We start from the raw sequence: 72,089 nt of genomic DNA on the forward strand, positions 1-72,089 counted from the left end.
CACTAGGATTCGACCCGTCTTGCAGCATAACTTTACCGACCTAGGTTCGGAAGTCCACGAACTAAACGATCCATGGTGCCCTTGTCGTAAGGCCTTCCGGGCCGAGAATGATTCTATACTCGGCCCAAACTAATATTTTGGGCCCAAACAGTTGTATAATTAGCACTTGTCCTGCTTGATTGCAGTTAGGCCATTTATGCTCTAGTTGTGTATTTCACACTTAATCTCGCTCTGGCACCTTATCTCATATAGTACTCTAGTTGATTTAGTTTTTGTTTATTCGTAATTCCTTATATCTTTATTGCTTCCACACTGTGCACATGGCTACGTCACCCTCACGTGACGGCCAGCATGCCCTGATTGAGGTCGGGGTGTGTCATAAATCATTATTAAAATTAAAAAAAGAGCCAATTTTTTTAAAGTAATTTTTTATTTTTTAGTCAAAATAGTCCTTGAGATTGTAACTCCTCACTTTCGGTTTTTGGTTTTTCACAATGAAAATCCCTAAAAGTGGTTTTTGAGTTTGTGCATCTTAATGGTTGGTTTGAAAAAAAAAAACCTTTAAAAAGGTGGTCACTTGTTCGTTTATGTTTGACAATTTTTTCACTTAAAGACCAAAGGATTACAATGTACAAATTCATGGAACACTTCTTTCGATTTTCATTTTTAGGGACCAAAGTGAGGATTATATCAATCTCAAAAATCACTTTAGCAAAGTTTTCTTGTGAATCCACCAACCCGATGCAAAAACTCTATCGAGTCTCAACCATCTCCAGACCTATTGAGGGAATATAATTATTAGAAATACGGGCACATGAAAGATGTACCTCATTTACGTTGAAACATTGCCGACGAAATAAAGTTGGCCACATTTGCTGCATGGACCAGTACATTGGCAGCTAGTCAATCATTTGCTTGTAACCTGGAGAGTAGCAGACCTGTTGGTGTAAAGAATTCAAAACCTGGAAGAGAAAACATACAACACCCCCTAGTGAAACTAGTTTGAATCCGACCATGGCCTATGGAACCATTCCAACGTACGAGGTTACTCTGGATTATGGAACCGACTTGGAAGAGACAAATCTGCCTCTCGAGAATTGTGAGAATGCAGTCCATTATACTAGTTTGGATGAGGTTTGGAATCAGAATAAGATGATAGTCGATGATGCATTTGCATACACAATAGCTACTAATATCATGATAAGCGATGATATTGAACCTACCGTTGATGATGTCGACGTAGTACTGATTGGTCAGATTGGAAACAAGCAATCTAGGTCAAACTTGATTCACTTGCGAAACGTAAAGTGTTTGAGCCTGTAGTTCCTACACCTTTACATGTGAAGTATGTTGGTTACAGGTGGGTTTTCGTAAAGAAGCATAATGAGAAGAATGATATAGTATGACATAAGGGATGCATCATGGTGGCAAGGTTTTTCTCAATGTCCTGGGATTGATTACATAAAGACGTATTCCCTCGTAAGAGGCATTATAACGTTTCACTACCTTATCAGTTTGGTAGTCTCTAAAAACTGAATATGCAGTTTATGGAAGTGGTAACTGCGTATCTTTATGGGGATCTTAATACGGAAAAATCTACAAGAAAGTTCCTGAAAGACTTATATTGACTGGATCAAATAATTTTAGACCACGAAACACTATGATTAGATTGAGGCGTTCACTTTACGGATTGAAACAATCTGGGCGGATGTGGTATAACCGTCTGAGTGAGTATTTGATTAGTCAGGAATATGTGAATAATGAATTTTGCTCATGCATGTTAATAAAAAAATCACATGTCGGATTTGTGATAGGTGCAGTTAGGGGTGGGCAAACGTGTCTTAGACCAGCGGATTGGGGCGGACCAAAAAAATCTAAACACAAACGGCGCAGGGCGGGGCGGGTCCATAAAATTAGTGTGATGGGGGTGGGTCCAAAAATATGAGAAAACCGGGCCCTGACTAGAATTGTTTCTACCATTGATTTAATTTCCATCGTTGATTCCCACCTAATCACAAAGTCTTTGTCTCTCTCTTAGTCTCTGAAGTTAGAATCGTATCACATTAGCTAGCCAACTTCATTTTTGTCATCAGTCTAGCTCCCTCATTCTCCATCCTCAGCTCGATCGAGCTACCCCCAGTGTCCCCATCTCTCGACTGTCTCTTCCAGTCCTAATTCGAGGTCTCTCTGGACTCCGACCACCACAATTTCTTCTCAACTCAAGATCCCTCCTAACTAGCGACAGTGAAGACCTAACGAGGACGAGCTCCTCCAGATGGCTCTGAAGAAACAAGCCTAATGCAATGTCAACTATATAAAAAAAAAAAAAACCCACCTCCAATAACTCCCACTCTGCCTCAGTTCAGTAACCGCCTCAGAAACCCACCTCTTCTCTTGCCTCCAACCACTCTACCAGAACCTGCAATACTAGCAACATTTAAATAGAATTGGGCTTTCAATTTTGAAGAGAATTGGGTAATTGAATACTTTGAGTTTTCAATTTTGGGTAATGATTTGGGATTTGTATTGATTTGAAGAAATTGGATGCAACTGCCGATCAACTTAGTGAGGAGAAAACTCTATTATACTATTGCCTCTCTTAGATGCTTCTGGCCATTTCTTGGTGTGGTTGTTAGTTGGTTTTCTTGCAATGATGCATAAAATGCTTTTGGGGTTTTACAATTGTTGCACCCATTATTACATGCGGACGAGCTTGGGAGGAAATATGCTTGACAATTGTTGAGCCATTGTTGTTTATGCTGATGTAGGTTATTCATTTGATCTGCAAAAAGAACTTTCTCAATGAGTTATATTTTTACTATTAAAGGTCAACCAAGTAGACCTTAGTTGTGAGTTTTTTTAACCATGTTGAAATTCTTGCCCTCATGAAGCTACATGTGAATGTTTTTGCCTGAGAGCCGTTGTCAAGCATATTTAAATCACTTTCAAACTTTCTTGAACGTTGATGTCCCTACAACTGAAGACGCTACCTGTATTGACCAGACCAATAAGTGATACATTAAATGAGACAACACCAAGCATATTGCACCAAAATTGTTCTTCTCATATCGGTAACAAGAGCATCAGAAGATTGAAGTCAAGCAAATCTATTGCCATAACACCACACCAAATGCAGTCACTGCCAAAAGTAGATGCGACTTTTATTTGAGTATTTACACACTCAAAGGGAAGTATTGTAGTCCTAAATTCATTAGGAGTGTAATTGTATACATCCTAGTAGGATTCTATACTATCTGTTAGATAGTTTCTAGTTGGAATTGTACTCCTTAGGGAGTAAGATTCTCTCTCCCTTACTACTATAAATAATGCACAATGGGGTAGGAGATAATCACCACAAAATCAACAAGCTCTCTCTTCTCTCTTTGTCTACCACGACCCTCTCCCTCTCATTTCCCTTATTAAAATAGGCCTAGAATAAACAACAACATCAAAGCCTTATCCCACTAAGTGGGGTCGGCTATATGAATCCTAGAATGCCCTTAAGCTTGGTTTCATGCCATGTCTTCCATTAGATCCAAGTACTCCAAGTTTTTTCTTAGAATCTATTTCCAATTCTTCCTTTACCTTTTGGCCTGAGCCTCTGTCTCGTAATCGCATCTTCTAACGGAAGCGTCTGTAGGTCTTTGTTTCACATGTCCAAACCACTTTAATTGATTTTCTCTCATCTTATCTTCAATTTCGGCTACTCCTAGTTTACCTTGAATATCCCCGTTCTTGATCCTGTTTGATACTTGACCGCCCAACATTCCATGTCATAAAGCATTGCTGGCTTTATTGTTGTCCTACAAAATTATCCTTTGAGCTTTAGTGGCATATACGACGGTCGCACAACCCACCCGATGCACTCTTCCACTTCATCCATCCTAAAACAATTCTACAAGTTTTTTCGTCTCTTTGTGGGGTTCAATTATTGAGACAACCAATAAAATACTTGAAATACACAACATATATTATGAATTGCATCACACCTATTAAAAAAATCATTAAATCAATTTGACATTAGCCATAAAAAAAGACAGCATATGGCTTTGCCTTCAATTACTTAGCTCCATGTAAGCAATTGAAGGCTTAGATGGAGATTTTGCTGCCATTTTTTTAATGTTATATGTTTATTTGGCAGTTTTAACTTGTTATTTGTGTGATCTCTCAATTTTATTCTATTATATTGAAAGGACTTGTACATGTTTCATGTTTGGTAATCTATATTAGGTTGGATGATTTTTGTGTACACTCTGAAGCACAAGCACAAGCGCTATCGCAATCGCAATCACAATCACAATCACCATATTGGCGTTGCCTTTGTTTAGCATTGTCATGAACACCATCGCAACCACCGTTACCACTACAACGCAATACTCCTACTTACATATTTTTGATAAATCTTATGGTAGCCTTCTTAATTGTGTGGGGTTCGTTGATGTTTATCTACATGTATCACAATTTTTTTTTTATTAGTCTACTCTTATGTGTTTTTATTTTACTTGTATTACCGAGTAATTATATTTATCTATCTATATCAAGTTTTTTTTTTATAATCTATCTCATATTAATTTCTTATCTACCTATCTTATAGATTTTTTTATTAATCTACCTCTATGTTTTCTATATATATATATTACCCAGATTAATTATACTTTATCTCCTTTATCACATGTTTACTTGTTTATCTATTTATTTCTGTTCATAGTCTCCCTATAACACAATTAATTGTATTACATGTTTTTTCTTTGTAGAATCTACTTTTGACACAAAAATTAATGAATTCAAATATTTTTATGTAAAGGGGAAATTAGTATAAAATTATGTAATTAGATAATTGGGCTCACTAAAAAAGCAACCTATGTTTTTTGACATGGATCTAAACGCCCCTATATATTTATTATTTTTTATTGTAACTTTTCCCCAATTGGAAAAACGAAAAATTGTTACAGTCCCATGGCATGTACCATACTACCATGCTTGTAGTAAAAAGATTCTACTCAACTGGATCGTCCTCAATGCGGATGTTCAACCTCCTGAGCCAAATGGAATGAACAATCATATGGAAAACATCGAATCTCTTGGAAGGTCCATGTTAGCTATCAACTATTAAACAATCAATCAAGACCAAAACATGAATTACAACTTAAAGATAACTAACCAGAATTCGAACATAGAAGAACCAAGAAGAAAAGCATACCTGCACCAGTTCCGAAACTTGAAGCCATTGCACCAAGCTTTCCAGTGAACCTTCTCTTCTCTCGCAGATGACTAAGTACTCGACTTATAAATAGGCTTAAGTCCTGATATGAGTGTGTACCCTGTGAGAAGAGAGGCCACCATATATATACATATAGTTCTTTCCGTAATCAGATAGGATTCCCTATTAAAATCCTAATATGAAACAAATACTTGTTTCCTTGTCTCATAAGAACTGATCTAAATACTATACAAAATCCTTTATCGTCAAGGATCAGCATTCCCCTTGTTAATAAGACTTTTCTACCAAACTGAATACCTATAGCCGGTCCCCAAAACTTCCCTATCTCATACTCATTCCAACAGTCCATTCACCACAAAATGCCTCTGCACCTGCTTCACTTTCCTCTGCATTCTCAAGTACTGACTTTGTGATATTCCCTTCAGTATCCTTTTGATGTTTGGTATGTCCTTCACTTTCACTTGCACAGAAAACGACTTCCACTCCAGAACATCGCTGAACGGCGGAACATAGCTGTCCGAAATCAACACTGGAACACACTCTGCGTATATGGCTTCCACCACTCTCGGGCTTGCTACTTCGTAACCACTAGGGCACAAGCAGAACCTGTTCTTCTTCAGCATTGATTCATAGGATACTCCGTTGGGGAATTGGTCGTAAACTTGCACGTCTTGGTCTTTTTCTTTCCATTCGTTTAGAAGCAGGTACCTTATGTGGCCGCTTAGCCGGCCTGCGAAGAATGCAAGAATCGACCTTTGAGATGGGGAGAGACCACCGAGAAGTCCTTCGGTTTCCCCAGTTCGGAGATGGATTTCCGGAAATGAGACATCTTTTGAGGGGTTGAATCCTTCAGATGTGTTTGCATTGCATAACACTCTTATGGAGTTGTGGTATAAATTAGGAACATAAGCAGATGTGCTCGGCCCCTGCATATGTACATAGACAAAATCAATTCAAAACAAATTAGTTTGGTACCACTATTCCATTTGTAAGCCAGAGACTAAGACCAACAATATATATCAAGTGAACACCTGCCTTCATATGCAATCCCATCAGTAGATGAAGAGTCGGACACGTAGACATAAAAAAAAAGAAGATGAAAGATTGGATGTTCCAAGATCTCGTGTAACCTAAACCCAATATCATGTTTACAACTACTATACACAAACATTTATACTGTCAAGGAATGCGCAAATAATTAAAACTAAATTAATCAAGTGATCACTAACCGTATATATTGGACTATATTTTATAAAAAAAATATAGAAACAAACAAAACGGGAAAGAAAAAGAAAGAAAAAAGATGGAAAAGGTTGGAAGTAACATATAAGATTCGTTGCTACCCAATGGTGACAAGAAATCATAAAGTGATCAGCACCAAGGCTTCGATTCCAAAAGGGATGCTTATCAGAAATGACATTGACATAGTCGATGACAGCTCGTCCGATGGGCTCAGTGTCATGGGAGTCGGCCACATACAGGTACTGCACCAACATCACCACGCTGAAGGGAAGAAAATAAACGAGGGCCTCATCTGGATCTCTTGTTCTGTAAACATTCTCCATTTCCATTTCATGGATAGATCTCCCTTCTGTCGAATATATGCTTTTGCATGGACCGTTGTGAAATATTGGTGGCTCTCCTTCTCCGTATACAAATATCTTGAAATGCTTTTCCATCTCCAAGTAACTCCTGCAGTAATACAGATATAGCTCGATGATAATAAATTGTACCATATTTAATCAGTGATCATCTTGCGGATCACATGTTAGAGTATGAGTGTGATTTTCACAGTTTAGTAATAATTATTGTTATTTCAGATTGGTATAAAGAGGTCTTGATGTGTTTATAAGAGTTAATTTGACTTTGGTTTGGATTGAAACTCTACTGTTGGCTTGAGAATAGAACTCATACTTGTACAATGATTTGGTCTTGTATTCCTTGTAGGATTATTATAGGGTAATCCAGATTTTGTAGTATAAAAACCACAAGCCCCTACTCTCACAGAAGCGCACTCTTATTGTTCCAATTACCTATAACTTGGAGAGCATTGAGTTTTGCAGAGAGGAGAAGGTTGTGTGTAGAGGGTGTCTTGGTATGCGTCAATGTGACAGTTGAAGAAGATGGAGAAGTCGGATTGCACACGTAGTGCCACGGCTTGGTGCTTTACGTGTCCTACTGTATTCTTGAACCCAGTTCCTCCTTGAAACCCTAGCAATCATGGCTTCTTCTTCCTCCGCTTTGGAAGATAAGTTTATTTCCCTTTAATTGTTTGATTGGTTTATTGTAGGTATATTTATTATATCTGTGATCCTAGTAACTTGTTGATTTTCAGATTAAATCTTACATCACAAATTTGCGCAAACACCACATGAACTTCTAAATGTTACCGAAATTAAAAGTCTTGTCTATTTACCATACAAAGTCCACATTTAATGTGAATATACCGCCTCTGTCCATATCCGTCAGAAATTTCATCAAACTAGTCATGTGTGTGTATGAGCACTTTCTCATGCACCACTTCAAGACCCCTAGACAACTTGTGGTAAGAACTTCATTAACCACAACTTGCCTTCAAGGAAGAATAATATGCCCCACCCACGAACTTTAATCAACTACATTTTTACCTTAAATCATCTACGGTCTTTTAAGTGGAAAAAATAGCCTGGAAAAAAGGCTTGCATGTGTTGCACATGAAATTTTGAACTAAATTTTTGGGTTTTTTAGATATAAACCCTTACAACTCTTATTTCCTAGATAAAAACCCACATAGTTATAAATATCCAAATAAAACCCAAATTTAAAAATGACTGCCAAATATAGAAGTAATTGACCTATAATTACAAAATATTTACAATTTGTACCACAATATTAAAATAAAAATAAATAAATGTTATTACTCACCTTAATTACAATGAAAATATAATTATTGCACATATTATTATCCCAAACACACACATATATACGTTCCAATGTATATATTACTACCATAAGCTCAATATATATATATATATATATATATATATATATATATATAAATGTACACATATATAGTTTACCTATGTATATAATATTACTATACGTTCACATACACACACACACATATACATATACATGCACAGTACTACATATATGATCAAACATATTAAACTAATTAATCTACCTATATTTAAATTTATGATGAGCAAATAACATATATTTTGTAGGTAAATTAATATTGAATCAAATAACATTCTTTTATTTCGTAGGTAATTTATTTTCCATGTATTATTACATATATTTGGCACATTTTATTATTATAAGATATATGTCCAAATAATAGGTAAATTAATCTTCAATAAAAAAATAATTTCTTTATTTTGTAAGTAAATTAATTTTGAATCAAATAACATTTCTTCATTATGTAGGTATTTTATTTTGTATGTATCATTATATATATTGGGCACATTTTATTATATGAACAAATAATAGTTAAACTAGTATTGAATAAAATAATAACATTTTTTATGTAGGTATATTATTTTGCATATATTTGGGTTTGCTTTATTATGTAGGTAAATTACTTTGAATAAATTTTATGTATGTCAAGCATGTTTTTTTTGTTGTTATATGTGTCTATATACATACATATATATATATATATATGTGTGTGTGTGTGTGTGTGTGTGTGTGTGAAATATTTTACCTACATTTATGTGTAAAATATAATTTTATTGACTTAACTAAGCATGTATTAATACATTTATTAGACATGTTTTATTGTTATTATATATTATGCAATGAATTTATTATTTTTGTAAAATCATTAATTTTCCCTTACAATTTGTATGGAATTAATTGTTCAAATAGGGGTGTTTTGGGCATCAAAATTTTTTAAATGTGTAAAGTCAAATATAATTAAGGAATTTGTTGATGTGGAATCTAGTCAATGGGTTTTATTCCAATAAAAAACTTATGTCGGGTTTTATATGGAGAAACTTAAGTTTCAAGGACTAAAGTCATATTTTCAGTATATTTTTTATCTAAAAATAATGGAAGTGGTACCACTCTAAAACACAAGTTGAACTGATATATTGACAAGACTTAGTTCGGATGGTATTTGCGGGTAACCATTATAGTCCATGGAGTATTTGTGGAAATTTTTCCCATAATTAGTACTAATACTATTACAGAGAGAGAGAGAGAGAGAGAGATTATATATGGTACAATTGTTAAGATTATACGTACCTGTGAAAAGCATTTGCATTCCTGTAAATTGGTCCATGAGGAACATAGTCTGGATCTTCATGGGTAGAAGTTAGATTTCGAACTTGAGCAGCTTCTCTTATGGAAGCCCGAACTCCGGCCAAATTTGCTTCAAGTTTCTCCAACCTGCTATATCTCTTTATTGGTGTACTAGTTATTATAGCCGACGTCCCATTGGTTTCATCAAATTCTGTACCATTGATCCACACCATCCCTTGTTTTTCTCCCTACGGTACATACAACTAGTGCCGTTAGATAAAGAGGAGATTCTTGTTTGCTTGAAGAAATACATTTATTGCCAGTGGTGGGGGAGAGCTTTCTCTTCAACCCACTGCATCCCTGGTATAGAGTTCAGACCCTCTCTCTCTTGCTAGTCTAGCTTAGAGTAGTAATATCACTTGTAATAAAAAGAAAGACAAAGTACAAAGAAATCTTACAATATTTTGATGAGGGACAACTTCTTCATTTGGTTTTGAGGAAGAAGTGATGTTATGAGCTTGTGCAGCAGCTTCAAGAACTTGAGGAGGCCGCCTTGGTGGTGTTGCAGTTGCAGAGAAAGCTAGTGATGAAGAAGAAGCATGGTCTTCAGTCTCCAATACGTTACCAAATCTCCATGACCACGAGAGCAAACTCGTGAAGCCCAAACTGGATACCAGCACGGATATTACAAAAAATGGCACCACAAAAGCTAGAATCAAAACTGAATAAGAAGACGACCACAACAAATAATTTGGCTTCATGTTGTTGAGAGGAGGTTTCATCTCTAGATTCTAGATCACACTCTCTCACTCTCTCTCTCTCTCTCTCTCTCTCTCTCTCTCTCTCTCTCTCTATATATATATATATATATATATATATATGTTCTTCCACAAGTACTAGTCACAATTAATCACGCTCACTAGGTAGTAGTAATGTAATGAATAGTAAGCATATTTTGCAGATTGATGCATAACTTAAACTGATGGTTATTCCTTGCTGCTCATAAAAGTCATTCCTTGGTAAAGGGTTGTACATATGGAAAAGCTTATGTACATGTATATATATGTGTCTGTAAGGACAGGACCAGGAAAACACTCAACACACACCAGCATAACATGAGGTGTTAGAATCCAATTGAAGTGTTCGCCACCTTCGCGCTATCCTCAAAAAGAACTAGTCATTAATGAGACTGCAATCACTTATCCATAATTTATAAATAGCGTAATGGTATATAGACACATTTGCTAACAAATTCTGTAATACATGAGGATCCCACATATTATGATATGGCATATCTCTATTAGAGAAATGTGTTGATTTTGCTTCTCTAAATAACGTTAATGTTTACAGATTGAGACACACACAAACACAACCTTGGATGTCAAAGTCTCTGTCTGGCCATCAGAGTTTCCTTGCTACTTTGATCTAAGTTTGGTTCTCTTTCCCAAAGTTAAAGTACAATTGAATTTACGGCTTCATTTTCTTTGTATTGCATAATAGACAATATATACAAGATACAATCCTTGTTCTATAAGGAAAACAATAAAGGACACACATATCCTTCCTAATAAAGGATTCTAATATTTACAATATATTTACATACCCCTTTTCTTTAAAACCACTCACGGCAACACGCCCCCTCAAGTTGGAACATAGATATCACACATGCCCAACTTGACAAGTGAGTCACCAAAAAAATCTACTACACACGGCATGAGTGAGAATATCCACAAGTGCTCTTCCGAGTTCACAAACGGTATTGAAACAATTTTCTTCTCCAGCTTCTCGTTAATAAAATGACGATCAACCTCCACATGCTTTGTTCTGTCATGTTTTACCAGGTTCTTTGCAATCTCCCGTGCGGATTGCAGATTTATTATCACAATACAAACTTGACGCCACCTTTGCTTTGAAACCTAGACCGCCAAGTAACTTACGTAACCAAAGGACTTCACATATTCCATGTGCCATACCTCTGAATTCAGCCTCAACTGACGACCTTGACACCACATTTTGCTTCTTGCTCCTCCAAGTAACTAGATTTCCGCCAACAAACATAAAGTACCCAGAAGTAGAGCGTCTATCAGTTACATCACCTGCCCAATCAACATCAGTAAATCCTTCAATCCTCAGATGACTGGAATTTTTATACAAAATTCCTTTTCCTGGAGCCGACTTCAAATAAGCTAAAATCCGCGTAACAACTACCATATGATCCATACTCGGTGAGTGCATAAACTGACTCACCACATTAATTGCATAGGCTATATCTGGATGGGTATGGGCTAAGTAAATTAGTCTTCCTACCAGTCTTTGATATTTTCCTTTATCCACTGGTTCTTGATCCGGATAAATTCCCAAGTAATGTTTCTCCACAATGGAAGTATCCACAGGTTTACACCCAAGCATACCTGTTTCCTTCAATAAATCCAGAACATATTTACTTTGAGATAGGAAAATACCTCTGGACGAACAAGCAACTTCCACACCAAGGAAATACTTCAAGTCACCCAAACTCTTCATCTCAAACTCAGCAGAAAGGTTATTCTCCAGTTTGACAATTTCATCTGAATCATCACCTGTTATTATCATATCAATTACATAAATAATCAAGGCTGTTACTTTACCATTTCTCTGCTTCACAAATAAAGTATGATCAGAATGACTCTGATAATCCCCATTCTTTCTCATAGCATGAGTGAACCTTCTAAACCATGCACATGGTGACTGCTTAACCCCATAAAGAGACTTCCGCAATCGGCAAACTCCCATTTTTCCTCCGTTGCTATACCCTAGAGGGAAGTCCATATACACTTCTTCCTCTAGATGTCCATGAAGAAATGCATTTTTTACATCAAACAGTTTTAGTGGCCAATTCAAATTTGCAGCTAGTGAGATAAGGACTCGTACCGTATTCATCTTAGCCACGGGAGAGAAAGTTTCCTGGTAATCAATTTCGTACGTTTGAGTATACCCTTTCGCTACCAACCTTGCTTTATACCTGTCAAGTGTTCCATCAGCCTTGTATTTCACAGTAAAAACCCATTGACACCCAACTGGTTTATTTCCCTATGGCAGCTCAACTACTTCCCAAGTATTATTTTTCTGCAATGCCTTCATCTCTTCATCCATTGCTTCGGTCCATTCTCGACTCTTCAAAGCGTCTTCTACCCGAGTTGGTACCGAAATTGAGTCCACATTGTTCACCCACGCTTGACGTTCGGATGAAAGATTTTTACAGGACACATAATTAGCTCTGGGATACTTCACTTTTCCTTCTGGAGAGAACCTGTCAGGAGGTACACCACGATTTTTCCTTGGTGGAAATTTACATGTACTTATAATATCATTAATTACATGAGTATCACTAGTGCTTACCGCATGGATATCCAGAGAATATGCATTGGATGACAACACTGTTAAGCTAGAGAGAGGGAGGGAAGGCTCTGCAATAGTCAGCTGATCACCAGTGCATTCTCTTTCGGCAGCACCAATACATGGACTAGCAGTCTCTTCTTCGGTGAGGAGCTGTGGGATACTTGGAGCAAGTTCGGTGAGACCCTGTTGTCTACTCACAATAGCAGGTTCGGCAGGAGGAGACTGAGCATCATCACTTGCATTACTCGGCACACCGTGCACTCCCCCTGAAGATTTTTCCTCTTGTACATCCAACCATTCGAGAACACCATCAAGATCACAATTAGAACTCTCCTCCTTGTGATCGAAAGGTGGTGATATGGGAGTATAAATATATTCAGACTCAGAAAAGGTCACATCCATAGTGACATACATGTGGCAAGTGGCAGGGTGGTAACATTTGTAACCTTTCTGGTGAGATGCAAAGCACACAAAGACACACCGAAGAGCACAAGGATCCAATTTACTACGATGAATCTTGTGAATATGAGCATAAGCCACGCATCCAAACACTCGAGGAGTGAGTGTATTGGTAAAAACAACCGAAACATGCTCCGTCAACACTTGGAGTGGAGTAGGAAATTCGACAACACGGGATGGCATGCGATGGATAACATGCAAGACATAGGTGATGGCGTCTGGCTAAAAACTTTTGGGAACAGACCCACCAATAAGCAGAGCACAAGCAGTTTCCACTCAGCAACTGTTTTGTTATGGGGTGTATGGGCAAGTTGTCTCATGAAAAATTCCTTGATCACGAAAAAATTTAGAAAGCTCAGAGTTAACATATTCTCCCCCATTATCAGTACAAAGAACTTTAATAACGGAGGAATATTGAACAACCACCATCTGAGAGAATGACCGAATAATGGCACTTACATCACTTTTATGTTTCAACAAATATACCCATGTCATACAAGTACAATCATCAACAAACATAACAAACCACTTAACTCCTGAAACTATATTAACAGGTGAAGGCCCCCAAACATCTGAATGCACAAGCTCAAACGGAAGCAATCTTTTATTCATACTAGAAGGAAACGAAGCACGATGACTCTTAGCAAGAATACATACTTCACAATGTAAGTTTGATTCCTTTATTTCATGAAACATACTAGGCAACATACGCCTTAAATAACCAAAAGAAACATGTCCTAACCGACGGTGTAACAACCAAACTTCTTGCAGATTACTAGTACGGGATGCTCGAACTGCATTAGCTCTACCAGGAACAACGTCATCCACATAGTACAACCCCTCTCTCTTAGTGCCACGCCCAATTATCTCCTTGGTCTGAATATCCTGAAGCAAACAAAAAAATGGATACATAAGTACAACACAATCTAATTGCTCAGTAACTTGAGGAATAGATAATAGATGGTGAGACAATGACAGAACAAGCAAACAGTGATGGAGAGAAAGAGATGGCGTGAGGTCCACTGTGTCAGCCCCAGTCACCACGGCAATGGTGCCATTTGCCGTGGCAACACACTTTTGATGTGTCGTTGTCATACACTTAAATAACTTTTTATCAAACGTCATATGATCAGTTGCTCTAGAGTCCAGAATCTAACTTGTATGGTGTTCAATACCAGAGGCTAAAAGAACATGCCCATCAGTACCTGTATTGGACGAAGACTCACTGGGATTGAGTCGGGTCAACAAGGCTTGACTTGGATCCCCCTGAGTAGGCACGACATCTTTGTTTCCAGTTGTTGTGGCAGCCATAGATGGACGCCTCCCACTAGCTCTACTAGAAGCACGCTCTTTAGCACGCAATTTCTTCTTCAATTCTGTAAACCATTCAGGTACTCCATGTTTCTGAAAACATGTATCTTCCGTATGACGAGTTTGCCCACATAAATTACACTTCAAATCATCCTTATTCTCTAGAGTGAAGGGGTGAGAATCGGTTGATGAAGATGGGCTATAAGATTAGCTAGAAGAAGGAGGCTGTGACACCATAGCCACAGGAAGGGTTCCTTCTTGGTTCCCGCCTTCATAGTAGCACGGTATTAAGCTTCCCACCTAACTATTGAAAACACTTTCTCCACGTATGGTAGAGGCTGAGTTCTCAGAATATCACTACGGACCTTGTCAAAAACATCATCAAGGCCCGCTAAAAAGGCATACACACGGTCTAGTTGAACTTCTTCCCGAAGTGTCTTCAAGTCAAGAGCACACTTCATCTTGATTGGTCTTCTCTGATCGAGTTCTTGCCACACAGCTTTAAGATCGACATAATATACACCAATAGGCCGCCCTTCTTGGCGAAGTCGGAATGACTTCACTTTCAATTCATAAATTTGAGAGATATCAGATTCATCATAATACGTCCTGGCAACTTCTTCCCATACTTCTTTAGCAGTACGAAGATGAATGAAAAAAACCCATAATAGTAGGATCCATGGAGTTAATCAACCATCATTTCACAATTGCATTCCCAGTCTCCCAAGCATCATATTCGGCACTGTCTTCATTAGGCTCCTTAATACTCCCTGTCACGAACCCCTTTTTTCCACACCCAGCAATATGCATCTCTAATACTTTGGACCAAAGAGGGTAATTTGATCCATTGAGTTTTACGGTATTTGGTACGTTTGAAGCATCACTTTGAATAACCACAGGATTGACAATTGATCCATGGGTAGAGCCAGATGTCCTACCCTCCAATTTCAGCATAGCCTCTCCTTTTTCACTCGCCATTAATCACACTACACACCCCACACACGGTACGGAGCAGAAAGCACACAGTTTTGCTACAGGGATGCAGCGACAACCACTGAAATCCGATGTGGTCCTTGTCTCCTACGACAGCAACACAGTAGTCTGGACTTGCTGCAAAAACGCAACAGAGATCGCAAATGTGCAAGGGTTTTCTCGGGGTTTTCTTGCTTCTACTGTAGCAGCGGCACGATGGGGATTTTTAGGGTTACGCTTGGCTATGATGCCAAATTGAATTTACGGCTTCATTTTCTTTGTTTTGCATAATAGACAATACGTACAAGATACAATCCTTATTCTATAAGGAAAACAATAAAGGACACACACATATCCTTCCTAATAAAGGATTCTAATATTTACAATATATTTACATACCCTTTTCTTTAAATCCACTCACGGCAACAAGTACTTTCATACTTGCAACATTTTTCCTGTCATCCATATTTGGATCCAAACCGTGGTCATTGACAACTTGTTGCTGCTGGCCAATTATTTTTCGAGTCACTAGTCCAATTTATTTATTTATTTATTTTTTGTTAATTTGAAGGACGTTGGGTTACTCTTCATATTGTCATATTAGTTTTGTAGTAAAATCTCAATTTTTTTCAATATTCTTTAAAAGAAATTAATAGGTATAATGTATTTAGAAGGTGTTTATTATGGTTGCAGATAACAAGGCTCTCCAAGCATCAAGTCCACACTGTCCAATTAATTTAATAAACCAATAAACTAAGTAAAAGATGCATTGATTCAGTGAACAAGTAATTAGTTAACCTAATCCTCCTTGTCTCAGGTATCAGACAATTGCATTTGCAGTTTTACCCAATCAGTTTCCCAGTAGAGTAGAAATTCAAGAGCCCTTTCTTTCATACCAAATAACTAATATTTAATTACATTAAGGAGGAAAATATTATATTTATATTTATACACCAATGTTCCAAATGGAACTTGTTTCTTCGTTACCAAGTCATCTTGGGATGACTTTTGTCCGTCTCCGTCACGTACACACACACAAACTCTTTGATTATGTAAATCTTTTAGACAAAACCAAAACAATGCAATATCGAATTCCTATGACCTGGCTCTCCTCCTATGAAACTTGGCTTTTATTTTTGCTTTCTTATTTTTAATTATCATCTCTTGAGCTAGGCACAATCATTTTTTTTCTTTTTCTGTTCTTTTTTTTTTTGGGTAATTTGGAAAATTCCACCTCCCACTTTCACTCCTTTGTGGTGAAAAGAGCTTCAAAACTTCAAATAACATTCACTCTTGCATTCGGAGTTTTGAATTTGATTCCTTCATTCTTTAACACTAAAGTCTTTGAAAATGTGCAATAATTAAAAAAAAAGCACGTAGTAGATAAACTCAAATGCTTTCGTGCATGTGATGATTCATATTTAGAGATTTTGAGTTTGCAATGCTCATCCTTTTACTATTAGATGAAACTTGAAATGTGGTGGGCCACAATTCATTTTGCGACGCAAAGTGTTCCTTGAGTTTTGATATTTATGTTTGTAATGAGACAAATTACCATCAATTACGTATATGTATAATCAATTAGATTAGTACAACAGAAAAAGATTGGTAATTAGTTTCTAAGGAATATATAATCATTTCATTGTCAATACTAAGTTGGTGATGCCATGACAACAATCATATAAATACCATACATGCTTCGTGCTATATTAACCCATGCCTTCAATGTTTGTTCATCAATCATGAGTAACCACACTTCGAAATTGACAAAATTTTTGCTATTTTACGGAGTTTCGTTTCACTAGCATTGGATGTGAGGATAAATACTTTTACCACTGGAGCTATAAGTTCACTTTTTACTTATTGTTCGTTTTCAATAATCTGGACAACAGATTGTGGAAAGGGTTTGCCGTCGGCAGGACGTTACCAATGCCATCCATAATAGGAGATTAGAATCAGATCGGAGACCACCGACATATTACCCAAAGTCAAGAATCGCTTATTTTCTTAGTTGTTACTCGTTAGTACAAACCAAAAAGTGCATGACAAGAAAAACGCTCCTCCCTCCCTTTATTTGAGGAAGTGATTTCCACGTAGCATAAAATAGAATGAACCAAAACAAAATTAATAGACAGAAATAAAGAAAGGAATGCACAACCACAAAAAGAGAGATGTTGATTTAGAACCGCATGATAGAATAGGGCTTAATTTAATACCATTTGAATACACAAAACTGACATTCCCTAAACCGAGTCTCTTGTACAATAATACTCCACAATTAGAGAGTTAACTTTTGTGTGTCTAAGCCCGTGTTCTGAAAGAATCTCCTTAGAAACTAAGCAGTTGGCCACCGTCACAATTAATCTATATGCATTTAAAAATATAAAATGACATCACCAACTCGCCTAAGCGCCAATGCCGCCTAGATGCCCACTTAGGTGGACATAAACAAGCTAGGTAGGTTTAAGAAGGTCTAGACGGGGGCTGGGTGATTCTATAATTTTGTATGCTTTTTATTTTTTTTATTTTTTTTTAAATGTAAGAAAATGACTTAATGAACTCTCAATTAGACACTATATATAACTTCCGTTTTACATTTTATACTTTCAAAAAACTTTAAAAGACTTGTTTGAGACTTGAATAAACTCATTATATGTTCGTTCATCGTGTTTTGAATGTTATAATACTTTATAAATTATATTATATATTTTACAATTTATGTTTTCCAATACAATTGTGTATTTTTTCTAAGTATAAGTAAATACTTATTTATATATTATAATAAATTTAATTAAATTAGAAAAACTATCTAGACCAGTCTAATTCCCTAGTTCTAAGCCCCTACCCATGGCAACGCCGCCTGACTTAGTAGGTTGTGGAGCCAAAAATAATCACAAGGTGACACGTGAATTTTTTGACAAAAGAGGACAAAAATACCCTTGAGGTACAACGAGATTCCTACGCGTGAGCAGCGGGCAATAATTGTTCAACCAAATCATAAGTGCCCAAAATAGGTAACAAATTCAAAGGTATTTCATCCATCCTCATCCTATATTTTCCACAAGGTAATTATTTCATAACCTTCAAAACATCCCATATAAATTACATAACCCCCAAAATATTTATTCCAAAATGTGTTGATTAACCAATTAATGGATTAATTGCCTAATTAGTCCATTAAATCACACATTAAACCATAAGGTACACCCTATCCCTATAAATAGGCTCCCATTTTCACCAAAAGATCATTCCAACACACTTGCAAAATTCCCAATACTCTCCAAATACTTTTCTCTCTAAATTCTAACTTTGGCATCAGAGGTTCTTCGGCCAAAGCCCCCCCCCCCATTCATCGTGGGCGCGTGAGACTCTTGGCCTTGACCTTAAGGTGTTAATTGTTTGGGTAAAGTACAAAAAACTACCTCAACTATTGGGGTTACGACAGTTTCATACCTCATCTTTTAAAATTGACAATATCATACCGTATCTTACGAATTTGTGACAATGTCATACCTCTGTCAATTTTTCTGTTAAGTGCTGACGTGGCTTGATTCGGAGCCCACTTTCTATTAAAAAATTAATAAAATATTATTAAAAACTAAAAACAATATTTAATATTTTTTAAATATTAAAATAATAAATAAAAGTAAAAAAAAAAAAACCTTGGTTGTCCCTTCCCCCCTCCCTCTCAGATCTTCCCTACTAAATCTTTAACACCAAAAAAATAATAATAATTGAAAACCCAACCCCGCCCCCCCCCCCCCCAGGAGAAGGAGGAAGAACCGAAGAAGAAGAAAGAAGAAGGAGGAGGAAAAAAAAATGGAAATTGCAATCCGGAAAAAAGAAAAAAAAACAGAAGAAGAAGGAGAAGAAGAAGAAGGAAGAGGAAGAAGAAAACCCATCAACTCAACCCCCTTCTAGGCTCGCCCACGGAAGAAGAAGGAGGCGAAGAGAAAGAAGAGGAGGAGGAGGAGACAAAAAAAAATCCCCAAACTGCAACCCAGATGAAGGAAGAAGGAAGAAGGGGGTGCGGAAGGAGAAGAAGGAGAAAAGGAAAAAAAAAAAAAAAAAAAAAAAACCCAACCCAACCCAGTTCGTCCCCCCCCAACCCAACGCGCACTCATCTCTCCTCCCCCATCTTCATCGTCTTCCCCTTTTCCCTCTACCTGCAACCCATAAACCCAAAAAAAAATAAAAAATTTTGAACCCAGTTTCAGCCCAAGAAGAAGAAGAACCCTCGTTGTCTCCTCCCCATCTTCATCTTCGTCCCCTTTTTCCTCTACCTACAACCCATAAACAAAAAAAACAAAAAACAAAAAACAAAAAGAAAAAAAAAATTCATACCCAGTTTCGGCCCAAGAAGAAGAACGAAAAAAAAAAAAAAAGTGACAAATCGAATTTCGGCCCAGGAGAAGAAGAAGAAGATGAAGATGAAGAAAAAGAAGGAGGAGAGAGAAGAACAAAAAAAACAAATTGAAATTGGTGGAGAGAAGGAAAGGGGATGCCGCACCCCTAGGAAATTTTTTGTTTTTGTTTTTTTATTCTTAATTTTTTAATATTTAATTATTAAAAATATATTTAATTATTTTTTTATCCAGCTGGATTAGTGAGTGGGACACGTGTCGGGCCATGTCAGCATTTAACAGAGAAATTAACAGAAAAACTGACGGAGGTATGACATTGTTACAAATTCGTAAGATGCGGTATGACATTGTCAATTTTAAAAGATGAGGTATGAAAGTGTCGTAACACCAATAGTTAAGGTAGTTTTTGTACTTTACCCTAATTGTTTTGTAGGTGCAATTTTGTCCAAGATCAAGGAGGAAGAAATTTGCATCCACAAATTGGTGCTTTCATTGAGAGAAGAAATCCACACTCGTAGAAGACTCTCGCATAAAAAAGGTTTTTCTCTATTTTATAGTCTACTTGTATTTTTTCATACATTCTTATTTTTAGAATTTTTTATTTGCAAAGATTATTTGATAAAACGTAAAAGAAGAATACAATGGCTAGAAAATTAGAAAATTCCACAAGTGAAAATTTCAATATTCAAGAAATGGGACCACGGCGATCCACGAGGCTAAATGTGATCATAGGAGTGGCACCATCACTACAGGGCTCCACCATGACAACCACCGCGGTGGCCACCATGGTCACCACTACCCGCGGCGAGGTCCATGGCACCGCTACCACGGCCCAAGCCGTGCCATCCAAAGCTCACGGCACCAAGGCCACGGCCCAAGCCATGTCACTCCAAGCCCAACATGAACTCAACGTGTTGCCAAGCTAACCCCAAGCCTCGCACCCATGTGCATCACACTCCGAGCAGTCTACTCTCGTGGCCCAGCCTACTCCTGCCGAGCAGCCCACTCTCGCGGCCCAACTTGCTCCTACCGAGCAGCCCACTCTCACGACCCAGCCTGCTTTTGCCGAGCAGCCCACTCTCATGGCCCAGCCTGCTCCAGTGGCCCAGCCTGCTCCAGCTGATCAGCCCACTTCCATGGCCCAGCCTGCTCCAACCGAGCAGTCTACTCTCGTGGGCCAACCTGCTTCCGCGACCAAGTCTACTCTCGTGGCCCAACCTACTTTCGCTGCCAAGTTTGCTCCTGTGGCCTTCCAAATAGCCCAAATCGATCCAAGATTAGTTCAACCATCCTAGTTTCAAATTTCTAGACCAACGATCAAACCGGAAGTATTTTCACCATATTTTTCTTCGGATTTGACGTTTCCCAACTCAAATCTCGCGCCCGAAGTCTACCACACTTCCACTGCTCAAGGAGACGCATTATGTCCAAGCTATTCCAACCCAAATGGAGAACAACACTTGTCTCGACAAGTCATAGAGTTGACGAGCGCCCTCGCACATCAGACAATCTTGGTGAACCAGCTCTTGGAGCGCACTAAGATGCAACGTGCCCTAGACGAGGTGTCCCGAAGTAAGACAAGGGCAGACAAAGAACCTCTCCAGCAGCATCCCGGCAAACAGTCACTCAACCAGTCACGAACCGAGCATTCAGGCAGTGTACACTCCCGATTGGGCCCCCGAGATAGCGTATACTCCAGTCTTAGAGTGCGGAGGAACATGCACTCTCGACTAGGCCCACAAATGAGCATACATTCATGGTTGGGGTCACACTCCGATAGTCAACATGAACAACCTTCCAGGCGAAGTGTTCATTCGCAGCTAAGCCCATAAGGAGCATCATCCACCTCACATCGGAGTAGGCAGCACTACGGACAGAGAGAAGCAATCACTCAATATGGCTCATGTTCAACCGGCAGCCTACGAAGAACTTGTTCGCCTGCTAAGAACACGCTACACGCAATGCATCCACGGCATAGACGAGCCAAACACGTGGAAGAGCAGCCTAGACCAGCAAGTGATAAGAGCATATTTATGCGCCTTAGTTAGTTAGTTCTTATGCATTTATGTTGTGTTTTCTTGGATAAGTTAGTCTTTTAAGCTATTTTCATGTGTTTTCAGGTTTTAGAGACAAAGTGAGCAAAAGGATGCAATTTGGAGCATTTTGGAGCAAAATTGGGCTAAAATGGAGTTCATGCACATGAAGCACAAGGGATGGACGAATTTGAGGGATTGATGAAGCTAGGAAGGCGTTTCAAAGTTGAAGAATTGAAGATACAAAGTTTCCTAGTTGAAGTAGGAAAGGGCTTAAATGAAGAATTCCTAATTGAATAAGGATTTCTAATCACTGTAGGAGTCCTAATTGAAGATGGATTCCTAGATGTATGAAGTTTCCTACTCAAGCAAGGTTTCCTATGTGAAGAAGAAGAGTAAAGTCAAAGAATCAGCTCAAGAGAAGGATCTTATCCAAAACCTCATCCATAACCTTATCTTAGCTTATCTTATCCAAACAAACCTTATCCTATCCTATCTTATCCTTATCCTAAACTATCCACATTTCAGCCACTTAGGAGGGTTTCTAATTAGATTAGGATGCTTAAAATGGGATTTCTAGAAGCCTTATCCCTTCCTAGATAAGTGCCGCACCCTATACCTTATTTCCCTTGGAATTTCATATTTCTAGAAGCCTTATCATCTCCTATCTTTGTGCCGCACCTTATCTCCCAATCCCTTTGGGTTTTTGACTTGTTTTCCTTATAGGATTGTATGTTATTATCCTATGCAACTTAGGCTTTTAAAACCTTGTCCTTGGCTACCTAGGAGATGGGATTTTCAGCCTATAAATACAAGGCCTTGCCGCACCCTTTCACTCACCACCCTCTACCAGATTTTCACTACACCATTCACCAATCATACCTCTTGTGCCGTGAGTTTGCAAGGAGAAGAAGGAAGACAACTTGGAGCCGTGCATGCCATTCAAGACGTTGGATTGTCGGAGAGTTTCTAGGTGTTTTCTATCTTTATGTCAATGTTTAAATTTATTTATCTTTGTTTATTTGCGAACATGAGGAACTAATTTCTTTATAGTTAGAGGGGAATTCAAAGCCATGATCATATGTTTTATATAACTTGATTTCTTCCAATTATGATTTCATGAATCGTGAATGTGGTTTACTTATCTATTTGATTGATAACATGTTTATGTATGTTGATTGAGGGTCGACACTTAGTTTGCATGCATGAATTTGATGCTAGAGTATAAGGCAATTTCACCTAATCGTTATTAACTTATATTCATAAGTAGTAAAAGTCACTAGTCACGATTGTGTTAAGTAAACCCTAGGCAAGAGTAACATGTGTATCCCATAGTTATGAATGCCTCGTCAATGCTTATGATTTCCATTGAACTTAATGATCTTTGATATGTGTCTCTATCATGCGTATTCCACAGTTAGGGTCCTTTAGAAGAATAATTTGGTTGTAATGCATATCCCATTCAATTCAATGAATCTAGGGAAATCTGAGAATTAATTGGTCAATCTAGTTAATTTGGGGCATTGTCATTCATGGTTTATTGAAAGAGTAATTGGAAATCGAGTCGTATGCATATGTTTCATGTGTGGAGAAGGAACCTTCTAACTAGCCTTTCACCATCTTAATTTTCATCAAAACGTTTTCATTAAAGTTTGTTTTCAAAGTTTTTGTTTTAAAAGTTAAATTCGTCCAAAATCAATCCCCCTTTACTTGGTTGAGTCATAGTAGTTAGAAATCACTTTAGTTTGTGTTTTTAAGTGTCTTAGGTCAAGTTAAAACCAATTTTCGTCCAAGTTTGTGTCTAGTGTTCAAAACTGCCCAGATTGTGGTTTTAAGGCAGTTTTGAGTGTTTCTGGGCAGTTTTGAGTCTTTTGGTTTGTTTTGGTATTTTAAAGTTTAGTTTTGCATTCTTTGAGTCTAGTTTAAGTGTTTTAAACTTGTTTTTACGTATTTGAGTCAGTTTTCAAGTGATTTTGCAATCCCTCCTAATCCCCGGTTTAGAACGATCCCTACTTACATACCTTGCTACAATTGATAAAAAGAGGGTTAATTTGAGTGTCAACATAATTTTCACATCAGCAAGTCACGGTTGGGGGCAACCGAGAGCTCCACTACCTCAACAAAGCCAAATTCAGGAAGAAGTAGAGAGACTCTTGACCAAACGATTGCCCAATTTCCAATGCAACGAGGTCACCGACGAGGCACTACGACGAAACATGACCAACATAAGCAGGTCACCCTTCACAGACGAGATCGAGCAGGCAGAGCCTCCACGCGAGTTCAGCATGCCACATTTCACATCTTTCAAAGGGGATGAAGACCCGGAGAGACACCTAAAGTACTACCTAAGCGCAATGATCCTCTATCGAAACAACGACAATCTCATGTGCAAGATATTCGCCACCACTCTACAAGGCGAGGTGCAAGATTGGTTCTACGCCACAATCCATCCGAAATTTCGACGAACTTTCTTTGGTTTTCATCAAAGAATATATTCATCATGTCCTCGATCAAAAAGAAGTCCGACCATTTGTTCGACGTCAAGAAGAACCCAAAGGAGTCACTTCGTGACTATGTGAGGAGGTTCAAAGCAGAGAAGGCAAGGATAGTCAAATGCAATGACTCGATAGCTAGAGCAGCCTTCCAAAAAGGACTTTCAACAGACCACCCACTGTTCAGAAAACTGATAATGAAAGAAGATCTAACTCTGGTAGACTCTTTCGCTCTGGCAGAAAAGCATGCACTTTGGGACAAAGTTCGCCGATGCCCATTAAAGGAAAATCCGAGCGATCTTGAATATGAAGTTCCCCACTACTCTGAATGAGATTCAAAGTCTGACTGGACGAGCAGCCGCATTTGAAGCAGCAATAAGCTCTACCATCATACGAGAAGAGTTGGGGGCCCGACTACCTGTATTCCACTGTTTAAAAGTTATCCTTGATGCTATCAGTTTCATCCTCATGACGTACTATTCCGCCCAATCCAGATGCGCGACGATAAAGGCGTAGACCCTGGCGGATGCAAAGTTTTCTAACGAATGCAACAACTCGGCCCAAAAGACATGCCAAGGGTAGACGAACACTAAAAAGACACATTCGGAAGAAAGTTTTGTCCTCATCACCCTAAAAGATTCTACATAGGAGCAACATGTACCGGCAGTCGAGTACCACCTCCTGTTGTGCACCACACGGCCCTAGCTTACCCTTGCTCAATGATTCAACTCTAGAGTGGCCTAATACCGGCAGTTGAGCATCTCCTGCTGTGTGTGACATGGCCCCAACTCCACGGCTCCCTACCACGCATTTATGACGTAACAGAGCGGCCCAACGATGCCCCGGAAGTAGCCGAGCACACTCTAGCTGCGCCTGCTCCACCCGATGGAAACTTCTGGCATTTGCATGTCGACAGCGCATCCAACTACAAAGGTTCAGGAGCAGACGTGGTCCTTGTCACCCCATCATTCTAGGTTTCAAAGCATCTAACAACGAAGCAGAGCACGAAGCCCCACTAGCAGGCCTTCGAATGACAAAAGACTTGGAGGTGAAAAAGCTTTCAATTCATTCCAATTCCCAGGTAATCACCAGCCAAACTACTAGGGGCAAAGGCATGATGATCGTGGCAATCGACTACTTCACCAAACAGGTAGAAGCAGAGCCCATGACAACCACGATTTAGACGGACACATAACGCTTCATATGGAGGAACATCATTTGCCGATTTGGCATCCCTTAATCCATCGTCACCGACAACGGCCCATAATTCGTGGGCAAAGATTTGGCGAAGTTCTTCAAAAAATATGGCATGAAGTAGCACATGTCTACGCCAAGATATTCTCAAAGCAAAAGGTAGGCCAAAGCATCCACCAAGATGATCCTCAACTGCTATAAGAAATCCCCTACCAGTAAGAAAAGAAAATGGCCAGATGAACTCCATGGATGTCTATGGGCATATCGCACCACCAAAAGACGAGCAATCGAAAGGAAATGGCCACAAGCTTAAATTTGGCAAAAGAGAAGTGCGAGCAGACTATCACCCACATCACAGCTTACTAGCAGCAATTCCTCTCCAGTTACAACAAAAGGGCCAAGACCCAGCAGCTTTAGCCTGAAGTTCTAGTCCTAAGAAAAGCCTTCATCACTGCCCGCAGAGAAGGCTCTAAAAAGATGGATCTCATCTGGGAAGGTCCGTACAAGATCAGCAGCGGCAAAAGTAATTACACCCTTGCCACCATGAAACGATAGAAAGATCAAAAAGTAGTGGAGCGCCTACAATCTGAAGAAGTACCATGTGTGACCTCCCACTACATCAAAGCTCGAAGATTCAAGAAGCTCGACGGGCACCACCTCACAAGCCGAGGACTATCCAGTTGTTATGCAATTCCTACCTTATAACTAAGTTCTCGTTCGTTTCACTCGTTTTTCAATGAGGAATTTAGAAGTAATCACAACTTGGCTCGACTGCATGCTTACAACAACTGATCACTCTTGCACTTCAAAAGAAGATTGTACCTTTCTTAGGGATTCATCACAGGAATTGAGCCCCTTGAGGGACCAACCATGCTCTCCAGTGCGAGAGGGTAAACTAATTGCTGTGTAGTGCGAGAGGGTAAACCAATTCCCTGACACCCACATTAGTCAGCTTTCCAAGATGGGAGGATAAACTTTACACTCCGAATATCCAGACATGGATGACCCTAGCTGCCTTAGTATAACTAGATGCACGATGGCTTGCGCCAGGATTCCTAGAAGTAGCCACAATGGTCTTTTTCAAGGCTCAACTAACTGAATGATTTTGGGTCTCTTGGCCTAATCCGTGGAGAACCGGGCCCTAGAGACGAAAGGGGCACATTATGCAATACGCCTTATAGACGGCTGCCCTGAAACCCTAAAGTTGATACCGAGTGTATTAAAGTAGCCTACGGTTTCTGGAAGACTGCCTACGGCTTGCCCTTTGAGCAGTAAATCTGCGTTAGACTTATACAATCGCACATTCTTGTGAAAGGTTAAACAAGCTAGCGCGCATATACAAAGTTTTATCCACTGCCGACATGCTACGTAGTCGATAAGCTTCACCTCTGCCAAGCGCGGAACAACCTACACCAAGTCCTAAAGTGTTGTGATACTTGCTACGCAACCTACGGAATTGGAGAAAGCCAAGGTTAACAGCCTAGTGGTTACGCGGACTTGTCTGCTTCTGTAAGTAAGGCATCTGGGTGCCAACCCTATGGCTAACAACTTGGCAAAGTTTTACACCAACACCTACGGCTGCATAGGCTACGCGAGCTTGTCTGCTTATAACAAAGTAGCATGCCTGCCACTGGTCTATCAAGTCTAAAGGTTAGGGCATGAACAAAAGAAGCGAAGATGAAGAAAAACGAAACAAACATGTTTATAAACAATTAGCAAAGGCTGAATGAGTTCAAGCAAAACAAGAGCTAAAAGGAAAAACAAATAAAATCCTAAAGGCTACATAGAAGACTACAACAACTTGGACATCCCACGACTACTCGGTCGCCACACCTTCAGCAGCCGTGACGCTCTCCCTCGGCTGCCTCAGCCTGGCATTAACTTCTCCAACTACTTCACCAATGGAAGCCTCAAAAGTAAAAGCAAGCATGTCTTCCAAAGAAATAAAGAAGGTCTCGAAACCTTAAGCCCACCTTTCTCACCCTTCAGCTGCTCATTCTTCTTAAGCAGACCAACACGGACGCGCTGCAGCTCATCCACTTCCTTCTTCAAACTTTCGTTGATCTTCAGTACACCTTGACGTTCCAACACTTAGGGTTCAAGCCTATCAACGACCTTCTTGAAGTGGATCACTTGATTATAAGCATCAATCGACTCTTCATCCTTTACATAAGCAGTGAAACGAAGCTTAGAAACTGCAAACTCAAGATCTTGAATCTGAGCTGCAGAGAAGTAGGGGCAGAAATATTAGACCCCTTCAAAGCAACAAGCTCATAATCCAACCTCTTGATCTCTTCGATTGAGGAATAAGCTTCAACTACCATAGTATTCGCCACCTCCTTGGCAGCCTTGCTATATATGCATCATAGCAAGCAGAGCAGTCCTTCTATATTGTGTCATATGCTACAAAGGAACTTGGGCAAACAACCTTTCTACCGCCATCAACAAACTTGGCACAAGCGTCTATGTCTTCAAGCAAATATAGTTTCAAAAGCACACAGATCTCAGCAGCCTTCCCAAAAGCAAGCTTAGTGGATTTCTCATAGCTGTCCACGCAAGCATTCTCTTCCTTCCTAGTAGATGAATCAGTCTCAGCAGCAAAGGGAGCGGGCTTTAGCGCCACTTTAGCATCAGAGTCCACCTTAACGCTATTCATAGTAGCAAGCCTCTCCAAAGGTAAACCGGACTTAGCTCCAATCAGACATCTTAGTACAGATTTCGGCACTAGGGGCATGACAGGACCTTTACGCTGAGCAATCGTACTAGCCATTCTCGACATGGCAGGCGCCATAGGCTCAGATCTAGCAGCCTCATTTTTTTCTTCCCATTGGAAGAAGTTATGTCAATCACAAGCATCTCGGCAGCATGAAGACCCTCATGAGCAGCGGAGGAAGTTTTCAATTTTTCTCGACCGATATCTCTTGAGCAGGCGAAAAAAGATCTCTTCTTTCCATCTTCATTCATAGTAGGCTCCACGACATCGATTAGACGAGCCAATGCATCCGCCTTGATTCTCTTTACCTCATTTTTCGGGAGCAGCCCACCTTTCTCTTGACAAAAAGAACTAAGCAATCAACGCCATTCACGGTACTCAGCAGATGAGCTCAACCCAGAATTCTAGCAGGCAGGAGGCCTGCATGCCCAGCATTCCAGCAATCCATGAGGCCCACGACCTCTTCATTTCTTTCAGTTGCCAGCCTGGCCCGAGTAAGGTCCAAAAGCTCAAAGGACATGAGCCATGTGGCTCGCCTAGCACTGCGCCCCAGCGCCACAATCCGCGGCACTAGCCGCACAAGCTGCCATTGGCTCTAGCCAAGCCAAACAGCCAAGTAGTGGCCACGACACCTCCTCGGCCCATGTCGAGCCGACTCCTGGCCCCTGCCAGCCGACGTGCCGTATCACCCCTATGGCTGCCCCGCAATAGCACTATCCAAGAAGAAGACAAAAAAAATTAAATTTTTCTTACATCGGTGCGGCACAGAGAAGACAAAGAAATCAACGAAAGACTGTCATTTGCACGAGCAAGATGTAGTAGATTGCTAGAGAAGGGGGAACAAATATCCTCTAAGCTCTCTCTCTTGTAGGGTAGAATAAATCGCTCTCCAAAGTTGATTTAATAACCCACTTAAGGTGGATTTAAATAGGCATTGAGAGAAATTTATTTCCCTTTCCTAGAAAGACCTAATTTCCTATTAAAGAGAGAATCTACATCAAAATAGGAAGCAGTCCTACGTTTCTTAAAGCAAGATGATCTCTACACCTGTTGCCCTTTCCTACGAGTAGCCCAACAGGTGTGGGGGCATTTTTAGAGCAAAAAATAATCACAAGGTGACACGTGGATTTTTGGACAAAAGAGGATAAATACCCTTGAGGTACAACAGGATTCCTACGCGCGAGTAGCGGGCAATCATCATTCAACCAAATCAAAAGTGCCCAAAATAGGTAACAAATTCAAAGGTATTTCATACATCCTCATCCTATATTTTCCACAAGGTAATTATTTCATAACCTTCAAAACATCCCATATAAATTACATAACCCCCAAAATATTTATTCCAAAAATGTGTTGATTAACCAATTAATGGATTAATTGCCTAATTAATCCATTAAATCACACATTAAACCATAAGTTACACCCTATCCCTATAAATAGGCTCCCATTTTCACCAAAAGATCATTCCAACACACTTGCAAAATTCCCAATACTCTCCAAACACTTCTCTCTAAATTCTAACTTTGGCATCGGAGGTTCTTCGGCCAAAGCCCCCCCCCCCCCCCCAAATTCATCGTGGGCGCATGAGGCTCTTGGCCTTGACCCTAAGGTGTTAATTATTTTGTAGGTGCAATTTTGTCCAAGATCAAGGAGGAAGAAATTTACATCCACATAGGTGATCAAGTGAACAACCCTATTCATTTTGCAATTAAACTATTTAACCGAAGAGATGCTATAACCTCCTTCTCTTTCCCAACGAATTGTACACACATGATGCGTTTGTTGTACTGGATTAGCTTCAGGGACTAAGTTGGATTGGCTTAGACTAGACTAAGCTAAACTAACTTAGTGAAGTGTTTGGTATAGTGTCGGACTAAATTACGGACTTTTTTTTTTTTTTTTTTGCCATTTTTAGTTCACTTTTGCCTTAAAAATTAAATAAAAATTAATAATAAAGGGGGGCAATACCATCCTTTGATTAAGCACTGGGAGATGGGGTCAGTTTGTGGTTTGGAGGTCTAAGCCCTCCGATTTACAAAATCCCCAAATCAAATAATAAAAAATCTCAGCCCTCTCAATTCCAAGACCTAAGCCTCCTGAGAACTTCTCCGATTTTCAAAAAGCCAACCTCTCGAATCGCTTCTCAAAGGTAACTCCAGCGATGGTAGCTTCACAAAGACCTCCACCAACAAGCCGATATTTCTACATGCGGGCTAAAGAATTCAAGTTGAATCAACAACTCTCAAATTGAAAAGTCGTGCAAATTGAACTGACCCAGAAATTAAAAAGCTTCGCATATGATATGCGAGGAAGAGCGGAAAGAAGATGCCACCAAACTATGTAGACGACACAATCAAGGCTGTTGGAGTTATTGAGAAGGTTGAATTTCCGGAACAAGTCAGTCAGAATTGCCGACGATGCAGATAAATTAGTAATTTGAGTAGAGAGCAGTAACTCTGATGCTTAAACTGCGTAGAAAGTGGGAGAAAGCGGAAAAGATGAAGTGAAGACCATTTCTTGTTAGCATCGCTTAATACCAAGGTTATGCTCGGGATTAGATAACACCCTTTAGTGAGGTGCGGAGGGATTACCAGTTGAAGCGAGTCTCATTTAAGTTAATACTTTGTCGCTCCAAACACGGGACTACACGGGACTATAGTCCCAGCTAGTCTTGTCCCTCCTAAGGAGGTCTAACAAACGGGCCCACAGTGCAATCCATAAGAAACATAAAAGAAAAGCTGTTATGCGGGGTTGGTTGGTGTTGCTAATCGACGTTCGCCTACAAATCCTACACTCACCCAACACGTATCAAATGTAATGTGGGATGCATTACAAAGAAGTAGTAAAAGGAATTAACACAAGTAAAGAATGCCGAAAAGCTCCAAAGATTATAATGATAATATAAATAGGACAAGGATACAGCTCGCAAGTAGAAAAATCCAGGACGAAGAACTCGTCCAACAAAACTTCCTCGACTTTTCTGTCGTTGGATCAACACTCGATGCCATCATACAAACGCTAACTGCCATTTCTGTGAAAAGCCTCACAAGAGCTAACAATGAAAAAATTATGCATATAAGAAATATTATGATACCCTTATTATCTACAGATGCCTGCTTCTCCCTCACCCTTTCAACCTCACATCTGCAAAATCAACAACAAATTTTATCAGCTGTCATAACAAGTACTCATCTGCAATAATATATAAATCTTTTCTTTTGGTTGCTTCCACTTGCATATATTTGGTAAAAAACGCAATTGAAAACAAACACAAGGTTGCCTCCCCCTTGTATATAAATTAACTTGCTTCAAAAATAATTATCACACTCAAGACTAATTCACACTGAATATTACTTGACTAATTTAAATTGAATATTACTTGGCTAATTCACATTGAATATTACTTGACTGATACCCGTTGAATATTTACTTCAAACTAAAAGAATTACTGTTTAATGTCTAAAGATATATGCAGATTCAAAACAGAGTTTTCTGAAAACTTTAGAGAAGTGCTATAATGGCAGTCTTGTGGGTTTTATGGGCAGAGCTAAACAAGAGGATTTCTTAGGATGAGCCTGTTGATGAATTGACTGTTTGTGGGATAAGGTTCATTTTTGGGCTTCCTTGTGGGCAATTAGTGCTTTAGAGTTTAAAGAGTATTCCTTTTCTAATATTTTATCAGATTGGAGATCAGGTTTGGTCTTGTTGTATTTCTTTCAGCGTAAGGCTGATTCTGTTTTCTCTTGGTTGTACTGGTGGACTTCTTGTTCATTTTGTGTACTTTTGGCTTTTAAATAAAAACCGTTACTCTGTCAGCTCAACACCGCACGGATTCAGAAAAGAAATATTCAAGAAAAAAAAAATTCTGACCTGAGGATAGCATTGTCCCTGACTAGATTATCCAATTGCATGGTAACTAGGGACTGCCAAGATATAAGATTGTCAACATCTTTAGCCTGCGAGGACAATAAACCATTAGAAAAGTAAAATGCATAATGCTACCAATAAAGAAAGATAATACCAATATTAACAAGAAGCATAATAAATCAAATACTAGTCAAAATTCTACAACGTAGAAGTTTCACATACAATGACTTCCTGGCTGAGAACAAGATTCCTTATGTCTTCTCTGATCTTCTTTAAATCTATATCTTTCTCTCCCAAATCTTTGTCAAATTCTCTGAAAATACTGCCATATTTTGATGTTGATTCCTCCAGGTATCGCTCCAGAACTGATAAACTATAATCTAATGAACGAACTTTCTGCATTAAAATTTTTAGAACAGTGTCCCCAGGCATCCTATTAACTTGTTGATGACGAACTTCTTTGACAGGATCACGCACTTCACTATTCATCGTATTATTATTCACTTCAGACCCTCCAGCTGCATCTTGGGGTTCCAATTCCTTAACCATATCAGGATACAATTCCTCACCCTCAGGGGAGTCCGGGTGGGAGGGCACAGGTTTCTGGTCAACTGCTGCTCCCGAAGTAACAAACGAGCCGCCTTCAACAGAAATCAAATCCTCAAGCATTCGCTCAACAGCATCCACTCCATAGAGTTCAATAATACTAAGCGTGCAGTAGAATTCTGAACCATAATGGCTCAACAGTTTCAACTTAATATATCTCACCCACTTGGGTTGCTGAAGAACAAACCTTTGTACAAGTTTATTATTTGCAGCAGTACCATTCCCAAGAAAGACCCATTCATTAGTTGGATAAGCCAAACTGCCGAGCACCTCAAAATCTTTTAAATTAGATGAATAGTGCTCAAGATTAGCTATTTCAATTGTATCTACTAAGGTTTCTTCGGAAAGCTCTATATCAACAAACTTTTCTTCTGCAGAACATGGATTGCGAAGGTACTTGTCTTTGTCTTTGCCTAAGATATTAGAGGCACCCTTAGCTTCCTTGTTAAAAGCCAAGACCTTGGCTCCCTTTGCGGCTGACGCATAATTGTACTCTGCACCACCAGGCTCCACCCTATGTTTTATGCCTTCAGCCTGACCATTTCCAGATTTACTTTTGGAACTAAATGTTTTGCTTTTGAATTCATCAAGACCAAGAGGCACAGCACGTGGCAAGCGACCATTCTTTAATGCATCATTTTCAAGTTTTGCACCTGAACCAGCATTCACCACCTCAGGTTGCTCACCAACAGCTGAGTCATGAAATATACTTCCTTCAGCTGAGGCATGATGTAGACTTCCTTCAGCTGAGGCATGCTGTCTACTTCCTTCAGCTGAGACATGGTGTTGACTTCTTTCTGTAGCAGATAACTCACCCTTTAAACCACATGTTTCAATCCCATTTGTGCATTCACCTCCAGAAGAGTAGACCAAATCAGTTTCTTTTTGTATATTTACAGAATCATAGTGTTCATCACGGTCCAGCTTAGCTTCGTCCCAAGTTGATATACCAACTGGAGATACAGTAGATCCATCTAAATAAACAGAAAAATAGGAAAAATAGCTCATACGCATGCACATAGTTGACCATTAAAATAGCTCATAAGCATGCACATAGTTGACCATATTTAATATCAAAGTAAGAGCGAAAAACAGTATGATCAATACAAGGCCATAAGAGTCACTCATTTTAATCTTAGCATCGCCAATTATAAAAAATAATGTTCTGGTTTTGTCTCTATAAAATCAACATGGCATTCAGACTATGTCTTAAATATAAAAATTACAAGCAATAATTCTTCAATGAACTCATTTGTCCACACAATGGGTACGGTCCATTATTTATTTTATCACAGAGAATTTCAGCTAAAATTTTATCAGAATATCTCAAAGCTCATTAAAACTGCAATTGCTATCTGCAGAAACCTTCCACAACATTTCCTTGAGCGCAAAAATACTGATGTTAAGCGGGAATGGGTTTCAAACCCAAGCCTTCTTTGTCTTTGTGGAAGAGCAAACGAGCTTAGCTACAATTCCTTTGATTAAAATGGCCATGCGTATTACCTATTTGATCAACAACAACAACAACAAAGCCTTTTCCCACTAAGTGGGGTCGGCTATATGAATCCTAGAACGCCATTGCGCTCGGTTTTGTGTCATGTCCTCCGTTAGATCCAAGTACTCTAAGTCTTTTCTTAGAGTCTCTTCCAAAGTTGTCCTAGGTCTTCCTCTACCCCTTCGGCCCTGAACTTCTGTCCCGTAGTCACATCTTCGAACCGGAGTGTCAGTCGGCCTTCTTTGCACATGTTCAAAATCACCGGAGCCGATTTTCTCTCATCTTTCCCACAATTTCGGCTACTCCTACTTTACCTCGGATATCCTCATTCCCAATCTTATCCTTTCTCGTGTGCCCACACATCCCACGAAGCATCCTCATCTCCGCTACACCCATTTTGTGTACGTGTTGATGCTTCACCAGTGCCATACAACATCGCTAGCCTTATTGCCGTCCTATAAAATTTTCCCTTGAGCTTCAGTGGCCTACGACGGTCACACAACACGCCGGATGCACTCTTTCCATCCAGCTCGTATTCTATGGTTGAGATCTCCATCTAATTCTCCGTTCTCTTGCAAGATAGATCCTAGGTAGCGAAAACGATCGCTTTTTGTGATCTTCGCTAGATTGCTCCGGTCATTAATGTGGATAAGTATATAAATAGATAGAGATAGGAAAGCAAACACAAGATGTACGTGGTTCACCCAGATTGGCTACGTCCACGGAATAGAAGAGTTCTCATTAATTGTGAAGGGTTTACACAAGTACATAGGTTCAAGCTCTCATTTAGTGAGTACAAGTGAATGATTTAGTACAAATGACATTAGGAAATATTGTGGGAGAATGATCTCGTAATCACGAAACTTCTAAGTATCGAAGTGTGGTGTCGTCTTGACTTGCCTTATCTGTCTCATAGGTAGATGTGGCATCTTCTCTGGAAGTACTCTTCCTCCATCCAGGGGTGGTATCTTTAACTGGTGGAGATGCACAAGGTAATGTATCAATTTCACTTGAAGCTTACTTGTAGTTTCAGGCTTGGTCAAGCGCGATACAAACCATGTAGTAGGAGTCCCCCAAGTCGCCGAGCTAGGGGGTCTGCTGAAAGAGGTGACAGACAAGGTAAGCAATCAGAGCTCCGACTGATTGTTCACCTTCTCCCCATCTTGCAGCAGCATGAAGGATAAAGAGAAGAAAAATGAGAAGAGATGATATGAGATACTTTTGCTTTTGAAGAAGTAACTTTCCACAGGCTTATTCTTGAACTGAGCTGGAGGGTTTTCTGGTTTTCTCCAGAGTATAAGGCCGACTGAAGAATTTGAGGGTCAAAACAAGTCCATCAAATCTAGAGTACGTTCCACCCTGCTGATATGGGATACTTTTGCTTTTGACAGAGTAATGAATGTATCGGCACGTGTGCTGTTACGCTTGTCTCCACATGCTTCCTTGTATCCTTCGCACTTGCCCTATCTGTTCCTCAAGCAGATGCGGAATCTTCCCTGGAAACATAAGATGTTGAAGATGAGTACTCGAGAGCAATGACAGGTAAGTAATCAGGTAGGGTTCCAGGCAGTCAGTTCCTGGCTGGAAGCTTGATTCCAAGTGCTGACTGATTGCTCTCTTTCTCCTTGTCTTGCAGGTAAAAACAAGGCCAAAAGAAAAGACAGGGAAAAAGCATGATATGGGATACTCTTGCTTTTAACCCTGATGATATGAGATATTCTTGCTCTAGTATAGCTTGTTTGCAGAGGTATTATCGGGGGGAAAGAAAGCTGAATATTTCGAAAGGCTTCGTTGGGAGTGCCCTCTCAGATATGATGAAGGGTTGAGCATTTTTGCAGGTCTGCCTGTCCGTTGGGGATGGAGGTCGACATATATAGGAGTCTCCCTAACAACAAGTAGTAATGCTATTCCTTTACCCTGCTTGGTCATAGCACGGTAGTGGGAGCTGCCAGTTTCACATGTTTTAACTCTGTCAGAGCACTTTGAAAAAGTGGTCTGTGGTATCTGGCTCTCGAGATTCGGAGAACGATGCCTCTTCGATTTTTGAGAAAGCAATCATGCTGGGGGTATGACTCTCGAGATTCGGAGAGCAGTGTCTCTTCGATTTTTGAGGAAGTAATCATGTTGGGAGTCTGGCTCTCGAGATTCGGAGGGCGGTGCCTCTTCGATTTTGGAGCAAGCAATCTTGTTGGGAGTGTTGTCTCGAATGTGAGTAAAGGTTGGGCATGTTTGCTAGTCTACCTTGCCACGAAGCACAGAGGTTGACACACAGGGACTTTCCAATTATCCAGCAGTGGTACTGTTCCTTTACAGTTGTGGGTAATAATATGGTAGCTAGACCTTCAAAATTTATGTGTCTAAACTTTTGTTAGTGCTGTTTCTTTGCTATTCTTTTACCTTTCTTGGTCAGAGCGATGTAGTGGGAGCTGCAAGCTTCACGTGCTCAACTTTGGCAGAGAACTTTGGCAAAGTTATTTGTGGTACCCATGAGCTATTGTTGCGTGTGGGAAGTGGGTGATTGAACAGTAAGATTCATGTGCTTTCTACTTCACCAGAAGTCTTCGACAGAATGCCCATAATTTCTGCAAAGCTGAGTGTGCGTGTGACAGGTGCTGACAAGGCTAGAAAAGTAGGTGCCTCTTCGATTTCTGAGATCGGCCCTCGTGGTCTCTGAGCAGCCCAGCTTTTGAGAAAGCGAGCGCCTCTTCGATTGATTCGGAGAACGATGCCTCATCGATTTTTGAAAAAGCAATCATGCTGGGGGTCTGGCTCTCGAGATTCGGGGAGCAGTGTCTCTTCGATTTTTGAGAAAGTAATCATGTTGGGAGTCTGGCTCTCGAGATTCGGAGGGCGGTGCCTCTTCGATTTCGGAGCAAGCAATCTTGTTGGGAGTGTTTTCTCGAATGTGAGTAAAGGTTGGGCATGTTTGCTAGTCTACCTTGCCACGAAGCACAGAGGTTGACACACAGGGACTTTCCAATTATCCAGCAATGGTACTGTTCCTTTACCCTCTCTTCGATTTTTAAGAAAGTAGTCATGTTGGGAGTCTGGCTCTCGAGATTCGGAGGACGGTGCCTCTTCGATTTTGGAGCAAGCAATCTTATTGGGAGTGTTTTCTCGAATGTGAGTAAAGGTTGGGCATGTTTACTAGTCTACCTTGCCACGAAGCACAGAGGTTGACACACAGGGACTTTCCAATTATCCAGAAGTGGTACTGTTCCTTTACCCTTGTGCGTAATAATATGGTAGCTAGACCTTCAAAATTTATGGGTCTAAACTTTGTTAGTGCTGTTTCTTTGCTATTCTTTTACCCTTCTTGGTCAGAGCGATGTAGTGGGAGCTGCAAGCTTCACGTGCTCAACTTTGGCAAAGTTATCTGTGGTACCCATGAGCTATTGTTGCGTGTGGGAAGTGGGTGATTGAACAGTAAGATTCATGTGTTTTCTACTTCCCCAGAAGTCTTTGACAGAATGCCCATAATTTCCGCAAAACTGAGTGTGCGTGTGACAGGTGCTGACAAGGCTGGAAAAGGCTGGAAAAGTAGGTGCCTCTTCGATTTCTGATATCGGCCCTCGTGGTCTCTGGGGAGCCCAGCTTTTGAGAAAGCGAGCGCCTCTTCGATTTTTGAGATCGGCCTTCGTGGTCTTTGAGCAGCCCAACTTTTGAGAAAGCAAACGCCTCTTCGATTTCTGAGATCAACCGTCGTGATCTCTAAGCAGCCCAGCTTTTGAGAAAGCAAACGCCTCTTCGATTTCTGAGCAGGCGCCTCTTCGATTTCTGAAGCTTCGTCGAGTGCAGATTTTTATAGGGGCTGACATTAAGTTCCAAAGCACACTTGAATCTCCACCAGTAGAAGCTTCATTCTTGCACTTCTAAGATCTTGATTTGTCCGACCTCTTCTCTCTTCAACACCTTTGAAAATGTCTGGCCCCTCCGACCGTCGTTTTGACTTGAACCTTGTTGAAGAGGCAGCCCCGCCTTCTCCAGACAACATATGGCGCCCATCCTTCGTCTCCCCTACTGGTCCTCTTACCGTTGGGGATTCCGTGATGAAGAATGATATGACCGCTGCGGTGGTGGCCAGGAACCTTCTCACTCCCAAAGATAACAGACTACTTTCCAAACGGTCTGATGAGTTAGCTGTTAAGGATTCGCTGGCTCTCAGTGTTCAGTGTGCAGGTTCTGTGTCTAATATGGCCCAACGCCTATTTGCTCGAACCCGCCAAGTTGAATCATTGGCGGCTGAAGTGATGAGTCTCAAACAGGAGATTAGAGGGCTCAAGCATGAGAATAAACAGTTGCACCGGCTCGCACATGACTATGCTACAAACATGAAGAGGAAGCTTGACCAGATGAAGGAAACTGATGGTCAGGTTTTACTTGATCATCAGAGATTTGTGGGTTTGTTCCAAAGGCATTTATTGCCTTCGTCTTCTGGGGCTGTACCGCGTAATGAAGCTCCAAATGATCAACCTCTGATGCCTCCTCCTTCTAGGGTTCTGTCCAGTACTGAGGCTCCAAATGATCCCCCTCCGGTGCCTTCTCTTTCTGGGGCTCTACCGACTGCTGAGACTTCTCCTAAGCAACCTTTGTGAAGGCTCCCTCTTGTGTGCTTATTTTGACTCATGTATATGTACATATTTGTAGCTTATCGGGGATATCAATAAATAAGCTTTCCTTCATTTCAACGTATTATGTTAAATACACCAAAGCCTTCTTCGCTAAGTTCTTTGAATTTTCTTTTGTTAAAGCTTGTATGTTGAAGCTTTCTGAGTGGAGCATGTAGGTTGGGGTAGTGTTCCCTTAATTTCCCGAGTGAGGAAAACTTCTCGGTTGGAGACTTGGAAAATCCAAGTCACTGAGTGGGATCGGCTATATGAATCTTAGAACGCCATTGTGCTCGATCCTGTGTCATGTCCTTCGTTAGATCCAAGTACTCTAAGTCTTTTCTTAGAGTCTCTTCCAAAGTTTTCCTAGGTCTTCCTCTACCCCTTCGGCCCTGAACCTCTGTCCCATAGTCGCATCTTCTAATCGGAACGTCAGTAGGCCTTCTTTGCACATGTCCAAACCACCGTAACCGATTTTCTCTCATCTTTCCTTCAATTTCGGCTACTCTTACTTTACCCCGGATATCCTCATTCCTAATCTTATCCTTTCTCGTGTGCCCACACATCCAACGAAGCATCCTCATCTCCGCTACACTCATTTTGTGTACGTGTTGATGTTTCACCGCCCAACATTCTGTGCCATACAGCATCGCCGGCCTTATTGCCGTCCTATAAAATTTTCCCTTGAGCTTCAGTGGCATACGGCGGTCACACAACACGCCGGATGCACTCTTCCACTTCATCCATCCAGCTTGTATTCTATGGTTGAGATCTCCATCTAATTCTCCGTTCTTTTGCAAGATAGATCCTAGGTAACGAAAACGGTCGCTCTTTGGTATTTCTTGATCTCCGATCCTCACCCCTAACTCGTTTTGGCCTCCATTTGCACTGAACTTGCACTCCATATATTCTGTCTTTGATCGGCTTAGGCGAAGACCTTTAGATTCCAACACTTCTCTCCAAAGGTTAAGCTTTGCATTTACCCCTTCCTGAGTTTCATCTATCAACACTATATCGTCTGCGAAAAGCATACACCAAGGAATATCATCTTGAATATGTCGTGTTAACTCATCCATTACCAACGCAAAAAGGTAAGGACTTAAGGATGAGCCTTGATGTAATCCTACAGTTATGGGAAAGCTTTCGGTTTGTCCTTCATGAGTTCTTACGGCAGTCTTTGCTCCTTCATACATATCCTTTATAGCTTGGATATATGCTACTCGTACTCCTTTCTTCTCTAAAATCCTCCAAAGAATGTCTCTTGGGACCCTATCATACGCTTTTTCCAAATCTATAAAGACCATGTGTAAATCCTTTTTCCCATCTCTATATCTTTCCATCAATCTTCGTAAGAGATAGATTGCCTCCATGGTTGAGCGCCCTGGCATAAACCCAAATTGGTTGTCCGAAACCCGTGTCTCTTGCCTCAATCTATGCTCAATGACTCTCTCCCAGAGCTTCATTGTATGACTCATTAGCTTAATACCCCTATAGTTCATGCAATTTTGTACGTCGCCCTTATTCTTGTAGATAGGCACCAAAGTGCTCATTCGCCACTCATTTGGCATCTTCTTCGTTTTCAAAATCCTATTGAAAAGGTCAGTGAGCCATGTTATACCTGTCTCTCCCAAAAGTTTCCACACTTCGATTGGTATATCGTCTGGGCCTATTGCTTTTTTATGCTTCATCTTCTTCAAAGCTACAACCACTTCTTCCTTCCGGATTCGACGATAAAAAGAGTAGTTTCTACACTCTTCTGAGTTACTCAACTCCCCTCACATTGATAAGTTCTTGTCCTATTACAATCTTGATTGCCATGATTCTATCTCCTACCCTCTTGACATCTACAACATCTTGTACCAAGGTCTTGTCCACGATTATGCCAACACCGTTTCTCGTTCTATTTGTGCCCGAATACCAAAGTTTAAACCCTGAGTTTTCTAGATCCTTTGCCTTACTACCAACCCACTTAGTTTCTTGTAGGCACATAATATTTATCCTTCTCCTCACCATAACTTCCACTACTTCCATAGATTTTCCCGTTAAGGTTCCTATATTCCACGTTCCTAAACGCATTTTGCTCTCTTGAACTCTACCCTTCTGTCCTAGCTTCTTCACCCTCCCCCGTCTAATAGGATCAAAGTACTTCTTTTGTGTGTCCCGGGTAAAGTTGATAGGAGCATATGCTCCCAAACAACTTTGAGTGGAGTCGTTCGAAAAGAAGTTTCTATGGCCCCCTTGCTCATTTAACACTGCATCCGGGTGCCGATGGAGATACAGCGACCCTTGCTCACTTATCACTGTGCTCAGGCCACACAGCGCGCCACTTACGGGTGACGCCCTAGCTTTAGCGCGATTTTGTTCTGGATTCATTTTCATAAGGATTCGACGTGATCATGGAGTGCCGGCTGTCGACTACCTGACGCCCTCCCCCTCCTCCTTTATCCGGGCTTGGGACCGGCCATGTAAGACATAGGCGGAGTTGTATTACCTATTTGATAAAAATAAAAATAGACTTGCAACTGAAATTTGCAGACATTGAATTGCAAGTTCCAACTTGTCCAACATAGCACATTTTATTTTTAAACCCAAACTTCCTCACTCTTTCTTCAAATGCAAAACTATTTATATGGGGATTTATCATTTGGAAATTAATCCTCACAAAACTCTTCTCTGCACATAATTTTGAGCCCATAGAACCTCTACTAATTTGACTGGGTCTATGAAATCATGTATTCAATTCAATGTCAAAAACTATTAAACGGTTCCTTTTAACATTGCATGTGCAAAATATATTCAACATAATACATCAGTTTTTTCAACAGCTTTGTTTAAGATGTGCCTTAAAATTTTAAGCAAAGAAGCACCAGAAACTGAAACAGACTTCTCAGTGCATCACAACCAAGATCATAGCTAACTAACTGAACAACCAAAGTAGAAACGTAGCACACAACACAACAACATATTACATTACTATGCTGAATCGTTGATGCCCAAACAAAGGAAAATAGAAAAGAAAGATTGATATGTGCTGTAACTATGAGCTAATTTTCAGGTAAACAAGATTAAGTGAGCATATAGATTCTGCATTATTCTAAGCATCAGAAGTGGTATTGCAACCCAACAAAAAATGTTGATCCACCATATTAGAGCTCCAGAAATCATTTCAAATGCTCAGTAACAGTTTCTAAGAGGAGTCAACAGAAGAACATAAAGAGTATTTAGAAAAGTGGTTACCTTTGTATGCATGTCCACAACTGAACCATAAGCTGAATAGAAAGACAAGTCCCCAGAGGACAAATACGAAAGACAGAGACACCTTATACAAGTGGTTCTTTCCGCTGATCGCTAAAGATCTTCTGTTCAGAAGAGCGCCACGTGATCTCTGCATTGCACATCAATCTAATCTATTGGTAACCGCTAAGAAATAGAGACCAGAGTACCTACACGAAGAAATAAAAAAAACTTGACTTCCACTATTTAAAGAGGAAATGGAATTGCATGCATTTAACATCAAGAGGAAATGATGAAGGGGTTATGATGGTTGTAAATCGAAGTCAATGGAGCAATCCGAAATACAGTATGTCGTATAGCTTACAGATTCAGCTACATGCTCCTATGTTTTCAAGATGACGCGAATATTCATCTTTAATGGAACAAAATGAAATGCTTTGACTGTAGATTGTAAATGAAGGAAAAAACTTCATTAGTAAAATACCAAACCAAAATCTAAAACGAAAGGAAAAAAAAGATCCAGTTCAATAACAGGAAAAGGGGTACTTTCCAAAAGGGCCAAATTCACCTTAGCAGCCAAGAAAAACTCCTTCTGAATCCTAAAGGAAACACAGTGTTTCAGCAAAGCTCTGTTTTACCAAAAGATGATGGAGAAATAAGTGAACTAACAAAACCCATTTTGACTAAATTAAATTACAAGCCAAAGCAAACCATTTTCCATGGATGCCAGCCCGGTTCTCTTCTGTCTATAAGTTTCAAAAGAAATTCTCTCTTCATATAATAACACAATATCCAATTATTTATGCTACCAAGTAATTCCTTATAAAAGAAAAACCCAAAATACAAACAGAATTATACATGTATGCAGATATTAGTCCGATAATTCTTTCAAGCTTCGATAGGGTAACCAAAGATCCGATCCAATTCAAATTTATTCAAGAAAATATTATAAATAAACAAATAAAAAGCAAGAAAGAGCGAATGGCACGCAGATGCAGACCTTCCGGGTTGGTGCAAGCAGTCGGCAATCGTATCGAGATGATGAAAAAAATTAAGAAGAAAACAAAATACAAAATGGGGAAAAGTGAGGGAATTTTGGAGATTAGCGAAAGCAAATCAGGAATTGAAATTCCAAGTCATCGTGCAACAAGTAGAAGAGCGCAAACAGAGAGCGTTAATACGGCTTAGTTTCAGGAGATTGTCCACCGCGCTTTTGCCCTTGCCTTTGCCTTGGGGAGCGTTAAACGTCGTCACCCTTTTTACATACTTCATCGTCCTCATCACTGCGGGTGCTGTGTGTCTCTTTCTCGTTACGATTTTGCTTCTCGATTTGATTTGGCCGAATTGTGCTTCTTCGTAAAACACCTTTTTTAAGTTTTACCCTCTCTCCAAATCAGCCCTCTCTTTTTATCTCATGTTGTTTGCAATCGCACCATTCCTTCTCCCTCTTTTTTTTTTTTTTTAGTTTTTAGTTTTTTTTTTTAATTTTATTTTTCTTATTGTTAATAACTGAATTATTACTTAAGCATTGATAAACATGTTCATTCCTATTAATGACACATAATTTATTTTACAAATTTTGTTTACGATTTTAGTCTCTTTAGTATTACCATTTTGAACCTTTTTTATTCAAGGTTTACCCTTTGCTTTTCTACTTTCATAACTTGCAAGAGTCATAGAGCTCGTTTGGATGTGTTTTTAAAATAACTGAAAGCGTTTGGTGAAAATATTTTTGAAACAATCCTTAGTAAAAATGCTAGTATATCCTTGAAAAACATTTAAAGTGCTTCCTGGAAGATGTACGTAACTGGTGCTTCTTGTAGAAAGTACTTACAGTGCTTTTGACAATTTATCTAAGAATGATTTCTGTCATTTTAAAAACACATTCAAACCAATCTATAAATGTTGGAGGTTAATTGGTAAGCAACACAAATTTACACAGTTTCAACTAAATGTTATAATACAAACGTTTACGTGTCATAACATATATGAATTTAGCATGTGACAATAGACAATCACGCAATAAACTTCTCAAGCACTCATTCTTATTTATCTTCAAATTAATTACAAAAACAAACCTTTGTGTAAACTGTGATTTGTTTTGTGTAGAGTAATCAGCCATATATTTTAAAGTGTGAATTTGCATATAATCAATAAAAAGTTACAATATTAACAATATATCAATAATATTTTAGGTTTTTTATATTAGCACATCACAAAATGTTGAATGCACCCCACATTAAAATTTAATATTAAATAACTTATTTACCCTACTATGCAATGACAATTTTGACCTTATTAGGTTTTAAAAAAAAATAAAAAATTTCTAAATACACCCCAAATCACTTTTAGCGTATTATTTATCTTCTCAACTATCAAAACCGTCTCACCCTCCATTGTTGAATAAAACCCTAACCAATGAAACTACAAACATGTTGATTGAGAAAAATTGTTTTTGATTAATGGAACACGAAATCGATGTTTCGGAAACTTCACATGAGGCAAGACTTCATATTTTTCATTGTTTTAGTGATTTCAATGACATCGATAATTATTTAATCTTGCGTTTGCTGCATGAAATCTCCTTACCTTTGTCTGTCCAAGATTTTTTTTCTCCAAATTCTCAGTGTTTGGAAGTAATGGATACCAATGTTTTCCAAGTGCTCCACATTGCAGAAATGAAGTTCGTGAAAGTCAAAACAAAAATTGTGTACCATGAAGTTAAACCTAACAATGAAGCCTTTGTTGATGTTACCCTACCTAGCAAATCATCATTTTGAAATCATTCGGTGAACTAAACGTTTAGATGATTGGAAATCTTTAAGCAAACTAAATGTTCAATTGGTTAGATTCTGACACACCCCGACCCGGAATGTCCACTAGGACTCCGAATCAAACTGTGTTGGCCGACACCTGGAAGGTGACAAAACCAAAAAGTGTGATGGTGTGGAAAATTGTGAATAAATTTAAACCTAAGAGTGCCTAAATACCAGAGTGCACTGGGGAGCGGGAATGAACCCACTTCACAGGTGATGTTAGAGCATAAGCAAGTACAGAAAATTGATATAAGAATCGTACCCTCGAAATAGATTCCGATACTAAGAATCACCGCGAGCCTTTGGTGATAATAAAACTCAACTAGTAATACCTAGAGGGTGAAGACAAGACAAGGGTGAGTGACCATGTAAGTAAATTACTAATAGAAAACATATAACACATGTAATCCCTCGTTACAACACCTGTACAATTTCCAAGGAAATCATAATGTACCACAACACAGCATTTCAACAATAATATCAAATAATCATGCGATTAATATCTCATAATAGTACGCAAGTCGGAATCACCTCTAGTGACCTATACTGTTGGAAATATGCCCTGAAAGTCAATCTTTGGAAGAAACCTTTCAGGACAAATGAATGGATGTATAGATGACTCTTATACATCAAATGGCAAAGATACTAATTAGGACTATCTCAATGAACAATATATGTTCTAAATAGTGAATCCATGGACAATGGATCGATTGAAGAAGTAATCTAATGATGTTAGACTACAGAGACCTTTTTCACATAACCGTCATGTCCAAAAGGTTCCTGGTCATAGAATTGTCGGAGGGAAACTGACAATGCATAGACCGGTACATACTATATCCGCTTCAATTGGAAGGATGGAAAGTCTCATCCCATTCGTGTAGTGACACTAAGACAAGTATGTAGGTGCTCATTAAGGGAATGAGTTCACTGAACACAATCAAACGAGAGTACTTACATGGAGGTCTACTCACATGTCAAGCAAGTAACTCTTATGGTTGGAATAATGTAAGTAGTCCTTTGACCTGATGCATCGTCGTTGTCTTGTGGTTAAGTACTTGATCTTTGATTATGTCAAAGTCACCCCATTCGCGGGTGTCCACGACATAGTTGGGGTTAAGCCACTTAGTCATGAAGGCAAGTGAATGCGCAACAAGGAATCTCTAATCTTCGTTAAGAGAGGAAGAATACTCTAAGATATGATTCGGGAATCTTCGGCCGAAGTATCGAGCGTAATAAAGGAAAGTGTTCCTATACGACTCAATTGAATCATATAAGAAGGAATAATCACATTAGGGGTTTGACATAATATATCCATACCCTAATGATGTGATTGAGAGTATTGTTTTAGAGAAGGATCGAATTACATTGTAATTCCAACTGAATAGGTTCTCCGAACAAATTCTACATTAGCTTGGGTAGCCATGATATATGGTTAGATGTCACTCATGGCTTGTGAGTTCTTCTAGATGATTAAATTTAGTAGTCAAAGAAGAAGGTGAATTAAAAGGAAGTTTTAATTCACTAAGTGATTGGATTAAATATAATCAATTGGATTGGTGCCAATCACCTCACTGCCTTGCTAATTAGAACCTAAAATGATTGTACACCGATACACTCTTGTAGTGATACCACTAATGGATGATGGAAATAATTAATTGGATTAATTAAGTGTTGTGATTAATTAGAAAGTCTAATGAAATCATAAAAGCGATATAAGGAACTTTATAGAGATAATTTTCCAAAAAAGGGTTTTTGTGTGTTAAAACAACAAATGAGAAAAAAAGAAAATATCTCTCTAAAACACCCAAAGGCCGGCCACCATTAGGGAGTGTGAGCTAATCATCTTATCTCCCTTTTGGTCATTCCTCCATCCATCTCACTACACTAGTGGGTGTGGATCTTTAGAGGTTTTCTACTTTGGAGACTAAAGGAGAACCAAAGGAGCACTCATACTAACAAAGTGGAGGAGGCAAGGAGGGAGGCTAGGCTCAAGGAGTTCAAGGAACAAAGGGCTTGGAGGTGGTCCATCCTTGGTCTAAAATCTAGATCAAAAGGTATAGATCTATTCCTACACTTTGTTCTTAACTTAAATGTTTTGATGCATCTTATATAAACCTATGAACCTTAAAGGGGATTTGCATGACTATAACTTTGATATTATGTGATAAATGCTTCCGTTGCTTTCGTATATAAAATATGATTTGTATATGCATGCTAGTCATTAGAAATCCCACATGAATCTCATAGATTTCCCTTCAAGTGGTATCAGAGTCAAAGGTTTATATATTATGTATCCTTTTGGATTTTATGCATATGGGTTTTAATTTAATGTTTGACATATTATTTCTTCATTCAAAGTATGTTTATCTTTTGTTTTTCAAATGTTGAAAAATGTGAATCAAATGTTGAAAAGATATGCATGCAAAAAGGTGTTTTGGATGCATGAATGAAGATTGAGTTTTGAACAAGTTTGACATGTTATTGCTTCATTTAAAATATGTTTATCTTTTGTTTTTCAATAGTTGAAAATGTGAATCAATAGTTAAGAAAGATATGTATGCAAAAAGTGTTTTGTATGCTTGAATGAAGAGTAAGTCATGAACAAAATTTGGGGTTTTGTTCCATAGGGTAGGCACGGTTTTGGGGTGGTTTTTGGCATGTGTTTGTGTTTTATTGTAAGACACTCACACATCCTTTTAAAGCTAGAAAGTAGAAACCTTGTCACTTTTGTTTTTGGGTTTGAAAAATCACCTAGAATATACAAATATTGAAAATACGTTCATGGTTTTGTTCTTGGTGTTCATGGTTTGGTTTTTGGTGAAAATGGTTTTATTTGGTTTTCATGCATTGCTTTGTGGTTTTGGATGATGTTCATACCATCCATAGCCATATCAAAAACTTATTAAACCCTAGACTTGACTAGGAGATTTCCATCACCCCTTTTCACCTAAAGTCTTTAAAGCCAAAACCAAGTGACAAGCAAAATTTAATTTTTTCTACTTTGCATTGAATTAAAGCTTTATGGGTGAGACTTCCCATCTCACCTTGTAATGGCTAGCCTCCCCTAGTGGATTTCCCACTTGTGGGGTTTTTTGTAATTTGGAAAAAGTTGTTTTTACTTTTGAAGTATTTACGTTTTTACCCCTAACTTTTTCATATTTGCATTTAGGCCCTTACTAACTAGAAAGTTAAAATATTTGATTTTAATTTTGTTAGTTGTTTAAACTCATAATACTATTATGCCCATATGCACTAAATCTAAATGTTTATGTAGCATTCCATTTAATTATTTAATGTGATTAAGTAGTTAGAAAATGGGTGACTATGGACTTATGCCTTAAACGATAATTGAGCTATAAGATAAAGGCGCTAAAATCAAATTGTTTGAACCTTGGGAATGTGTTTTAATTACTGTTTTAATTGGACCTTGTCACGTTTGACATTAATCTATCTCTCCCTCTTAGTATATGTAATTTGTAGGAATTTGTACAAATCGGTTTGTAATTCTTATTACTCCTTAATCTCTTTTAGTTAGTTGATTCCCTCTAGTACTAGACTAGAGTTTCTTTAACTATTGGTAAGGAGACATAACTAAAAGAGGGTTTTGACATGAGATTAAAGATTAAATGGGTCCAATGCCCTAATTAGCAATGAATGATTGTCTTTCATTTCTAATGGCTCAATGAAAATGTTTTAATTGGATTGAAAAGCACGTAATTAAATTGACACAACCTCCCCGAGTTTATATTCAACAATGTTGGCTCGTTGTTGCAATAACCTAATAAGTCCATGGTCATCCAAGAGCCTAAGATAACTATAAAGTCCAATTTCAAAGGAATGCAAAAACCTTAGTAGTAGTAGTTACTTCCAATATTTGAAAAATTCGTTTTTGATATTGATTTGTTTTTTCTTAAAACAAATAGTGGGAGTATCATACGCTACTAAACTATAATGAATACAATTAGTAGTTATATATATATCTCCAATATTTTGAAAAATGTTTTGATATTGATTTGTTTTATGAAAACGAATAGTGGGGATATCATATGCTACTAATTTCATTAACTTTGGACTAGTAGTTATAATAGGACAATTTATTTGATTATGATTAAATAAATAAAAATTGATGAGACCTTAAAATCCCTCAACCAACATACAATATTAAGTTGAAAGCGTAAGAGTGATTTGAACACTTTTTCGTGGTCTTCCACCATGATAGGCTCCAAGCGTTTATGACTTGTACACCGCCTTCACCCTATCATGGGGGAGTCCAAAGTGCATGCTTATACTCAGGAGGAGTTTATTTAAAACATTTGATGAGGTTAAGGTAGGCAACGAGTGTGGCCAACATCGTATCATCGTGAGGTCATACTTGAACCCCTAGCTAAACCGGCATGGTGGGAAAGAACTTAACTAAGAGAAATGATGCCAACATCGTATCATCGTGAGGCATTGTTTTCTAGAGGCCAAAAAGATGGGTAATCACAAGAGGTTGTTGTGAATGGGTAAGTGTACCCTCTCATTATTATTTTTGCTAGCCGACATCGTATCATCGTGAGGTGGGCTTGGTAATAGTGAGCCTCCCATAACCCGCTAGGAGCTTTCTTTGAAATATCCCGGATTCCATCTTGAGGGATATGGAATTTGCCAAAAATGGTGGGTGGTGTCATTCGGTTTAAAGACCCGAATCGTTTGACTTAATCAACAATCAAACTAATTATTTTATTGTTTATGTATTTAGATATGGTTGGAAGCACACTCGCGAAAATACTCGACAAACATTGCCTAGAGGGGCACAATTTCCCATCATGGTATCGTAATGTCAAGATTCTCCTAACATTGGAGAAGATTGTTTACGTGCTAGACAAGGCTCCACCTCACATACCTCTCGGCCCTGAGGCCACTGAGGATGAACGTGCTAAGTATGACAAGCACGTTGAGGATGACACACAAGCCAAGTGCTATCTGTTGGCTTCCATGAATGAGGAGCTACAGAGACAGCACGAGGGCATGGACAGTGCATCTTCCATAATACTCCATCTTACGGAGTTATATGGTGAAGGGACACGCAACCGTCGCTTTAGCACTATCTGTGAACTTATGAAGACCAAGATGGTCAAGGGGGCTCCAGTACATCAACATGTACTGAAGATGATAGGATTCATTGAATAATTGGAGAACCTAGGTACTCCACTTGATGGGGAATTGGCCCAGGACTTCATATTGGCTTCTCTTTCTGATTCATTCTCGCAGTTCGTAATGAACTACAATATGAATAAGATGGATAGTACTCTCTCTAAGTTACTAAACATGTTAGTAACTGCCGAGAAGACTATGAAGAAAGAGAACGTTGTAGGGACTGCTGCAGTAGCCTACAACAAGCCATCATCTTCCAAGGCTAAGCCGCAAGGCAAAGGCAAAGGGAAGGAGAAGAAGTTCCCCACTCCTAAGCCGCAAGGAGGAGTGAGGAAAAAGAAGGCAAAGGAGCCCAAAGGGACTTGCCACCACTGTGGAAAGGAGGGGCATTGGAAGAGGAATTGCAGGTTATACCTTGCAACTCTTAAGAACAAGCCACAAGGTATGGTTTATGTTCTTATCTTCAATTCTAATTGTTAGATCTTCTAAATATTTATATTTGATATAAAGGGCTAATCACTTGTATAATTGTATATAGGTGGAGGAGCCAAGTAGAAGAGGAACAAGCAAAGGAAAAATGTGGAGAAGGGTTCGGCCACTATGTTTTTGCTTACTACTTAGGAAGTTTGTTAGGCATTTAAAGATTGTCTTTAAACTTTCTTATTTTGTTAAGAACTTAATGTGGCTTCATATGATGGAAGACCACTATTAGTGCCTAAATGTATAAAGGTATATATTAGTCTCTAAATGTATAGAGCTAATACTTTTTGTATTAAACATTATGAATGTTTGAATTATCATATTAATGTAATGTGATGTATACCTTTTAATATATTATTTCCTTAAAAGTAGTGTTATGAATTGAATATTGTCTTGTTGTATCCTAGTTGAGATACAAGATTTATATCACTTATTGTAATGTGATAAACCAAACTTTAGACTTATCAATTATGGATAGATCTCACATGTAGGACATAAAAGGATACAATGAATCTTTAGATTTGGTTCCAATTGTCTACCTATGAGTTCTATATGAATTAACAAAGGTCTAGAGATTCCTTTCTTGAAGAAAAGGAAGATCACATTATAATGACATAAGTAATAAGAAAAAAAAAACGTTTCTTATATGGTTATCACATGAACCACAATAATCAAGATCACTCTTGATTCAATTAGAAGTTTTGAAAAACTAATTGGGCATTCTTTAAAATGTTTTAAAATGTCAATTGTGTTAGTGATTAAACCAAGAAAGAAGTGTCTACAACAACAACAACAACAAAGCCTTTTCCCACTAAGTGGGGTCGGCTATATGAATCCTAGAACGCCATTGCGCTCGGTTTTGTGTCATGTCCTCCGTTAGATCCAAGTACTCAAGTCTTTTCTTAGGGTCTCTTCCAAAGTTTTCCTAGGTCTTCCTCTACCCCTTCGGCCCTGAACCTCTGTCCCGTAGTCACTCGAACCGGAGCGTCAGTAGGCCTTCTTTGCACATGTCCAAACCACTGGAACCGATTTTCTCTCATATTTCCTTTAATTTTGGCTACTCCTACTTTACCTCGGATATCCTCATTCCCAATCTTATCCTTTATCGTGTGCCCATACATCCCACGAAGCATCCTCATCTCCGCTACACCCATTTTGTGTACGTGTTGATGCTTCACCGCCCAACATTCTGTGCCATACAACATCGCTGGCCTTATTGCCGTCCTATAAAATTTTCCCTTGAGCTTCAGTGGCCTACGACGGTCACACAACACGCCGGATGCACTCTTACACTTCATCCATCCAGCTTGTATTCTATGGTTGAGATCTCCATCTACTTCTCCGTTCTCTTGCAAGATAGATCCTAGGTAGCGAAAACGGTCACTTTTTGTGATCTTCGCTAGATTGCTCCGGTCATTAGTGTGGATAAGTATATAAATGGATAGAGATAGGAAAGCAAACACAAGATGTACGTGGTTCACCCAGATTGGCTACGTCCACGGAATAGAGGAGTTCTCATTAATTGTGAAGGGTTTACACAAGTACATAGGTTCAAGCTCTCCTTTAGTGAGTACAAGTGAATGATTTAGTACAAATGACATTAGGAAATATTGTGGGAGAATGATCTCGTAACCACGAAACTTCTAAGTACCGGAGTGTGGTATCGTCTTGACTTGCCTTATCTGTCTCATAGGTAGATGTGGCATCTTCTCTGGAAGTACTCTTCCTCCATCCAGGGGTGGTATCTGTAACTGGTGGAGATGCACAAGGTAATGTATCAATTTCACTTGAAGCTTACTTGTAGTTTCAGGCTTGGTCAAGCGCGATACAAACCATGTAGTAGGAGTCCCCCAAGTCGCCGGGCTAGGGGATCTACTGAAAGAGGTGACAGACAAGGTAAGCAATCAGAGCTCCGGCTGATTGTTCACATTCTCCCTATCTTGCAGGCAGCATGAAGGATAAAGAGAAGAAAAATGAGAAGAGATGATATGGGATACTTTTGCTTTTGAAGAAGTAACTTTCCACAGGCTTATTCTTGAATCGTGCTGGAGGGTTTTCTGGTTTCCTCCAGAGTATAAAGCCGACTGAAGAATTTGAGGGTCAAAACAAGTCCATCAAATCTAGAGTACGTTCGACCATGCTGATATGGGATACTTTTGCTTTTGACAGAGTAGTGGATGTATCGGCACGTGTGCTGTTACGCTTGTCTCCACATGCTTCCTTGTATCCTTCTCACTTGCCCTATTTGTTCCTCAGGCAGATGCGGTATCTTCCCTGGAAGCATAAGATGTTGAAGATGAGTACTCGAGAGCGATGCCAGGTAAGTAATCAGGTAAGGGGTTCCAGGCAGTCAGTTCCTGGCTGGAAGCTTGATTCCAAGTGCTGACTGATTGCTCTCTTTCTCCTTGTCTTGCAGGTAAGAACAAGGCCAAAGGAAAAGACAGGGAAAAAGCATGATATGGGATACTCTTGCTTTTAACCCTGATGATATGAGATATTCTTGCTCTAGTATAGCTTGTTTACAGAGGTATTATCGGGGGGAAAGAAAGCTGAATATTTCGAAAGGCTTCGTTGGGAGTGCCATCTCAGATAAGAGAAAGGGTTGAGCATTTTTGCAGGTCTGCCTGTCCGTTAGGGATGGAGGTCGACATATATAGGAGTCTCCCTAACATCAAGTAATAATGCTATTCCTTTACCCTGCTTGGTCATAGCACGGTAGTGGGAGCTGCCAGCTTCACATGTTTTAACTCTGTCAGAGCACTTTGAAAAAGTGGTCTGTGGTATCTGGAAAGCTGATGTTGCGTGTGAAGATTACAGACAAGCTTTATCCAAGGAGATCCAGCTCTTGAAGTTGGGAAAGTGGTGCCTCTTCGGTTTTCGAACAAGCAATCCTGTCGGGGGTCTGGCTCTCGAGATTCGGAGAACGATGCCTCTTCGATTTTTGAGAAAGCAATCCTGCTGGGGGTCTGGCTCTCGAGATTCGGAGAGCGGTGTCTCTTCGATTTTTGAGAAAGTAATCATGTTGGGAGTCTGGCTCTCGAGATTCGGAGGGCGGTGCCTCTTCAATTTTGGAGCAAGCAATCTTGTTGGAAGTGTTTTCTCGAATGTGAGTAAAGGTTGGGCATGTTTGCTAGTCTACCTTGCCACGAAGCATAGAGGTTGACACATAGGGACTTTCCAATTATCCAGCAGTGGTACTGTTCGTTTACCTTTTCTTCGATTTTTGAGAAAGTAATCATGTTGGGAGTCTGGCTCTCGAGATTCGGAGGGCGGTGCCTCTTCGATTTTGGAGCAAGCAATCTTGTTGGAAGTGTTTTCTCGAATGTGAGTAAAGGTTGGGCATGTTTGCTAGTCTACCTTGCCACGAAGCACAAAGGTTGACACACAGGGACTTTCCAATTATCCAGCAGTGGTACTGTTCCTTTACCCTCTCTTCGATTTTTGAGAAAGTAATCATGTTGGGAGTCTGGCTCTCGAGATTCGGAGAGCGGTGCCTCTTCGATTTTGGAGCAAGCAATCCTGTTGGGAGTGTTTTCTCGAATGTGAATAAAGGTTGGGCATGTTTGCTAGTCTACCTTGCCACGAAGCACAAAGGTTGACACACATGGACTTTCTAATTATCCAGCAGTGGTACTGTTCCTTTACCCTCTCTTCGATTTTTGAGAAAGTAATCATGTTGGGAGTCTGGCTCTCGAGATTCGGAGAGCGGTGCCTCTTCGATTTTGGAGCAAGCAATCCTGTTGGGAGTGTTTTCTCGAATGTGAGTAAAGGTTAGGCATGTTTGCTAGTCTACCTTGCCACGAAGCACAGAGGTTGACACACCGGGACTTTCCAATTATCCAGCAGTGGTACTGTTCCTTTACCCTTATGGGTAATAATATGGTAGCTAGACCTTCAAAATTTATGTGTCTAAACTTTGTTAGTGTTGTTTCTTTGCAATTCTTTTACCCTTCTTGGTCAGAGCGATGTAGAGGGAGCTGCAAGCTTCACGTGTCTCAACTTTGTCAGAGAACTTTGGCAAAGTTATCTGTGGTACCCATGAGTTACTGTTGCGTGTGGGAAGTGGGTGATTGAACAGTACGATTCATGTGCTTTCTACTTCGCCAGAAATCTTTGACAGAATGCCCATAATTTCCGCAAAGCTGAGTGTGCGTGTGACAGGTGCTGACAAGGCTGGAAAAGTAGGTGCCTCTTCGATTTCTGAGATCTGCCCTCGTGGTCTCTTAGCAGCCCAGCTTTTGAGAAAGCAAGCCTCTTCGATTTCTGAGATCGACCCTCGTGGTCTCTGAGCAGCCCAGCTTTTGAGAAAGCAAACGCCTCTTCGATTTCTGAGCAGGCGCTTCTTCGATTTCTGAAGCTTCGTCGAGTGCAGATTTTTATAGGGGCTGACATTAAGTTCCAAAGCACACTTGAATATCCACCAGTAGAAGCTCCATTCTTGCACTTCTAAGATCTTGATTTGTCCGACCTCTTCTCTCTTCAACATCTTTGAAAATGTCTGGCCCCTCCGACCGTCGTTTTGACTTGAACCTTGTTGAAGAGGCAGCCCCGCCTTCTCCAGACAACATATGGCGCCCATCCTTCGTCTCCCCTACTGGTCCTCTTACCGTTGGGGATTCCGTGATGAAGAATGATATGACCGCTGCGGTAGTGGCCAGGAACCTTCTCACTCCCAAAGATAACAGACTACTTTCCAAACGGTCTGATGAGTTGGCTGTTAAGGATTCTCTGGCTCTCAGTGTTCAGTGTGCAGGTTCTGTGTCTAATATGGCCCAACGCCTATTTGCTCGAACCCGCCAAGTTGAATCATTGGCGGCTGAAGTGATGAGTCTCAAACAGGAGATTAGAGGGCTCAAGCATGAGAATAAACAGTTGCACCGGCTCGCACATGACTATGCTACAAACATGAAGAGGAAGCTTGACCAGATGAAGGAATCTGATGGTCAGGTTTTACTTGATCATCAGAGATTTGTGGGTTTGTTCCAAAGGCATTTATTGCCTTCGTCTTCTGGGGCTGTACCGCGTAATGAAGCTCCAAATGATCAACCTCTGATGCCTCCTCCTTCTAGGGTTTTGTCCAGTACTGAGGCTCCGAATGATCCCCTTTCGGTGCCTTCTCTTTCTGGGGCTCTACCGACTGCTGAGACTTCTCCTAAGCAACGTTTGTGAAGGCTCCCTCTTGTTTGTTTATTTTGACTCAAGTATATGTACATATTTGTAACTTATCGGGGATATCAATAAATAAGCTTCCTTCATTTCAACGTATTGTGTTAAATACACCAAAGCCTTCTTCGCTAAGTTCTTTGAATTTTCTTTTGTTGAAGCTTTGTGAGTGGAGCATGTAGGTTGAGGTAGTGTTCCCTTAATTTCCCGAGTGAGGAAAACTTCTCGGTTTGAGACTTGGAAAATCCAAGTCACTGAGTGGGATCGGCTATATGAATCTTAGAACGCCATTGTGTTCTGTCCTGTGTCATGTCCTCCGTTAGATCCAAGTACTCTAAATCTTTTCTTAGGGTCTCTTCCAAAGTTTTCCTAGGTCTTCCTCTACCCCTTCGGCCCTAAACCTCTGTCCTATAGTCGCATCTTCTAATCGGAGCGTCAGTAGGCCTTCTTTGCACATGTCCAAACCACCGTAACCGATTTTCTCTCATCTTTCCTTCAATTTCGGCTACTCTTACTTTACCCCGGATATCCTCATTCCTAATCTTATCCTTTCTCGTGTGCCTACACATCCAACGAAGCATCCTCATCTCCGCTACACCCATTTTGTGTACGTGTTGATGCTTCACCGCCCAACATTCTGTGCCATACAGCATCGCCGGCCTTATTGCCGTCCTGTAAAATTTTCCCTTGAGCTTCAGCGGCATACGGCGGTCACACAACACGCCGGATGCACTCTTCCACTTCATCCATCCAGCTTGTATTCTATGGTTGAGATCTCCATCTAATGCTCCGTTCTTTTGCAAGATAGATCCTAGGTAACGAAAACGGTCGCTCTTTGGTATTTCTTGATCTTCGATCCTCACCCCTAACTCGTTTTGGCCTCCATTTGCACTGAACTTGCACTCCATATATTCTATCTTTGATCGGCTTAGGCGAAGACCTTTAGATTCCAACACTTCTCTCCAAAGGTTAAGCTTTGCATTTACCCCTTCCTGAGTTTCATCTATCAACACTATATCGTCTGCCAAAAGCATACACCAAGGAATATCATCTTGAATATGTCCTGTTAACTCATCCATTACCAACGCAAAAAGGTAAGGACTTAAGGATGAGCCTTGATGTAATCCTACAGTTATGGGAAAGCTTTCGGTTTGTCATTCATGAGTTCTTACGGCAGTCTTTGCTCCTTCATACATATCTTGTATAGCTTGGATATATGCTACTCGTACTCATTTCTTCTCTAAAATCCTCCAAAGAATGTCTCTTGGGACCCTATCATACGCTTTTTCCAAATCTATAAAGACCATGTGTAAATCTTTTTTCCCATCTCTATATCTTTCCATCAATCTTCGTAAGAGATAGATTGCCTCCATGGTTGAGCGCCCTGGCATGAACCCGAATTGGTTGTCCGAAACCCGTGTCTCTTGCCTCAATCTATGCTCAATGACTCTCTCCCAAAGCTTCATTGTATGACTCATTAGCTTAATACCCCTATAGTTCATGCAATTTTGTACATCGCCCTTATTCTTGTAGATAGGCACCAAAGTGCTCATTCACCACTCATTTGGCATCTTCTTCGTTTTCAAAATCCTATTGAAAAGGTCAGTGAGCCATGTTATACCTGTCTCTCCCAAAACTTTCCACACTTCGATTGGTATATCGTCTGGGCCTACTGCTTTTCTATGCTTCATCTTCTTCAAAGCTACAACCATTTCTTCCTTCCGGATTCTACGATAAAAAGAGTAGTTTCTACACTCTTCTGAGTTACTCAACTCCCCTAAAGAAGCACTCCTTTCATGTCCTTCATTGAAAAGATTATGAAAATAACATTTCCATCTGTCTTTAACCGCGTTCTCTGTAGCAAGAACCTTTCCATCCTCATCCTTGATGCACCTCACTTGGTTTAGGTCCCTTGTCTTCTTTTCCCTTGCTCTAGCTAGTTTATAGATATCCAACTCTCCTTCTTTGGTATCTAGTCGCTTATACATATCGTCATAAGCCGCTAACTTAGCTTATCTCACAGCTTTCTTCGCCTCTTGCTTCGCTTTTCTATACCTTTCACCATTTTCATCGGTCATATCCTTGTATAAGGCTTTACAACATTCCTTCTTAGCCTTCACCTTTGTTTGTACCTCCTCATTCCACCACCAAGATTCCTTTTGGTGTGGGGCAAAGCCCTTGGACTCTCCTAATACCTCTTTTGCTACTTTTCGGATACAACTAGCCATGGAATCCCACATTTGGTTAGCTTCCCCCTCTCTATCCCACACACACTGGGTGATTACTTTCTCTTTGAAAATGGCTTGTTTTTCTTCTTTTAGATTCCACCATCTAGTCCTTAGGCACTTCCAAGTCTTGTTCTTTTTTCTCACTCTTTTGATATGTACATCCATCACCAACAAGCGATGTTGATTAGCCACGCTCTCTCCTGGTATAACTTTGCAATCCTTACAAGTTATACGATCCCCTTTCCTCATTAGAAGAAAATCTATTTGTGTTTTTGACGACCCACTCTTGTAGGTGATCACATGTTCTTCTCTCTTCTTAAAGAAGGTGTTGGCTAAGAAGAGATCATATGCCATTGCAAAATCCAAGATAGCTTCCCCATCCTCGTTTCTCTCCCCAAAACCATGGCCACCATGAAAACCTCCATAGTTGCCTGTCTCCTTGCCCACGTGTCCATTTAAATCTCCTCCTATAAATAACTTCTCCGTCTGAGCAATTCCTTGCACCAAGTCTCCAAGGTCTTCCCAAAATTTCTCCTTCGAACTCGTATCTAACCCTACTTGAGGTGCGTACGCACTAATCACATTGATAAGTTCTTGTCCTATTACAATCTTGATTGCCATGATTCTATCTCCTACCCTCTTGACATCTACAACATCTTGTGTCAAGGTCTTGTCCACGATGATGCCAACACCGTTTCTCGTTCTATTTGTGCCCGAATACCATAGTTTAAACCCTGAGTTTTCTAGATCCTTTGCCTTACGACCAACCCACTTAGTTTCTTGTAGGCACATAATATTTATCCTTCTCCTCACCATAACTTCTACTACTTCCATAGATTTTCCCGTCAAGGTTCCTATATTCCACGTTCCTAAACGCATTTTGCTCTCTTGAACTCTACCCTTCTGTCCTAGCTTCTTCACCCTTCCCCGTCTAATAGGATCAAAGTACTTCTTTTGTGTGTCCCGTGTAAAGTTGATAGGAGCATATGCTCCCAAACAACTTTGAGTGGTGTCGTTCGAAAAGAAGTTTCTATAGCCCCCTTGCTTATTTAACATTGCATCCGGGTGCCGATGGAGATACAGCGACCCTTGCTCACTTATCACTGTGCTCAGGCCACACAGCGCGCCACTTACGGGTGACGCCCTAGCTTTAGCGCGATTTCGTTCTGGATTCATTTTCATAAGGATTCGACGTGATCATGGAGTGCCGGCTGTCGACTACCTGACGCCCTCCCCCTCCTCCTTTATCCGGGCTTGGGACCGGCAATGTAAGATAAACTTACACGGCGGAGTTCAAGAAAGAAGTGTCTAAATCTATAAAATGTTTAAAGACTTTAGTCACTTAATAACGAGACATTAACTTAGTGAAGATTGAAACAAACGAGCTTGAAAGGTTTTAAAGCTACTACACAATGTCTTCTACCTGTATACTCCACGTTTATACAATTTTGAATGTATGAAATGATTTCTCATTAAAGTCATGAGAAATAGTGGGAGGTGTGAAAATGGATATAAACTTGAATGTGATTGGTTTATAGTTGTCTAAAGAATAATAGTACTTGACTATTATTAAGAGTTTGTAATTTTAATTGTTAAAACCTCAAGCTCTTCAAAACGTTAAAATTCTATGTTGTGTAACGTTCTAAAGAATAGTCTTTGAATGTTGGTTTCGTCAACCTAGCATAAAATGGTTATATGTTGGGAGTTGTCCATTATTCTCTTTTATGAGAACAAGCTAAATAACAAAGCATATGGACAAGTTGATGAAACAAAAGGGAATAGTTTCAAAAATGAGTCACAACATATGATTTAACAACAAGACAATCCAAATTCAACATCTCATGTAACTATAATGCTCTATGTAGTTTTGATAAAGAATTATATCAACCACCTAGAAGGAATGGTTGAGTTTCTATATCCTTAGTAGGAGCCATGCTTCCACTAAAGACTTGGATAATTCTTATATGACTACATTAAGGGGGCGTTTGTTTGCTCTCACTAAGTGGGACTGGATTGGACTGGACTAGCTGTTAGTCTAATATTGTGTTTGTTCCATGTTGGGACTAACATTAATGAGACTAAAGAGGACTAGCATGGACAAAACCCTTCACTAAGAGGTCTTAGCGAGACCCCCCAATAACCATGGGACTAGCTAAGACTATCCTCTCTCGTCCTCGTCATGCTCAACAACCACTCCCGATAGACTTCTCGTCATCTCTGGTCACCTAGATCATAATAAAATATTAATAATTTATATATTAAATAATATAATATTATAATTTGTTATTATCCAGCTTCTTAGTCCAACACTGACCAAACGCTTCACTAAGTTAGTCCAGCTTAGTCTAGTCTAATCCAGTCCAGCTTAGTCCTTGAAGCTAGTCCAGTCCGAGATAGTCCTGCGCAACAAACGCCCCCTAAAGGTCTTAGTATGACTAAAACTTGAAGTATGGTGTACGACACCATATAATTTAAATGAATAGACTTGATAAAGCAAGTCACACATTTCAAATGGAATTACTTGAGAAGCAATTCTTTTGTGTATGATTCGTTTAAATAAACTTGTGTTAGCTAGTGTTGTGGATAGTCTCAAAATTGTTGAGACATCATCAATAAGCTAATGGATCTCAATGATTGTCAATAGATCCAAGACAAGTTAGTGGGAGCAATATGCATTCAAATCAAGAAAATATAAGTGTTAGATTTTTGAATGAATGCTAAGTTACAACAAGGCCAGTGGGAGTGATGTCATAATTTGAGCAACAAGATATGAATAAAGTCTATTTGATAGACTTAATAAATCATAGATGTTACTCGAAAAATGACAAAACATGACACGGTTAATTTTGAAGTATAGACTTGAAATTGGACTTATTGATATAGCAAGGCTATTTCAAGGATATTAAATGGGGAAATTAAATCTCAAATGTTGAAGATTTAAGAAAGCATTTTCCTATATGATAGAAAATCACTTTCGTATCCCTTATAATGAATGTGTCACAAAATCACAAAAGGGACACATGTATGGACTTGTGAAGTAGATATCCAAAAGTGAAGAACCACAGGGGTTGTCACTTTATGATATTACTATATCCCAGGATCAGAATCAAAGCAACTGATAGAGTATTATTGCCTTTAAGAAAGAAACATCAGAGTGGGACTCTGGAAGCGTGCATTCACTTAGGTTATAAACCAAAGTGAAAATAAACCATTTTAACAAATGGAACTTCATATTGGATGAAGTACTAATCATATGAATGAATTGTTAGTATTGTACTACAATGGTCTCAAGGTTGGAGCAAAGTTTGTATAAAGTATACAAACGAAATGTATGACGATATATTGTTTTAGAAACTGCTTCAAAAAGTGTTTTGAATGAAGGGGTTCTTGTAGAACCAATGATTGAATCCAAACCATAAGGTCGTTAGTAGGATACTACGACGTAATGGGGCGATAGCTCAAGCCATGGAATCAAGTTCTCATCAAAGTATTCGAACACAATAAAGAGACATCATCAAATGTTTTGGAAACATTTGATAAGTAAATCCCTTTTAAATAAAAAGGATTAATACATAACCAAGTTAACCTACGAGCATAAGCTTTCTTAACTAGCATGTATAAGATACACTAGTGATTGACTTTAGTGCAAGTGGGAGATTGTTGGAAATATGCCCTGAAAGTCAATCTTTGGAAGAAACCTTTCAGGACAAATGAATGGATGTATAGATGACTCTTATACATCAAATGGAAAAGATACTAATCAGGACTATCTCAATGAACGATATATGTCCTAAATAGTGAATCCATGGACAATGGATCGATTGAAGAAGTAATCTAATGATGTTAGACTACAGAGACCTTCTTCACATAACCGTCATGTCCAAAAGGTTCATGGTCATAGGATTGTCGGAGGGAAACTGACAATGCATAGACCGGTACATACTATGTCCGCTTCAATTGGAAGGATGGAAAGTCTCATCCCATTCGTGTAGTGACACTAAGACAAGTATGTAGGTGCTCATTAAGGGAATGAGTTCACTGAACACAATCGAACGAGAGTACTTGCATGGAGGTCTACTCACATGTCAAGCAAGTAACTCTTATGGTTGGAATAATGTAAGTAGTCCTTTGACCTGAGGCATCGTCGTTGTCTTGTGGTTAAGTACTTGATCTTTGATTATGTCAAAGTCACCCCATTCGCGGGTGTCCACGGCATAGTTGGGGTTAAGCCACTTAGTCATGAAGGCAAGTGAATGCGCAACAAGGAATCTCTAATCTTCGTTAAGAGAGGAAGAATACTCTAAGATATGATTCGGGAATCTTCGGCCGAAGTATCGAGCGTAATAAAGGAAAGCGTTCCTATACGACTCAATTGAATCATATAAGAAGGAATAATCACATTAGGGGTTTGACATAATATATCCATACCCGAATGATGTGATTGAGAGTATTGTTTTAGAGAAGGATCGAATTACATTGTAATTCCAACTGAATAGGTTCTCCGAACAAATTCTACATTAGCTTGGGTAGCCATGATATATGGTTAGATGTCACTCATGGCTTGTGAGTTCTTCTAGATGATTAAATTTAGTAGTCAAAGAAGAAGGTGAATTAAAAGGAAGTTTTAATTCACTAAGTGATTGGATTAAATATAATCAATTGGATTGGTGCCAATCACCTCACTGCCTTGCTAATTAGAACCTAAAATGATTGTACACCGATACACTCTTGTAGTGATACCACTAATGGATGATGGAAATAATTAATTGGATTAATTAAGTGTTGTGATTAATTAGAAAGTCTAATGAAATCATAAAAGCGATATAAGGAACTTTATAGAGATAATTTTCCAAAAAAGGGTTTTTGTGTGTTAAAACAACAAAAGAGAAAAAAAGAAAATATCTCTCTAAAACACCCAAAGGCCGGCCACCATTAGGGAGTGTGAGCTAATCATCTTATCTCCCTTTTGGTCATTCCTCCATCCATCTCACTACACTAGTGGGTGTGGATCTTTAGAGGTCTTCTACTTTGGAGACTAAAGGAGAACCAAAGGAGCACTCATACTAACAAAGTGGAGGAGGCAAGGAGGGAGGCTAGGCTCAAGGAGTTCAAGGAACAAAGGGCATGGAGGTGGTCCATCCTTGGTCTAAAATCTAGATCAAGAGGTATAGATCTATTCCTACACTTTGTTCTTAACTTAAATGTTTTGATGCATCTTATATAAACCTATGAACCTTGAAGGGGATTTGCATGACTATAGCTTTGATATTATGTGATAAATGCTTCCGTTGCTTTCGTATATAAAATTTGATTTGTATATGCATGCTAGTCATTAGAAATCCCACATGAATCTCATAGATTTCCCTTCATATACGACATATTCATATCCCATCGCATATCTCATCAATCATGGCTAGCATATAAGTCGGAGTCACCTCTAGTGACCTATACGACATATTCATATCTTATCAATCATGGCTAGCATATAAGTCGGAGTCACCTCTAGTGACTTATACGACATATTCATATCTCATCACATATCTCATCAATCATGGGTAGCATATAAGTCGGAGTCACCTCTAGTGACCTATACGACATATTGATATCTCATCACATATCTCATCGGTTATGGCTAGCATATAATAGTCGAAGTCACCTCTAGTGACCTATACGACATAATGATATCTCATCACATATCTCATCAGTTATGGCTAGTGTTGATGCACAAAATCGGAGATCTTGGAACAACGTAAATCCGACCGTGAATCTGCAGGTAATGTAAATAACACAAGATGTATCGTGGTTCACCCCAAGGTTTGGGCTACGTCCACACTGATTATGTATTTCTGAGAGGATTGTGAGGGAGAGAATCTCTGAATATGAGAGGGGATGTGAGAGGGGTGAGAAGGCTTAAGAAATGGCCTCAGAAATGGTCTCCCCTAATTGTGAGGGTGAAGGGTCATTTTATAGAATAAGGACTCCTCACTTATTACATATTTGCCCCTTCCTTTATTACATAATTACATTTAAGTCCCCCGAATATTTATACGAGGTCTAAATACGAGGCCCTAAATATGGTATGAACAGTAGTCCCCCAAGTCTTCAGTCAAGAGAGTCTTTTGGCTGGACACTTGAAATTCAATCCATGTGTGGGCCGAAGTAACTAGATGTTGTCTTGAACTGATGTTCGATATGAGGCGGTGCTCAATCTAAAATGATGCTCAACTAGAAGTAGCACATGCTGCGAGGCTGCGAGGCTCGTGGCTTATGTTGCCTTGGTTGGCTCGGCTTGTGGCGTTTGACGGTGAGGGAGTCCCTTTTATAGAATAAGGGCTCGCTCCTTAATACATGAATGATGGGCTAGAGTTGATGCTCTCTAATGATGGTAAGGGAGTCCCTTTTATAGAATAAGGGCTCGCTCCTCAATACATGAATGATGGGCTAGAGTCCCCCAAGTATTTTTCATGAGTGCTCTCTAATGAAAGTGAGGGAGTCCCTTTTATAGAATAAGGGCTCGCTCCTCAGTACATAGATAATGGGCTAAGTCCCCCAAGTATTTTCATGAGGCCTAGTTGAGGCCCAATACATGGTACATAATGTTGTCCCCTAAGTCTTCGGTCAATAGAGTTTGTTGACTGGATACTTCAAATTGAATCCATGTATGGGTCGAAGTGGCAGTTGTTCAGAGGTGGTATTTGTATACCTTGCATTGAAGCTTTGTAGGTGAAGCTTTGCAGTTAAAGCTTTGAAGCTAGAGCTCTGTAAATGAAGCTTTTGAAGCTGATTGACATGAGTGATGCTCATGAATGGCTAGTTGCCAAATGATATTAGAGTACGGGTTGTACATTTCATCACCTGGTTGGTGGTAATTGCGACGGGTTGCCGAATAATTTTGGATTACTGGGCGTACTTTTGATCACCTGGTTGCTGCTAATAGCGGTAGATTGCTGAATAATGTTGGAGTACTAGACGTACTTTTGGTCACTTAGTAGGTGCTATTTTGGGCTTACAGGCCTTCACTCTCCACACAACATGCCAGCCCATTTATTTTGGGCTTTTCTATTTTTTTTTTTTTTTTTTTTTACCCTCTGATAGGGTTTATACATATTACCCTCTGATGCGGTTTATACAAATGTCTCCGAAAGATAATAAATTACATCATTCAAAAATAAAGGTTTCGACAGTTGCAGATTGTTGGTGCGTACTGCACCTACTGCGTACTGGGCCTCTCTTTCTGTCTCTGTCATGCATGTGCACCCAATTAATCATTAAACTTAACACTTTACCGTTTGTCCCTTACCACTTGCGGTCTTGCTCATTCAAATCATAATTTCTCAGATTTTATTCTCTTTTCTGCTTTGCTCTTTTTTCTTTTGCTTTTCACTTTGTTCCCTTTTTCTGCTGCGATCCCAACTCAGGCTCCGCTTCTACGTTGACGTCAGTAATGGAGTCCTGCAGAGCGGGCAAGTTTTGTGATTATCCTCGTCGTGATGGTGATGATGATGATCATTGTACTCCAGCCCCCTGGGCAAAAATAAGCCCTGCGCCGAGGGCATTGTGACCCACTTCATTATTGCCCATATCATCCTCTGTGGGAAGTCCCACAGCAGTTCCGTGAGCTCTTACTAACCTCCATCTTTCAGGAGCACCCTTCTTGAGCGAATCCATGACGGGGGTCTCAGCGACATGGATGCAGTTATACTGGTCGGCGTTGGCCTCGCCCCACCCATCTAAAACGATGAGTCCGATGACCTTCCCCTTCGGCAACTTAGGGTGATCCGGCAGTTTCCAGTCGAATCCTAAGCTCCCAATTTTCCTTTTTCTCGATTTTTCTTGTGGAACAGAGGAGCTGAAGAGCGTGAGAAGCAACTTTACGCAGGCAGAGATGGCGAAGAAACACCATAGCTCTGTGATGGGGTTGCGGGGTTCGGAGGGTTTTGAAGTTTCGGGGCGGTTTGGGCTTCGCAGTACTCAAAGATTTGAGGAACATGGGTATGGCGGTGCGGCCTAGTTCCAGTATAGCAAAGATATCCTTCTTTGAGCAGTTTTGGTATCTCTGAAGAGGCACCAAATCGAGTAGATCATGGTAATTTAGGGGCAGCTTGGATTCCCAAGCCGAATCAGATGACGCCGCACCGCGAAACGCTTTGTTGAGCCTCACAAGATTGCAAATCTCAGGAGGAGTCAGGTACGTGAACACGCAGGCCACACAGCTCTCGGGTATGTTGCCAAAACCTGGTCCATGACCCGACCCATTCGTCCCCTCCGTCAGGTTCGAGAGCAATGCTCCCATATCTTCTTCTCCTATATTTCAATGTCATGGCCGATGGACTGCAAAGTTCTTCTTCCGCTGTCAACAGCCGTTCCCAAGATGAATTAGACGACGCCGCACCGCGAAACATGATAAGCTACTGGTGCATTAGGAGGACCAAGAGCTGAGGAGAGAGAGATTTGATTCTCTGGTTTCCTGAATACGAACCCAAAACCCAAAAAGCAAAGACCTTTATCTTCCCTATGGGCTTATGAGGAGTGTTTGAGGTTTGAATCTTTTTTGTTTCTGGGTTTTTGTGATTTTGCAGATTCACGGCGGAGGTGAAAAATTAAGAGAGAATCGACATAACTTTTCGTGTCGATTCCCACAGATGGCGCCAAATGTTGATGCACAAAACCGGAGATCTTGGAACAACGTAAATCCGATCGTGAATCTGCAAGTAATGTAAATAACACAAGATGTATCATGGTTCACCCCAAGGTTTGGGCTACATCCACACTGATTATGTATTTTTGAGTGTTGGAAATGTGCCCTAAAACCAATCATATGACGATACTTTACGGACATTTCACATGTTAAACTAATCTAGTTTAATATCAAGGGCAAAGATTATTGTTTGAGCCGTCTCATATAAATGTTATACGCTTAAACGATAAGTCCAAGGAATATGTGATTGGGAGAATGCGATCTAAAGAAGTTAGATTCATGAGACCATTCTTACGTAGACACATCCTAAATGTTCCTGATCATAGGATTGCCAATTGGGCATTGACAGTCCGTTAAGATCAGTACGTGCTGTGTCATCTCTCAGGGAGAGTGACTAGTCTCGAGTCATTGGTGTGTGTGACATCAAGACAAGCATGTAGGTGCTCAATAATGAATGAGTCCACTGAACACGATCAACGAGGAGTTCTCATACTCATGTCACATGAGAACTCATGGTTGGGATAATGCAAAGTAGTCCTTTAACCTGAGGCATCATAGTTGTCTTGTGGTTAAGTCCTTGATCTTTGATTATGTCAAAGTCACTCCATCAGGAGGGTGTCCACGGCATTGTCGGGGTTAAGCCACTTAGCCATGGAGGTAAGTGAATGCGCAACAAGGGATCTCTAACCTTCAAACCGTTTGGGGGAGAATACTCTATGATATGATTAAGAATCTCTGGCCAGAGTTTGAATAAGATTTAGGAAGTCGTTCCAAATCACATTCAAGGTAATCATATAAGCACACGAATCACATTGGATAGTAGACATGAATAAACTATCAAACCAAACAATGTGGTCAAGAGTATTGTATTAGAGAAAGACCGTATTGCATTTGTAATCCTAAACTGAATAGGTTCTCCACCTCTTCTGATTAGCTTGGGTAACCATGATATGTTGCTAGGTGTCACTCATGGTTTGTGGAAGCCCTAAACGTGTATAATCACTAAAGGGAGAATTGAAAGTAAGTTTCAATTCACAATCGATTTAAAATGGTTTTAATCGCCCACTGCCTCGCTAAAAGGAACCTAATGGATCGTACACCGTGTAAGGTGGAGATTGAAGAAACAATGGAGATGAGTAAGAATAATTAAATGGTTTAATTATTTATGGCAAGGATTAATTAATATGTTAATTAATCAAACGAATAAGTTCGTTAAAGACCTCGGGATAGTTTTGGACCTCAAGGCCCAATGGGCTTCGAACGTCAAGCCCATTGACTTAAGTTGTATGACAACTTAATGACAAATAATTCACAAAGGCCTTAAAAGCCCAATGAAACCCTATGGCCGGCCATTTAGTTAAAGGAGTGGGTTTTGGACTTATTTACAAGTTTGCCACTCCAATGAATTAAGGTATAAATATGACTTTATAGCCAAAATTCATTTAGGGTTTCTTTTAGGAAATTGGAGAGAACACAAAGCTCTCCTTTCTCTCTAAAGAGGCCGGCCCCCCTTGGAGGGATTAGCTAGCAATCCTACTACTCCAAGGTCACTCATTTCTTCCCCAATCTAACCTTGGTGAAGAGACTTAGAGGTTCTCAATTTTGGGAACTTGGAGAACCATTTCATCCATCCAAATCCATAGATCTAAGATGCAAGGAATGAAGGCCCTCTCTTTGGGTGATTAGCCTTTGCTTATGCAAAGAGGAATCTACAAAGGTATAATTTCTCAACTAACAAATGTTGTTTTAAGTTGAGTCAAGGTTCACCAATCTACTAGGCTTTGAATTTCATGGTTAATGTTTTGTTTTTGAGTGCATGCAAGCATGATTCCGCCTTTTAATTGTTAATTGCATGCTATAGATGTTGCTCAAATGAACATGTTTTTCACAATATTTCCTTCACTGAGATGATTGTGAAGGTGAGAATCTCTGAATATGAGAGGGGATGTGAGAGGGGTGAGAAGGCTTAAGAAATGGCCTCAGAAATGGCCTCCCCTAATTATGAGGGTAATGGGTCTTTTTATAGAATAAGAACTCCTCATTTATTACATATTTGCCCCTTCCTTTATCACATAATTACATTTAAGTCCCCCGAGTATTTATACGAGGTCTAAATATGAGGCCCTAAATATGGTATAAACAACTAGCATATTGTTAATGCACAAAACCGGAAGGTCTGGGAACAACGTAAATTTTACCGTAAATCATGCAAACGCCCAAGAACACAAAGATGTATCGTGGTTCACCCCAATGTTTGGGCTACATCCACACTGATGTTGATTGTATTTCTCTATAATTGTATGTATGGATTACAAGCTCAAGGGGAGTCCCCCTGAGGAAGAGAGTGTTGTCTCTGAGTTGTTTGAGACTTGTATGTTTTGGGAGTATCCCAGAGTCTGATTTGTGAGGGGGGATCAGTCCCCTTTTATAGAATAAGGGGCTCCTCCTTTTACATAATTATGGGTTGGGTAATGAGGCCCAAATGTTGAAGCCCAATGTGTCAAAGTCTGAGGCCCAATATGTGTGGTACCAATAGTAGTCCCCCAAGTCTTCAGTCAAGAGAGTCTTTTAGCTGGAGACTTCAAATCCAATCCATGTACGGGCAGAAGTGGCTAGATGTCTTGAACCAGTACTCAACATAAGACAATGCTCAACATAAAGCAATACTCGGCTAGAGGTATCACACATTACGAGACTGCTCGGCTGGAGGTGATGCTCGTTGCGAGGCTGCTCGGCTAGAGGCTATGCTCGCGACGAGATGGTTGCTCGACTGGAGGCGATGCTCGTTACGAGGCTACTCGGCTAGAGGCTTTGCTCGCTAAGAGGCGGCTCGGCTCGTGGTATTCCTCATTGCAAGTATCTACTTTATGTCAACATGCACTCATTATGAGTTGATTCTCGACATGATTCGGGTCTGCTTGTCGGGTTCACATATTGGGTTCTTTTAATCAGCAATAATGTTGATCAGTGGATCTAGTTGCTCAATAATTCCTGACAATAAATGACAGTATAAGTATGACCGTATAATGAATAAATTAAATTGACAAAGTTTGTCAAGGCAAAAAATTGTACTATGTGCCTTCTATAAATAAGTAATTTATTCAGTCGTGTGGTAAATCACATGTTGTATAAGTGACATAGTTTAAAGGCAATCATATGTCATTAGGTAATGAATAAATATTGCACATGTATTTGGGTTAAATATGTGTCACTATGTGCTGAATAATATATATATATATATATATATATATATATATATATATATATATATATATATATTTTTCTTCATGGGGCTGTTGTGTGATAGTGGGTTGTTTGTCCCTTCATGATGAAGGTTTCATCATAACGTTTAAATAATAAAGGTTACTTTCATCATAACATAAATCAATAACATATTAAATAAATGATGAAAACATAATGATGTCTGCTAAAAAGGAAAAGTAAAGTGTTTTATTTCTTTTGGTAGAGAAGAGAGAGAGATGCAGAGCCTAAACAATGAGGAGCTGCTACTCCATTCGTCAATCATCACTCCACTAAAGTGTGTATATATATATATAACTTTATGTGATGTGCTTTGTAATGTTTTTGACAGTGAGCATATGACTAATAATAATAATGTCAGATTAGGTAAACAAGTTATTCTGTATAGTGCGTATATCATGATCAAGAATGATTACAGATAAACAATAAATTACCACAAAATGCTTGTGATGGCCAAAAATGATTAAAGGTAAATAATAAACTATTAAATAATACTGTGGTCTCCTCGAGCTGCTGCTATTGCACAAGCAGTGGAGCGTGATGACAACCATGAAAGAAATGATGTGGTCTCTAACATGCATATTGTAAAGCATCTACCAACACAAAACAATAATAAACTATTAAATAATAATAAGATAATTGTAAGGAAGCTTATCTCTTTCGTGTGTCTTCCCGTGGCTTTTTCAGAAAATGGGCATGGTGGGAAACTTCATGATGAAAGTTTCACCATTTTTCAAAAGTTGGTTGGCATCTGGTACACTTTGATGCTTTTCATTATATATATATATATGCCATCATGTTAATAAATAATAATAAAGTAATAAAATAACAAAAGAAAAGATCTTATCTCCTTCTTTCTCATGCTTCTCTGTATATTACGCATGGCCAGAGATATGTTGACGCTGCCAACGGCCTCCAAAATAGCAAAGTACTTAACTAGGTCATCGACAACGTACCGGAAAGGCCATTGATTCAGTACATGAGAGATTTCAGACCTGAAACCATCTATTATTATCGGGGCTCTGATACGCGGCAATGACCTGAACAAAGCCCTCATTCCCAAGACCAACTCCAAAGTAAGCTAGCTGAATCAATGAGCCTGTAATTTGCTGCAATAGGTATCGCCCCTTCTGATCTTCTCTTTTTCAGTGGGTAAAGTTGTGACTCGTGCCCATCCCCGAACACAACAGCTGCCACACTCTGATTGGCCGGAGGAAACAACAAAGTTGGAGTCTCAGAATGGTGTGACTTGGATACCAAGAAGCTTGGAGGAAGAGTGTTAGAATGAAGCTTAAGGGAACGGTTTTCGTGAATACTACCATCTGATGCAGTAACGGAGCACTTTGCTCGGATGCTAACAAGGGAGGGAAAACAACGCTTGCTTGCATGGCTAGATCAGGGTTGAAGGCAAGGATTTGGTTTTCGAGCAGCATTGCGTAAATGTGATGAGAGACCTAAATAGAATCAACATTTTTAATAACTTTGATTATGAGCTTCTTCTTTTTCTCTTTGTTCTTTTCAGTTGTTTGTTTCCTGTCATGTTTCCAACGCTGTTGCCGTGATCGGAGCTGGAGCAGAAGACATGGGTTTTGTAGATTCACGGTGGACATTGTGATGAGGTTTTACGGTGGTGTGATGAAAAAGTGAAAGAGAACCGACATAGCTTTTCATGATGTTTTCCACAGACAACGCCAAATGTTGATGCACAAAACTGGAAGGTCTTGGAACAACGTAAATCCTATCGTGAATCATGCAAACGCCCAAGAACACAAAGATGTATCATGGTTCACCCCAATGTTTGGGCTACGTCCACACTGATGTTGATTGTATTTCTCTGTAACTGTATGTATAGAATACAAGCTCAAGGGGAGTCCCCCTGAGGAAGAGACTGTTGTCTCTGAGTTGTTTGAGACTTGTAGGTTTTGGGAGTATCCCAGAGTCTGATTTGTGAAGGGGAAGGAGTCCCCTTTTATAGAATAAGGGGCTCTTCCTTTTACATAATTATGGGCTGGGTAATAAGGCCCAAATGTTGAGGCCCAATGTGTCGAAGTCTGAGGCCCAATATGTGTGGTACCAACACATATAATAGTCAGAGTCACCACTAGTGACCTATACGACATATTGATATCTCATCACA

At 39.7% G+C, this 72,089-nt stretch overlaps 3 protein-coding genes across 8 annotated transcripts; all 3 read right to left on the reverse strand.

Annotated features, from left to right (window-relative positions):
* Positions 1-4,843: 4,843 nt before the first annotated feature.
* Positions 4,844-10,314, reverse strand: LOC126621497 (probable glycosyltransferase At5g03795). Of its 4 annotated transcripts, none has more exons than XR_007622995.1 (5): positions 9,904-10,314; positions 9,449-9,693; positions 6,565-6,913; positions 5,201-6,147; positions 4,844-5,036 (listed from the first exon to the last, which is right to left on the reverse strand). XR_007622995.1 is itself a non-coding variant. In XM_050290000.1 (4 exons), the coding sequence occupies exons 1-4, from the start codon at positions 10,225-10,227 to the stop codon at positions 5,554-5,556; spliced, it is 1,512 nt and encodes a 503-aa protein (XP_050145957.1). In that variant the 5' UTR covers positions 10,228-10,314; the 3' UTR covers positions 4,844-5,553. The 4 variants fall into 4 exon arrangements, 1 of the variants encoding a protein (XP_050145957.1); XR_007622996.1 differs by having other exon boundaries at positions 4,844-5,099; XR_007622994.1 differs by having other exon boundaries at positions 4,844-5,106.
* A 20,916-nt stretch (positions 10,315-31,230) lies between these two features.
* LOC126621494 (SUN domain-containing protein 4-like) lies at positions 31,231-43,558 on the reverse strand. Of its 3 annotated transcripts, none has more exons than XM_050289999.1 (5): positions 43,171-43,558; positions 42,174-42,379; positions 32,451-33,787; positions 32,232-32,317; positions 31,231-31,505 (listed from the first exon to the last, which is right to left on the reverse strand). In XM_050289999.1, the coding sequence occupies exons 2-5, from the start codon at positions 42,325-42,327 to the stop codon at positions 31,250-31,252; spliced, it is 1,833 nt and encodes a 610-aa protein (XP_050145956.1). In that variant the 5' UTR covers positions 42,328-42,379; positions 43,171-43,558; the 3' UTR covers positions 31,231-31,249. The 3 variants fall into 3 exon arrangements, with proteins under 3 accessions (XP_050145956.1, XP_050145954.1, XP_050145955.1); XM_050289997.1 differs by having other exon boundaries at positions 32,451-33,808; positions 43,171-43,556; XM_050289998.1 differs by lacking the exon at positions 43,171-43,558 and adding an exon at positions 42,535-42,738 and having other exon boundaries at positions 32,451-33,808.
* A 7,819-nt stretch (positions 43,559-51,377) lies between these two features.
* Positions 51,378-56,844, reverse strand: LOC126621499 (uncharacterized). Its single transcript, XM_050290003.1, has 2 exons — positions 56,167-56,844; positions 51,378-51,559 (listed from the first exon to the last, which is right to left on the reverse strand). The coding sequence occupies exons 1-2, from the start codon at positions 56,842-56,844 to the stop codon at positions 51,479-51,481; spliced, it is 759 nt and encodes a 252-aa protein (XP_050145960.1). The 3' UTR covers positions 51,378-51,478.
* Between the last annotated feature and the right edge of the window lie 15,245 nt (positions 56,845-72,089).

The sequence above is a fragment of the Malus sylvestris genome, chromosome 5 (assembly GCF_916048215.2).
Source record: "Malus sylvestris chromosome 5, drMalSylv7.2, whole genome shotgun sequence".
Classification (NCBI taxonomy): Eukaryota; Viridiplantae; Streptophyta; class Magnoliopsida; order Rosales; family Rosaceae; genus Malus; species Malus sylvestris.

What these genes read in the sequence shown, in the direction of transcription:
- LOC126621497 (XM_050290000.1), bottom strand. Translation starts at nt 10,227, where the DNA reads ATGAAACCTCCTCTCAACAACATGAAGCCAAATTATTTGTTGTGGTCG. An exon ending in AATGCAAATGCTTTTCACAG is followed by an intron (nt 6,914 to 9,448) that starts GTACGTATAATC and finishes GTATTACTGCAG; the next exon opens with GAGTTACTTGGAGATGGAAA. An exon ending in TGATTTCTTGTCACCATTGG is followed by an intron (nt 6,148 to 6,564) that starts GTAGCAACGAAT and finishes GTACATATGCAG; the next exon opens with GGGCCGAGCACATCTGCTTA.
- LOC126621494 (XM_050289997.1), bottom strand. Translation starts at nt 42,327, where the DNA reads ATGCAGAGATCACGTGGCGCTCTTCTGAACAGAAGATCTTTAGCGATC. An exon ending in TTCTCAGCCAGGAAGTCATT is followed by an intron (nt 32,318 to 32,450) that starts GTATGTGAAACT and finishes TTGTCCTCGCAG; the next exon opens with GCTAAAGATGTTGACAATCT. An exon ending in AGGGACAATGCTATCCTCAG is followed by an intron (nt 31,506 to 32,231) that starts GTCAGAATTTTT and finishes TTGATTTTGCAG; the next exon opens with ATGTGAGGTTGAAAGGGTGA.
- LOC126621499 (XM_050290003.1), bottom strand. Translation starts at nt 56,844, where the DNA reads ATGGATGAGTTAACAGGACATATTCAAGATGATATTCCTTGGTGTATG. An exon ending in GATGCGACTATAGGACAGAG is followed by an intron (nt 51,560 to 56,166) that starts GTTTAGGGCCGA and finishes TACGGGACAGAG; the next exon opens with GTTCAGGGCCGAAGGGGTAG.